The 61,513-nt window shown below is 36.7% G+C and overlaps 2 protein-coding genes across 7 annotated transcripts; one reads left to right on the forward strand and one right to left on the reverse strand.

Annotated features, from left to right (window-relative positions):
* The first annotated feature begins 4,649 nt into the window (after positions 1-4,649).
* LOC121985264 lies at positions 4,650-10,869 on the forward strand. Of its 4 annotated transcripts, none has more exons than XM_042538602.1 (6): positions 4,650-5,257; positions 5,342-5,480; positions 5,578-6,233; positions 6,322-6,411; positions 9,924-10,622; positions 10,695-10,869. In XM_042538602.1, the coding sequence occupies exons 2-6, from the start codon at positions 5,381-5,383 to the stop codon at positions 10,737-10,739; spliced, it is 1,590 nt and encodes a 529-aa protein (XP_042394536.1). In that variant the 5' UTR covers positions 4,650-5,257; positions 5,342-5,380; the 3' UTR covers positions 10,740-10,869. The 4 variants fall into 4 exon arrangements, with proteins under 4 accessions (XP_042394536.1, XP_042394535.1, XP_042394537.1 ...); XM_042538601.1 differs by having other exon boundaries at positions 4,650-4,897; positions 5,087-5,480; XM_042538603.1 differs by having other exon boundaries at positions 4,650-4,897; positions 5,206-5,480.
* Positions 10,870-26,100: 15,231 nt separating this feature from the next.
* Positions 26,101-59,599, reverse strand: LOC121985266. 3 transcript variants are annotated; one of them, XM_042538606.1, is made up of 16 exons: positions 59,486-59,599; positions 58,975-59,409; positions 57,439-57,502; positions 53,593-53,803; positions 53,285-53,391; positions 52,981-53,190; positions 52,609-52,862; positions 52,309-52,527; positions 52,022-52,243; positions 51,873-51,926; positions 51,647-51,712; positions 51,420-51,557; positions 51,060-51,113; positions 49,663-49,722; positions 27,072-27,464; positions 26,101-26,997 (listed from the first exon to the last, which is right to left on the reverse strand). In XM_042538606.1, the coding sequence occupies exons 1-16, from the start codon at positions 59,522-59,524 to the stop codon at positions 26,839-26,841; spliced, it is 2,685 nt and encodes an 894-aa protein (XP_042394540.1). In that variant the 5' UTR covers positions 59,525-59,599; the 3' UTR covers positions 26,101-26,838. The 3 variants fall into 3 exon arrangements, with proteins under 3 accessions (XP_042394540.1, XP_042394541.1, XP_042394542.1); XM_042538607.1 differs by lacking the exon at positions 26,101-26,997 and having other exon boundaries at positions 27,312-27,420; XM_042538608.1 differs by lacking the exons at positions 26,101-26,997; positions 27,072-27,464 and adding an exon at positions 48,036-48,181.
* Positions 59,600-61,513: the final 1,914 nt, after the last annotated feature.

The raw sequence follows: 61,513 nt of genomic DNA on the forward strand, positions 1-61,513 counted from the left end.
CGAGCGGATGTAGACCTGCTTCATGAGATCGAACGTGCTCGACACAACTCCCTTATAAGTCTCTAAGGCCGCTCGAGAGGCCTTCATCTCTTCCTTCAACTTGGCCAGCTCTTCATCTTTGGTATCGAGCTGGGTCTTCGTTGCTGGTTGCTCGGTCGATCGTCCATCCTACTCGGCCTTCAATGTGGCCTCAACTTCCTTTAGGTTTTAGGCCAACACCCGGGACTCCTTATTTTTTATCTCCAAGTTCTCGATGGCCCAAAGCTTCCTAGTGTTGGCCAAATTGAGCTTGGACTCGAAGGAGTTGACCTGTTTATCAAGTCGAGCCAATTGTACAGCCTGCTCGGCACCTTTGCTCTTCTCCACCTCTAGCTGCTCGGAGCTCTTACTCAGATTAGCCCTTAATTGAGCCATCTCAGCTCTCTTTTGCTCTAGCTGCACCTGAGAAGCCGCTGTCTCGCCGCTCGGGGCGCGAAGTTGTTTAACTTCTTGCTCTAAAAAGGTAAGTTATTGGCACATGGCCAGACTTTCTACCTAATACTACAAGCAAACAATTTTTAGGCTCGAGTGACAATCAATAGGAACATGCAAGTAAAGAGCTTTGAGGTCTGGGGTTTGAATCTCGGCAAAGCCGAGATAAATGCCTCCCTTATGTGTTAGTCACTATTTCAAAGGCTAGTAGCCGCCTGTGATTTACCTCCTTCGTATTGGCCCTGGGACGGGTTGGCGGGGGCGCTGGGGGCGAGCATATTCGCCTTTTTCCATCATGCAAGTAAAGAGCTTATCCCAGTGGACATCTGGGTATGACTGTCAGCGAGCGCCCTTAGATCTCGTCTGTTCTGTGTAATGGGATCTACAGGTTCTTCCATAACCTGTTTTATAGCATCAAGAACTTCTTTTTCCTCAACAACATATTGTATCTTGAGTTGCCAGATTTTATAGTTATTTCTATGTAATTTCTCTCTATTATTGAGTTTAGCTATGATGTTCTTATTTGTCATGATCTAACATAAATAAATATATTATTTAGTATTCAGTTCAATTTATATGCATGTAATTTATGATTGACTCAATATTAATTTGAGTTGGTTTACAAAATCAAGTGATAACTACATTTTCACTCATCATTTGTATGGTCCAATCAAATCAACATTGATCAATACTATTACATACATCTCAACAAATGAACTAATCATCGTTCTATTATGATTTCTTTAATTAAATGAATTAATCATTTACTAAAATGAACTAATCATTTTTCATGTATCATGTAGAGTAATCAACATATAAATGAACATATCATTCATATAAACATGTCGTATATTGTTAACATATAACAAGCAGACATGAACTAAATGTACTAATATTGTTCATATATAATGATAGTAACAATAATAGAACTCTTATAAACTAGATAGGTTAACACCACTCCCACTAGGATTGACACTAGTACAGTGACCAACATAATCCCCTTCAACCTCGACTCATTTGAGGCAATCTCAGATAGACCAATTTCAAGATTTTCAATTTGATCTATTATCGAAACTTCTTCAGAATCCTCTTTAGATTCTTCATGATCTTCCTCTGCATCTTTCTCAAATTCTTTGGGATCTTCCTCTAGAAACTCATAGTGAAGTAGCTTCACACACAACTATGCATATAAGGTTCTCCCTTCGGAGAGCCTCCATATCTAGTATGCTACCACCTTAGGATTCTCCGGCAATGAACGAATAAACATCCAGATCCTGTAATTATCCAGGATTGGAAACTCTTCTTATTCGAGTTTCTAGGACTAGTAATCATCCGTGCCATCTTTAAATTGAAATTAAATAAGTTAGTACAAAACCAACTAACCAGTACAAAACCGGCTTAATTTAATTTATATAGGCATAGAACCAACATTATTAATAAAGAAAAATAAATTTTCTTGATTTTCAGGAGTCTAAATCGACTGATCCATTTGATTGGTTGATTGGGAATCCATATCCTAAGCTCTGTCCAATGTTCTCATTAGAACTAATTTAACTGGATTGAGATTTCTTACCTATATTCTGTTAATCTAAGGTCATTTAAGTCAATATCAGACTTATTGATCAAATTCAGCTCCATTTGATCAAACCAATGTCTATTAGATTAAGTTTGACCCATTAGAATAAATCTAATTAGTTTAGTTAAACCAACTAATGGTTTAAACTAGATTGGGGTCTAATTGGACCAAAAAATTAGTCTAGTTAAACTAACTTGGTCTGTCTAGTTCAGTGAACCAGATCCAATTTAAGTCTGACCAAAAAGTTTAAACTCATCCCAATTAAATCAATAATAAATTGATTTGGTTAAACCAACCAATGGTTTAAACTAGATCTTGATATTATTGAATCAAACTGGTCTGATTAAATTAACTAATGATTTGAACTAGATTGTGATCCTCATGAACCAATCCCATATGATATGATCTATTTCCAATGAACTAGACCGATTTAGATTGGACCATTAAATAGTCATGCAAATTTAAATACAAGAATTATTAATTGAAAAATTAAAAACACAAAGTTTTAATTTTCAATCAATTTTTGTTTAAAAAAATAACTCGTATTTTTTTCTTGCATGACATTGCTTTCATGTTTATTTTTTTTTTTAATTTTAAAAAAATCTTTTGACGGATGAATAGTAAGCAATATTGTTCATCTTAATCAGTTTAATCGATTCCTTGATATTTGAATCGACTAAAATTTCAAAATAACTAACTTTAATCTATTACAAATATGTTTTAATTGATTATTCAGATTGATTAAAAATATATTTGAATTGATTACACCTGTACTTGAATCGATTACACAGATTTACTTTGATTTGTCAGTTTAATCGATTACACAGTTTTTGAATCGATTGAGATCTGTTTAAATCGATTAGTTTAATCGATTAAACTTTTTTTTCTCTTCTCTGCTGTGACCGCGACACTTTCTTTTTCTGTCGTGATGAACATGGTTGCCGCGATTGTTGATCTTCAGCCTCCCAACATGGTCACCAGCACTCTCCTGCCATGGAAGTCGATAGCCAACAATCTCTCGAGGCTCGACAACTGCGGCAAATCGCAACATAGTCACGATCTTGCCTGGCGACGGTGGCAGAGCCATTTTTTCAACGAAGAGACAAGTTTATGTAGTTTTAGAACTAAGGCAATGCTCTAATACCATTGTTGATAGTTCTAAACGACATGAAAAATATAGAAATACAAAATCTGTAAAAATTCACAGTGTTCTCCTGTAGTAGATCTTGATCTTTGCCTTTCGTACAAAATGAAAAACTCACAATTATGTTCGGAGAAGAAGATCGAAGAAGCCATCGAAGAATAACTTACCGTCGGAAGAACGATCACGAACAAATTTAAAAGCTCTTCATGGTTCACAAACCAAATCCCTCTTTTGAGATTGAACAAACTAATCTTGAATTTTCTTCATGTCTCTTACAATCTTGTGCACATTAACAAACCTAGTCCCCAGGGCGTAGCACAGATGGGGAGTGCATGATTCTGTGGCTGAAAGGTCCAGGGTCGATCCCCGGGGTGTCACTGCCTGGGGTTAACATCTCCGCCATGCACTTTCCACCTGTGTACCTGCATTTACCTCCCTCCATATCCGTGGGACCGGCTCTAGGGGGGCCGCTGATGTGGCGGTTCCACATTTTTTGTGCACATTAACAAACCTTGCACAGAGACCTTTCATATGAGATGAACCCTTCTCTTTAACTTTGCACAAGACTCGCGCACAGCAAGCGACATCTTCCTTTCTCTCATCCTCATTTTCTTCTTTGACTTGGACGCATATATATTAAAGGAAGATGACTCTTCCTCTTTCTCTATTATAATAGAGGAATTGAATGTGCCAAAAGATGAAGGGGAAGGAGATTCATCTTAGAAATGGGAGTTCCAAACTCATATGAAAAATATGATGATTTAAAAAAAAAATAAAAGGTCGGACACCCTTTTAATTTTTTTTCCCAATAAATATGAAGCTAAATTTTTATTATTATTCTATCTACTCCATTGAAGCAAATTAACACCACTAAAAATTTATATATATATATATATATATATATATATATATATATATATATATATATATATATATATATATATATATTTGCAACTAAATTAAAATTTTGTTATATTTCAATCAACGTTTTAATTAAATCAATATGACAAAACGTTAAGTAATATTAAATTTTAATCGATTCTATTTCGATTTGGAAAAAAAATCAAGATTTTCAGATTTCAACGTTTTTTTATTCTTTAATTTTTCCATTCATGAGCTTGAAAATACAGCAAATAGTTAGGTTGCGTTTGGTTTACACCGTTTTCATTTTTATTTTCTAAAAAATACGTATTTTTTTAAAAACAGAAAACGACTTTTTATCATTATCTGTTTTTCTAGAAAACGATAGTCAATATTTTAGAAAGCGCATATAAAAAATACAAACCAAACATTATTTTTCAAAAAATACACGTTACTTCGATTCTATTTCTGAATTTCAAACCTAAGGCCCTAGGGCGGTTCGTCTTCCGCTCAAAACCACGATAGCGAACCGGGCGGTCTACGAACCCGACACCTCGGCAGAAAATAAAAAGGGTACAGCATTAGCGGAACGAGCGAGAGAGAGCCACGCACGCCTTCCCTCCCTCGCAAACGCACAAGCGCCACGAGAAGGAAACAAGGAGCCGAGCGAGCGAGCGAGCGTTTCCAGTTTTGATTCGATTGCGATTTTGAGAGAGAAGAGAGTAAGATCGGAGCAGGCAAGAAGGCAGCGCGGCCCCGATTCGTTGCCGTATTGGTCGCACCAACCGCCGCCGCGAACTGAATCCAATCGACCGCGACGTGGTGGGATTCGTTCCCCGCCCTCCGTAAGATTTCTGTTCTGTTATAAGTGATCTGAATGGTCCTTTAGGGTTCGGAGTTCTTCCAAATTCTTCCCTTGACATTGGAGGAAGAGGGTGGCATTTTGTTCCCCCTTTTGTTTCCTTTTCCGTGTCCCCTTTTTTGTTTTCATTTCCATTTTTGGCCTAGGGTTTTCCTTTCTTGATTTTCGGCAGTTATGGTTGTTTGAGACTTCTATATCCTGCCCCTCTTGAGAGAAGTGCGTCCCTGGAGGGGCTCTGTATGCGGATTCAGTGAATTTGGTAGATTAACTCTTCTGATGATGCTAATTTAGAGCCAATGGGGATGGCGTTTTGACAAGATTCACAGTTGGCCTCATCGAAATAGTACGGTTGGATTCTTCTGATAGGATATTTAGGGATAGGAAATACATTCGTTGGATAAATTTGTTATAAATTGTCCAATTGTAGAGAGCATTAGCTGTATATAGATAATGGTATCTGCTTCCAATGGAGAGAAATGAGCCTGCATTGGTTCCACAGTGGTATAAGTTTGCAAATGGGAGCAGTTCCAACAATACCTTGCGCGTCAGCACTTCCAAACGTTCTGGTAGTTGTTGCTATGCCTTCCTTATGATTGCTATGTTCAAATTTCCTGTATTGGCACTATAAAATTTTATGCTGATCCTGTTTTTGGTTTTTTATAGATAAAAATGGTATGGGCTGTGGCTCAGGGGACAGATTACTCAGTAACCATGATAAGAATTTCAGGAGGAGTTTAAGCTCTAATGGGTCTGCTGCTCAAGATAGAGGTAAGTCTGCCAAATCACAGGCTTACAGTAGTTTCCGTAGGTCTCATGACAAAAACCAAGAGAGCGATTTTGATTCCTACGATAGGGAAAATAGGTCACTGTTTGTTGACAATGGATTATACTATCATGATTCTTTTCTAAGAGTTAGGACTGAAAAGGATGCCTTTAGACGTTCCCAATCTATGATAGCAGGAAGGAAACTTGACTCCTGGCCTGAACCACCTGTAAGTTGTGGGAATAACACTAGTCCTTTGGGAAGTGTAATTGGAATCACTGACAGAAAATTTGAGAAAGATTTTCCATCTCTTCAAGCTGAAGTCAGACAAAACTTCCCAGATTCTGTTGATGCATTGACTCTTGGTCCTAAGACTGCTGTCCATAGTCTTCCTGTTGCAACTCCTATCATCAATGGAACTTCAGCTCTAGCTGAAGTAAGAGCTGAAGTGCCTGTAAAAGTTGAAACTGATGGAAATTTGCTTTCATCAGCAACTGGAAACACAATGGCAGAGACACTGACACAGAGACCTTCGCTAGTTGGTAATGCTTCTCAGGTAATTTGTAAAATGCATAAATATTTTCCATTTTTGTTTTAAAGTAGGTATGTGGTTTCCATTAACATAGCATTTGTATGTTTTGCAGTCATCTGTTGACACTCAGAGGATTGAAGAACTTACTCTAAAAAAATGCAAACAGCTGATACCTGTGACTCCTGTGCTGCCTAAAGCCTTGGTATAGCTTCCTAACTTGCTCCTTGGTGAAATATAGTTTCCTATTTTTATGACATTGATGAATGTATTATCCTTTCCTTCATTTAATTTTAGACTTATGTACAATTTCTCTCCAAGTTGTTAAATGATTCTTTCCTCTAATAAAATGATTATACATCTAGGGTTTGAATGGTAAGCTATTGATTAATCATTGTAGAAACTATGTAGGATAACAAATTTGATTTTACCAGCTTGTGTGGATTCTTCTGAAGACAAACAATTAGGTATAATGTTGTAAATGTAATATGGGAATTTATTAGAAAGCTTTGACATGGATTAGAAATTAATTTGCATCCATTTGATTCTAAATTGAGGATGAGTGATTAAGTGGAAAGCTAATTGGAGGTTTTTGTGATCTTTCAAGCATCCTTTGATCAAAGAAAACTTTCAGCTCTAGTTGAAACTCTCGACTATTCTATACAGAATAGAGTTTTGGATCTTAAAAAATAACACATGAAAAGTTAGATTAGCATTGTTCATATGGTTTTATCGGATCACTAGGAAAGCTGGAACAAAAATCCTGTATATACAAGGATGGGCAGAAAAACCTTTTCACCTTGAATTGACAAAGAACATGATCCAAGTTTACCAAACTTGTGTTTCTAGTTGGTTTTATTATTTTATTTTTCAGATTTTGGGTTTCAGATTTTCATAAAATATCAACCTAGTTCTTATTCCTTATTGTCTATATTATAGACATATATACTTTATTTGATAAAACTTTACTTATATATAATAATATTCTATAATTATATTTGATAATAGATGATTTGTACAATGTATATACTGTATAATTTGAGAACCCAAACACTTAAAAAACCTGAAGTCCGGCCTGATTCCATTTTAAGACTGCTTACTTTTTTTCCCCCGAAATGTGATTTCCGTCACAATTCCACCTGTTTATCCATTCAACGAGGTGTTACCCTTATACCTTGTTCTTCTTGACTTCTCCCTGTTCTTCCTCATTTGATCAGAGCCTCATTTTGTCCCTATGGTTAAATAAGCAACACTACCATGTTAAATAAGTAACACTACCACTGATGATGTTTGCGGCCTTAGATGGATCTTGCTGATAGATGGTTAAAAGGTGACCCGTATCTCCTTCAGTGTCCCAATTAGTTCAACTTAATTTGTTAGCATTTGTAGAGTCTTAGTCCTGCCAGGCACCAAAATTATGGGACTTGAATCTTAGAAGCTGTAAATCTTTCAAAGACAATTATTCAGCAACATGGACTCCAATCACCAAGTAGCATATTGGTGTTAATCCAAGAATCTGCTTAAATTGAAATTGTTGTCTAGATATAGTATGTGAACTAAATTAGTCATATTTTCTCAAGTTCAAGAGAACTAGGCTAATAAAATTGTGGTAAGGGAGTGAATATGAAGATGTATAATGCCCACTTCTCCCGTTGATATTGTTAAACTTCCTTCACTCTTTGTTAACTCACTTTAATCTCTTTTATTTTCCCCCTTAATTTGTGTGATACCCTAGGTTAGTCCTAGATGACGAGTTGTGTGCTAAATGAATCTGATATATAAGCTTAAATCTATAAGCTACTATTATCTGAGTTTAAGGATTTAGAGTCTTTGGCTCGGCCCAAAAGAATTAGTGGGTTAGTTTTCTCATCTAGGAAAATCATGGCAATTCATATTAATGTGGACTTGATTATAGATATTTTAGGGTGCATAGAAAAAGCTTCCTATGTATGTTGGAGTCACTATTGAGCCTCACATGTCCAATTAGGCATGATTTTAGATATGGGTTAGATTTTTGGTCTTAGACAAAGTTATTTATTTATTTATTTATTTTTACAAGGACATCAAGCTTTAAATGGTGGAGATTGTAATGTCCTAGTTCTTAGTCCAGTTCCAGATTGTGGGCTATGAGCTAGTGAAAAATGCTTGGTAAGCTTAAATTGGTGAGCTAGTATAAATCTGGGTTTGACCATTTTATGTCAGTGGTTGGGCCTCAATCCTCTCATATATTATGGTTGTGGCATTTGAAGGTATTAAATATTTAAATAAGGTTTTCAAAGTCTTATTATGCACTCAATAAAATTGAGATGAATCTAAATTCACAATTTTTCTTTTTCTAGTCAATTAGTCAATGTTGTCCCGACTATTTGTATCAACTTCACAAAACCTATTCCTCCATTGATCTCTATGCTAGACTATGTTACACATGCAATCTAGTATAAGTTCATTTTTTCCCTTTGCATGTTTCATGACTGTTATCTTGTTTTTTGCTTAAGGGCTTGAAACCTAGTTTAAACTATAACACTCTCTTTCCTACAAAGGAAAAAAAAGAAAAATATTTTAAAATATTTCCCATTTAACTGATTCTTTAGAGTGAAGGAAAGATTGAGGAAAACTAATTTTAAAATTGTATTTGTTAAAAATACAAAAAAGTATGTTCTGATTTGAGATTCATTGCATGTGAAATTGAACTTTCTACCTAATTCAAATGGAAGCAATATAGAGAAAAATTAGGGCAAGAACCTTTTCCTTCCCTCTAGCTTTTTATCCAAAGAAAACTGAGAGAAAGTGCCACTATGAAAATCTTTTTATCAATTTATTTAGTTCGTGGAAACATGCAATGAAGATTTCATAATGTGGAATCTTTAAACTCAATTAAACAGAGAAAATGACATCAGTTTCTTGCATTTAGTTTGTTGTCATAAATCCTTCAATGATTTTCTTTGTAATGTCTATTCAATTCATATGTAACTCCAGTTGTCATGCCCTTTTGGTTTTAGAATGTTAGTCAAACAACATGATCTATTGCTTGGTCTAGTAAGCAAGGTAGATGTGGAAGAATTTCTGCTAAATGTCTGGGGTACGATTCTGTATAACAGTGTGTTGCGAGGGATTTAACTTGTAGATCCCCCTGAACAGGGATTTATCTTACATCCAACATGGTGTGAGGACTAAAGTCTAAAAAATTGACTAGATCCATGCACTACTATAATTAGTCCTAGGTCCAAAATACCGTTTTTTAAATCAAATTATTGTAAAATAAGTAAAGACAGAGTATTAGAACCTTTCTAAGAGGTGGGATTGTTATGTGACTGATATTAATGCTGATTACAAACGCCCATCAAATAACTAATCTCATATGGTATAGGAATCTTGTTCTCATAAAGAGTATCTTTGGTTAGTTGTTTATTATCAAAAAGAATCCTTAGATTGTTTTATAGTATTGTATGATTTTGAGTGATTGCTGCAACAGATGAATACTATGGTGTTCTAGTACGCATTGCAAGACTATCAGATGAGTACCAGACATCATGTTATGAGTTATTGTGGTTAGGGTAATCATTTGTGATGATATCCATCCTTTTGTTACTTTGAACTACATTTGCTTGTGCTGATTTTCCAGTGATTCATTCCCCTCATCTCATCTTGCTGGGGAAGTTATTTTTGAATGCTTGATTTATTCATCATCTGCATTCTGAGATTATCTGTTGCTCCCAGAATTGCAACTTATCAGAGAAGGCAAAATCCAAGAGTGCAAGGGGTGGAGGTGGAGATTTTAGTTCTTTTGCAAAGGGTGGCCATCAGATAAACCTTGTTGGCCGAACACCAGCTAGATCTGATATTGCAAAGACGCATCATGTTGGAAACTTTCAAGTGCTAAACCGAGAAAAGAACATCTCACCTATTTCTGAAGACAGTTCCAGTCTTGGCAAAGCCAATGACCATGTTAGGCTTGTTCCATCTGCCACAGTTGTTTCTTCCAAGAGGCAATCCTACCAAAAGCTTAAAGGGGACAGCAAAAATGGTTTGTTAACACGAGCCTCTGTCGGGGAACAAAAACTTCTTTCTTATGCACAGAAGAGGAATGATTTCTTCAATCTATTAAGGAAGAAATCATTAAATCCAACAGGCTCTATTCCGGAGCCAGATTCTCTTGGACCAGCAGAGGACCTGCAAAGTGCCTCCTCAGACAGTATACAGAACTGCCAACCTGGCTTGGATTGTTCAGCAGAAAATAGAAATTTTAGTACCGATGAGCCTGATAGACTCTATGCTGAAATTGAAGAATCTCACACATATTTAGACTCTATTCTTGACCCAGAGGAAGAAGAAGCCTTCTTGAGGTCTCTTGGGTGGGACAAAAATGCTGGTGAAGAAGGTCTGTCACAAGAGGAGATCGATGCTTTCCTCAAGAAGGTACTTTTCATTTACCTCATTGTGTTCGTATCATATCTTTCTATTGCTTTCTTATTCCCATCCTTTTTGCAGTACGAAACACACACACGGCGACCATTGAAGATCTCCATCAGCTAGATTTCGTAATCCAGGTATTTGGAGAACATAGAACATGAGTTGTTTGAGTAGCAAGCTGGCGAGGAGTATTAATCTGTTATTTTAATGGTTTGTCCTTAAGTTTTAGATAAATGATGTATTTTTTCGTTCTTGAATATGTTTTGTGGTTCTGATCATCTTTTATAATTTTACTAGAATATATTTTACATTTTGATAAGGCTTTTTGGTCTCCTGTAGAAAAATAATATTCTGTCAATGTAAAATGACTGCTGGGAAATATTCGATTTATAGTCGGGCTGAAATTTTCGTCTTTTGTTGCTAAACACAAGAATAGAAAATTAAAATAAGAAACAAAAAATTAAGAGTGAAAGTCATATTTTACACTTGTTTATAAATACTTTATCCTTCACCTTTGCTCTTGTTCATGATAGTTAGGTAGATCAGTCGAGGTGATTGGGTCGATCATGCTAAGTTGTTAGGTAGGAAGGGTGTCTTCTAAGTGAGCTAATTAGATTGATTCATACGGACCGGCTAGGCAGATGAATCGATGAGGTGAGCCAAGCAAATCAATTAATTTGTGGTGACCAAGTGGTCTAATTGGTCTTCGTGAGTTGATCAACTTGATTAATTTAGGCGAGTTGATTAGTTTGGGAAGATTAAATAGCTTCATTGATTTGGGTAGGTCAATAAATTGATTGTTCTATTGAGGCAGTCAGTCCTTGTTTCTAGCCACCGGGGTTACCATCGAGCGGCTAGCTTCTTTAAACGGTTAATCAAAATTTTAAGGTTCGAATTCCAGCAGTGATGTATTATAAAGATTTTCTTTTAGTGGAACTACAAATCTAAAAAAGTTGACTATTTGGATGAGTCTTTGAAAGCAATTCTTTATTTATTCTAGTGGTTCGTGAAAAACTTTCATGATCAAGTTGGTCATCTTCAAAATTAATTAGTTTAAAGAGTTGAATATCTAGATTACCAAAAGAAAATATATAAAAGCAATTAGTCTGCACCTAGCTACAATGTTGCGACAATAGCATTCTAGTAGTTTCCAAGTACCCACAGTTCGATTCTCAAGTACATAGGATATTTTCCTCCTATGGGACGATAGATTTGATATGTTGTACACACATAGAGGCAGTGAGCCTTTAATTCAAAACCAATGATTCGACAATTTGGAATCGTCAGCTCGACGGTTTCTAGGGGGGTCGACCCTTAACTTTAACCGTCCAAGACGTTTATGGTTCACGATTCAGAAATGTCGATTCACGATTAGTGCACGGTTCACCACGGTTTGCGACAGTTCATGGTTCTCCACAATTCAAAATTATTATATTAAAAAATTTAAAAATTATAAATTTATTAAAAAAAGAACTTGCAACTATTTAAGTTGTCTACATATCCCCTTATAATATAGAGGAATCAAAGCTCACATATTTCTTTTACCTTTTTTATCCTTTATCTTATGAAGTGATGTTATTACTCACTTCCATTTCCCATTCCGATAGTATTTGTTCCTTCGGTATCAAATTTTTCGACTTCATCGTCTTAAAGTTTTGACTTCACATATTGAAGTCTTGGGACCAAAGGTATTCCACCCTTTTAGCATCCCAACATGCCTCTTCCCCAACCTTATAACTTTCTAGCTTGGTTTTAAGAGAATCCAACTCAGCTTCTTTAGCCATTAGCTTGGCTGTTTTACCCGCCAACTTGGACTCATAGGTCAGGACGAGCTCGTTAAGTTTGGAGGTTAAAGCCTTAGCTTCCACAGTCTTCTTATCTAAATCTGATAGTGTGTGTTGCCTTCGCTCGCTCTCTGACTTCAACTTGGAATATGATGTGGTAAAATGAAGTTGTAGTCTCTCTAAGGTAGTCGAGTTAGATTCGTTCTTCTTCTTCTCCTCCTCTAAAAGCACTCTGGATCAATGCAAAAGTTCTACTTGAACAACTAGCTCGGCCTTCAAAGTCTTCACCTCTGCCCGACTCTCTTCTAGCTCTTGGTTGGGTGGGGGGTTGGATGCACCAGAACTACCTCTAATTCCGCTACCCATCTCTCTACCTCACTACAGGCATGGGTAATTATAACTGCGTGCTTGCTCATACCCAGCCCGTCTGTCCAGAACTGGCAAAGAAACTTTATACTTCTAAGAAACGAGAAAGGTTTAATAGACTAGTAACTTACTTATGTCATCTCTTGGGCAAAGCGATCTACCAAACCCATCACCGTCTGTTTCCTGAGAAGATCCATGCCTTCCTCCAAGTCATCTGCCAACGAGCCCCTCAGCTTTACTACTCTGATCGTCTCAGTTGCATTCGACTCGGGGAGGGGAGCCCCTCTAAGTGAAGGAAGTAGGATGGTATCACCGAGGGTTTGGCAAAGAGGCCCATTAGATGATTCAGGGAGGGGGTGGGGATGCTCTCATGAGTAGTTTCGGTCGGAGGCTGTAGAGGTACAGGAGGAGGCAGAGTGTGACTAATCGACAAGCGAACGATCAAAGATTGACTAATAGCCTTAGCTGCTATTTTCACTAAGGTGTCATGCGAAGGGGACTCAGGAACTTGAACAAGACAAGCCTCTTGAACTGAAGAGGCATGATTGTGAGTAGAGGATGAAGGAGCTTGATCAATAACTTTCATCAACCGATATTTTTGTACCCTAGCCGAAGAGGTACAGAGTCCTCATGGGACCCAGATGACACTGGCATGGGCACTATAGAAGGACGGGATGGGGACAACTCTTTAGTATTGACAACAACATTGTTGCCCACCTCTGCGGCGGAAGAGTCGATCTATTGAGCGTCGTACAGTTCTAGCTCAACTTCCTCCTGGTTGTTTAGCTCTTCTTTATCAAATTTAATAGACTCGCCAAGAGTAACTTTCCACATGGTCTTAGTTTTAAAGAAAAGGAAAAGACCTCAGTCAGAAAAAATATGAATTTAGATTAAAATCTCTTACCAAATGAGTAGGTCAACCTAGCCTCGATTGGACTTAGGCCAAACATATACAACAAGCCCTCCTGAAGGAGAACATTGATGTTGAACTTCAACTCAGTCAATGTGTTGGCAGCCATTATAAACGTGAGCTCCACTTGGAAGTTACTAAGTTTTGGCAGCGATAACATATCTATCAACCATCTGGTCGGCCAAGAAATAGGAGGGACGAACTTAATAAAAATGTAATGAGATTTCCAGCCCTTATTAAATGAAGACATCTTATCAAAGAAAACTGCCTTCATTCGGACCTGATAGATTAAAACCTCGCGTCAGATTTCTTAGAAAAATAAAAATAATACAAAATACAAGGATTGAGGGGCATACGATATAGTCGGAAAAGGACTACAACCCCATAAAGTTGTCGGATAGAATTGGGGGCTAACTCTCGAAGAGAAATCTGAAAATAAGAAGAAAAAAATTTTAAAAAAGGGCGAATGGTAAAGCGAAGACCGCCCATAAATTAATCTTTGAACAAAGCAAAAAATTTGGGGGAGATAGATGGGGTCGGTCGTCAATGTTGGGGATGATGATTATATGATCCTTAGGGACCTCGAAGGTCAACCTGATTTGGTCAAATCACCAATATTGATGTCAAAGAGGGTGGAGGTGTACCAAAGGGTGGGGACATGCAGGGGAGTTTCTTGATCCATTTAAAATAGAGAGGAAGAAGAAAAAAAGGCATAGGAAAACTATCTAGGTGGAAAGCGAAGAGGACTTATGAAGGAAAAAGACAAAGGGGAAAAAAAATTATCGGCACTGAAAGCAAGAAAAAGTCGAGAAAGGGAATGAGAAGAAGGCAAGCCTTGTTTTGAAGATTTAAAACCTTAAAAACCCTAGTCCCATTTTGCATCGTCGTCTGGTCGAGAATAAGAGATGGATGGATGAGATCATAGCCATTGAAGCTCAACATTCGACCTTCATTTTGAATCCCAACAATCATATGTTGCTTCAAATATACACTTTTTGCATGTGTTATCCACGCGGTGAAAGAATATTGGTGACATTTATTAAAGATGGGATAACATAATCATTACTATTATAAATACTCGTGTGTGCGTTCCTGTGCATTTAGAACACGCTCCTTTTCAAGAAGTGAATAGGGAAAATGGTGTTACGAACAATAGAGTGGCATTAGCTCTAGAGGGGGGTGTCCGAGCAGAGATCCCAAAAGACTCTGAAACACAAAGGTCTAGTCAATTGTTCTAGTAGCCTCCTTCGACTAGACCTGAAAGGTAGGATTGTGATATGGTGAATAAGATAGAACCATCGAACGAAAGTTAAAGTCAAGAGTGCCAGTTGATATAGAGATCAGAGTCCAAGGAAGGTCAACTTAAGCACCCTAGTCCCAAGATGGCTCTCGAAGGCTAATCGGAGGGACAAGATAAACCCCCAGGGGGTGTAGAGCGTGACCCCCAAAATTCGAGCAGACAACACCGACCAGACATTGGCGAAGGCCACGAAGATCAGCTTGAATAGCCAAGCATGCCAAATCTTTTAATAAGCACATGAGATAGTTTCATCTATAGCATCGATCATATGGCTCTGATCGGACACTTTATGTGTGACCAATGAACTTAATCTCTCGCTAAGGCATTTAAGAGGCATAACTCTCTAGTGTTGATCGAATGTGGCACAAAACATATTCTCTAAGCCTCCTAGTGTCTAAGACTTGTCAGGAAGTGGAGTCATCAAACATCGCTCTAAGTTTACTAAAAGTCCTACCTCCCCACAAAGACCTCACAAACACTCAACCTCCTGAAGTTGATTGTAATGGTAGTACACAAGGTCTGATCGAACTCCAACAAGGCTGATTCTATTAAAGGAACATCACTAGGGGCCCATTAAGGCCTCAAACCCCTTGGAGGCCCATCCAGGTTCAAATTCCTCATTTACAGACTCGCGAGACCTCCTCTTAAGCCACACACACTCCCTACTAAAAGGTAGCAGATAAAGGCCCATCAGTCTATTTTGGCCCTCAGCTCGCCACCTCATTTAATGTCATGTAGGAATTTCTCATAAAATCCTTGAAACGTATCTTTGCAACCCATACTGGATATATCTCTACCATCCCTACGATGAGACTATCAAGTACCATTTAGGCATAGGGGTAAAACATATTACATTAGGGGTTACATTATCATGATGAGAAGCCTCGTTACATGGGCTAAGGGCCAAAGGTGCTATATAAGGTATCCCTTCTCCACGCACAGGCAGGCTCTTCAACGATTTTCACTGTTCATCACCACTATCTTCACAGTTACTTGGATCTTTCCTCAAAACTAACTTGAGCATCAAAGTGACTGCGTTGGGAACCCATCCCTAGCCCGTCTACCTACGTTTCCTTCTCTCTGTGCCTTCAGTGACGTGGTGGGCTAGCTATCGGCATTGGATTTTCTCCATTTAAGGTCCTTCTGTGGTCAACACACCGTCCACCTCACCGGTTGTACATCTTCTGGTAGGGATGACAATTTCACCTGAATCCGATGGAGGATTCGATATCTGACCCAAATGGAGGAAGATATAAAGGGACTATCAATGCCCGATATTCAACCTAAATACCCGATTAAATAATATATATACATATATTAAAGAAAATTTCCTTTTTCCAAAATTCACTAACTATGTTTATTAATATTAAGAGAAGGCTATATAGATGTTTAATCTATTTTTTTTAATAATATATATATATAGAGAGAGAGAGAGAGAGAGAGAGAGAGAGAGAGGATGTTAATTTGAATATTTTTTTGTTGCATAATAATAGTCAGATAAAAAGAAGAAAAATTATAAGTATATAAGATATCCGATCTTTTAATGGGTATGGGTATACCCATCGAATATTCTATACCCGATGGATACGAGGATGAAGGATATAAAATCCGATCTGAATCTGACCCATTACCATCCCTATTCACTGGTTTCAGACAGAAATAGTGGCTATGAATTGTAATTGTTACAACATAGACACTTCAGTACTATTATATTTTTATAAATATGTAGCAACTATGCGATCATAGTTACTATAACTATATAGAAACTATAATTTATAGCCACTATAACTATGTACAAGACATTGTTTCTATGTTATAGAAGCTATAGTTCATAAGTATGACAACAACCACATAAAACATAAAGAGATTTTTTGAAATAAAAAAATAAAATGATACCGGATGGGATAGTATTTCGATAATAAATAAATTTTTAAAAAATATCTTTTTTACTATTCCAATAAAAGGGATTTCTTTTTTATTTTTTCTCCTTATATAGGCATGACCCCTAAGAGAAGGTTTAGCTTATGCTCAATGATACGATGCATAAAGGAGAGGTCCGATAAGGTCAGGAGGTCAAAAGTCAGGGGGCGTGACAATCAATAGTCAAGGGAGCGTAGCAGTCAAAAGTCAAGGGGGTGTGGCAGCCAAAAGTCAAGGGGGTGTGGCAGCCAAAAGTCAAGGGAAGGCGGGAGTCAGACCACCTCGCGTCATCAGCCGCATAATTCCTGGTTGATCACAGGCAGGGCAGGCTCCCAGATTTGAGATGTAAGACGAAGCCTGGACTAGTTCCTGGCCTACTCCCAATCGATCGGATTGACCCAACTTTGGCTTTATAGGTGGTCCTGGTACTTTTACTAAGACAACTCCCGACCGGCTCTTCAAAGATCAAATCATGAAAGATGGGTCTCTCACCACAGTCTCATATAAAACTCGATCGGTTCACCACAGCTCATCATCAAAGCTCGGTCCTGGTAGCACATCTGGTTGGAGCAATCGACCTCCAAGGTTTTAATGTCCGACAAATATGTTTAAGTATGTTTAATGGAGCTTAGTCTTTGAATGTCCTAGTTGTAGGCTAGGCAAGAGAAATCTCAGTAGATCGTGGAAGCCAGGTGGATTCGATAGGTCTGGAGGACCTGATCCCTGGGTAACCGAATACTAAGTCCTAGTTGTAGGCTAGGGAAGGAAAATCTTGGTAGATCATGGAAGCCAGGTGGATAGGTCTGAATGACCTGATCCCTGGGTAGCCGAATATTGAGTCTTGGTGAGTAAAGTCAGATGAAGAAAACACTAGGGGGTGGTAACCTTAGGTTCTGGTGAGTGAAGCCAGATGGAGAAAATCCTAGGGGGAGATAACCTTAGGTAACAAGAAGTCTTGGAGGAGTGAACTCCAAGTAAGGTCGGTCGACCGGACTAGCGGATCTTGGTGATTCTAAGTTTAGTTACCATAGCATTCGGTATTACTATTATTACTGCTGGCTAATGTAGTATTGCAGGAAAAGCTTTAATGGATCAGGTGATCAGACACTGAGCAGAGAAAGTCCAACAAGTATGGATGACCAATGATTGGCAGGTAAGTTGAGGTAAACAACTGGAGGAGCGACAGTGAGGTCGTGTTCCTGAAAGGAACAACCTAAGGTCATTGATCCAACTGAAGAAACCGGAAAGGTTTCCAAGTTGAGATCAAGATAGTTGAACTGTCTATTATTATTACTCATGCATTTATTATTACTATGCTAATATCTATTTTGCAGGATTAATATCTAACCCTGTTTTGCAGGTTCAGCCTGATCGGTCAACCGAACCGGATGATTGGTCAACCGAACAAGGCCAACTCAGAGCAGATATTTGTTCAGATTAAAACAGAACAGAGTCCGATCAAAGCTTGATCGGTCGACCGAACCCTGATGACTCAGCACAGTTCAGATCGAGCAGAAGCAAAAAAGGAAAGCTTGCTGATCGATCAACTAAACACATGGATCGGTCGACCGAATGATCATAACATTAAAGGTGCAGTAAGTGCAAATCTCGACGGATAGGGAAGGATCCTGTTCAGTCGATCGAAAAGAAGTATCGATCGACCGAACCCTTAATGATCATTAAATTTCGAAGATCGAATCAGCATCAGATCTCAGCGAAGATAGAAGAAAGCTGGTTCGGTCAACCAAACGCAAGGATCAGTCAACCGAACGTCGATGACTCTTATAAAAGTGAGCTCGAGGTCCGAGGCTGTGTAATGAAGCAACGAACCAAGAAATTTATTCGAAGTTCATCTCTGTGCAAGCTACGATTCGTGCTACGACTACTCATCTACTGCTCCAAGAAGTGTCGACCGAGCCTCAACTTTTATATACTGTCGGTATTGTTGGTGCAGCGGAGACCGCCAAGAGGGGAGTGAATTGCTGAAAACAAAAACAAACTATACCCTCCTCGGATTTCAACTCAGAATTTAAATCAGCAATAAAATAACAACTAAATTAAAGAGACAGAAAAAGAAACAAAAACAGAATTTAACCTGGTTACAACCAAGGAGGTTGTTAATCCAGGGCGATGAAAAAGCTCTACTATCAGAATCTCCTTTACTATAGACGGAGAAGCCTTTTTACACTTAGAACGCTCACTTAGTTGCTAGGAATTGATTACAGATTGATTGCTTGAGTTGTTTTTGAATTCCTAGCTCCAGGGGCCTTTTTATAGCTCCTGGAAAGTCTATCCCGAGGGTCCAAGGCGCCTCCAACAAGGTTCAAGGCGCCTCCAGCTCGGTCAGCGGATAAAACTTTATCCGCACACAAACGGTCAAAACTGACCTGTTGAAGGCGCCTTCAACAGGCTTGAAGGCGCCTTCAAGGGCGCCTCCAAGCTTCTAGCTTAGTTTCTTCAGCTTCCTTCGCTCCGTTCTTTTGGGTGATTGCGGCCAACCGGAATAGGGCTCACCCGAACCCAATTCCCGGCCTTCCTCGAGCAGCCTTCCGTCCCGGCTTAACGTCCCTCGAACGCCGCGCACGCTCTTCACGCCCTCTGGAGTACTCTTCCACAGCTCTCTCGTCCTTCGGGCGCATCGAGCCCGTCGGCTCCCTTCCCGTGCCGTCCTTCTCGCTAGCTGCGTCTTCCGCTCGACTTCCTGTGCTCCTAAGCTCCTGCACACTCAGACACAGGGATCAAATACAACGCAGGACCTAACCAACTTGGTTGATCACATCAAAACTACCATGGGGTCTAACAATCTCCCCCTTTTTGATGTGCATCAACCCAAGTTCAAGTTAGGGTTAAAAATAGACCCAAAAAAATAGTAATTTTAAAGAAAAATTACTAAACTAACAAGTTAAACATAATTTTTGCAATTAGTAAAATTGCAACACTTTTTATAAAAATAATAACAGAAATTTTAAATTTTTTCTAACTCCCCCTAAACTTGTACTTTTCTCTCCCCCTTTGATCACAGTAAAAATGGGGTTAAGAAAATCTGAAACAAATAACTTAAGTTAAGTGAAATGTATAGAATTTTAAAAAAAATTCTAAGTTAAAAATGAATTCAAAAAAAAAATTCTAAGTTATTCAAAAAAAATAATCTTCTAAGTCAAAATTAAGTCAAAACGAATTTTTCCAAAAAAAAAAAAAAAATTCTAAGTCAATATGAATTTTTTTTTATTTTCACAATCTGACTTTTTAGAATTTAAAAAGATTTAAAAACTTTTAAAGCATTATTTGATTCTAGTTTAATGCTTTTTCAAAAAAGTTAATTAAACATTTTCTTCCAATATTTTAGCTTCCAGGTCGTGGCGAGGCACTAGGCCTTCTTGGTTATTGGAGCAACAACCACTTTCTTAGACAAAGCTTCTATAAAGAATTTCAATGTTTAATTCTTTCACTTTAAGCTTTTAATTTTTGAAAAATTAATTAAGCACAGATTTTGGAACCCAATAGAGGTTCCTTCCTACAGGATTATTCAAAAATCTAGGGGGTACATAGTTTCTTGGTATTTTTCTAAGTTGACCTTGATGCTTCCTTATATACTAATTTAATTTACCATAAGTTCTAATTTTTGACTTTGGAAATTTCTTTAAGCATGCATCATTTTTCAATTTTTCAATTTCTAATTTTAAATTTTCATTTTCTGATTTTAGATGATCATACATTTCTAACGGGCATGCTCTTGCTAAGTTCAACTTTAATTCAGCATTCTCTTTTTCTAATTGATCTAACTCTTTAGAAAGAGACTTGATAAATTTGAAAGATTGAGTTGGGGTTAGATTGCGTACCTTACTTACCTGGTCTGGTGACGCTCCCCCTTCACTGCTGCTTTCTTCTTCTGATGTTCCTCCCCCTTCATCAATGCTCATCTCTGAGCTGGACGTTTCTTCTTTCTAATGGTTGGCCATCAGTGCTAGTCCCGAGAATTCTTCGACTTCCGATTCGGAGGTTGACGAATATGACCAAGTAGCCTTCAGATTCTTGTGCTTGGAGGGTTCTGGTTTCTTGTATTTTGGCTTTGCCCTTTCTTTCTCCTTTCTCTTTAGTTTTGGGCAGTCATCTTTGATGTGTCCCTCTTCGTTGCAGTTGTAGCAGCGAACCGTCCTCTTCTTTCGATGATACCTCTGCGATTTAAATTTATTAGTACTAAAAAACTTATTGAAGCGTCTTACCAGTAGTGCCGCTTCGGATTCGTCGACTGAGGCTTCGGAGTCAGAACTGTTCATCTTTGCTTTTAAGGCAATGTTCTGACTTGTCTTCTCTGCTCCGATGGGTTCTGAAACTCGAGATTCGTGAAGTTCAAAAGTAGAAAATAATTGTTCTAAAGTACTTACCTCAAGGTCCTTAGAGATGTAATACGCATCTACTAAGGAAGCTCACTCTGGAGTTCTAGGGAAGGCGTTGAGCGCGTACCGGATAGAGTCCCGGTTGGTTACCTCTTCTCCAAGGTTCGTTAGTTGCGTTATTAGCTCCTTGATTCTCGCTTGGAGTTGCGCTACCTTCTCGCCTTGGTTCATCCGGAAGTTCGTTAACTGGTTCCGGAGGATGTCGCGCTTCGCTTCGGAAGTTTCCGATCCGATTTACTTCTTGCGGCGGCAGCACACTGAGCAGGTGGAACTCTGCCTTTCCGTTGGCGACGAAATCGGCTTGCTCCTTCTTGCTCCATGTGTTTTCTTCTTTGTCTTTCAGCGCTGCAAAATCATATTTCATTGTAATAAGAATATCAAAATCGGTTTTAAAAAATACCTCCATTTTTCGCTTCCATGTAGCGAAATCTCCGTCAAACTTCGGGGGATGGATGTTCGCTCCGGCCATCGTCTTGATCGTAGTGCTTCAGTTGGCGGTTAGTCCTTCTGAGGCGATCAAGCTCTGATACCACTTGTTGGTGCAGCAGAGACCGGCAAGAGGGGGGTGAATTGCTGAAAACAAAAACAAACTATACCCTCCTCGGATTTCAACTCAGAATTTAAATCAGCAATAAAATAACAACTAAATTAAAGAGACAGAAAAAGAAACAAAAACAGAATTTAACCTGGTTACAACCAAGGAGGTTGTTAATCCAGGGCAATGAAAAAGCTCTACTATCAGAATCTCCTTTACTGTAGGCGGAGAAGCCTTTTTACACTTAGAACGCTCACTTAGTTGCTAGGAATTGATTACAGATTGATTGCTTGAGTTGTTTTTGAATTCCTAGCTCCAGGAGCCTTTTTATAGCTCCTGGAAAGTCTATCCCGAGGGTCCAAGGCGCCTCCAACAAGGTTCAAGGCGCCTCCAGCTCGGTCAGCGGATAAAACTTTATCCGCACGCAAACGGTCAAAATTGACCTGTTGAAGGTGCCTTCAACAGGCTTGAAGGCGCCTTCAAGGGCGCCTTCCAGGGCGCCTCCAAGCTTCCAGCTTAGTTTCTTCATCTTCCTTCGCTCCGTTCTTTTGGGTGATTGCGGCCAACCGGAATAGGGCTCACCTGAACCCAATTCCCGGCCTTCCTCGAGCAGCCTTCCGTCCTAGCTTAACGTCCCTCGAACGCCGCGCACGCTCTTCACGCCCACCGGAGTACTCTTCCGCAGCTCTCTCGTCCTTCGGACGCACCGAGCCCGTCGGCTCCCTTCCCGTGCAGTCATTCTCGCTAGCTGCGTCTTCCACTCGACTTCCTGTGCTCCTAAGCTCCTGCACACTCAGACACAGGGATCAAATACAACGCAGGACCTAACCAACTTGGTTGATCACATCAAAACTACCATGGGGTCTAACAGGTATGACTTTCTTTTGCTTGCATTGTACTTAATTCAAGTAAGATAGTAGGTTGTTACTATCTTACTCATCTTCCTGTACGCACTGCTTCTTTCCAAGATTTTCGGAAAGAAGAGTTTTAGTGAATTGTCGAACGGTGCGATCAAAGATCGCAGGTTTTGGAGTAGGAGTCGACCTAGGCTCCGAACCAAGTAACCAAACGAGTCATTTACTTTTCGCTGCATATTCTGATTGTCTTTAAAACATGAAAAGAAAAGTTTTTATAGTACGATATTCACCCCCCTTCCCCCCGCCTCCTCTATCGCACTCTTTCGATCCTACACATCTGAGTAGTCATCCCGAGCTGGCTGTAGTTGAACCTGGGCGGGACAAAAAGCACTAAGTGACAGCAACTTCAAGGAATCATAACCTCCTGTCAGAGAATAACTGTCTTGCGCTAGGGAATATTCCAATGGTCTGCCACTCCCTGAGAGTGGAACCTTCCTTCCACCAATAGGATGTCATCATACATCCTCTCTCACCCGACAGACCCTGACACCCGACGTTCTCTTACAACTGTTAGACTCTAAAGGTATGCAGCGTCATATAAAAAGGAAGGTCATCTTCCTTGCCGAGGTACGCACACATACACACTCGTCTTCAACAGTTCTTTTTTCCATCGTACATTGTTCTTTCAGGAAAAAAGGACCTAACTTGAGCGTCGGAGGGTCTGCACCGGGGACTGTTTCCCTGGTTTCTGGTCTTTAACGATCCGTGTGTTTGTCTGAGTGTGTGCAGAGTCCAAGTACCACCAGTTCTCATACTACAGACCTTGGAGTTACACGTGGGGGTTCGCTTTTTCGACGTGCATACACAGGGTGCGTCAATATCGACTCTCAGTCAACACTAGCGCCATCTCTATCGGTGTTCGTCTGACTCAGATTCCAAGCAGAATAGATAATTTTAAATTCATTAATAATTTTATAATGTCACCCACCTCTTTGACTTGTAGCTAACCTTAACTTCAATTTTTTGTCTAAGGTTTTCTCAAACTAAAATTCTTTTGTTGGCTCCATTGTTTTAGTCCAAGGGTTGAACTTATCCTTCTACGCTTTGTCCACACATGCAATCTAGCGAGGTTATCTAATTCAACCTAGGCCAAATCCACCAATTTCAAACTATGATACTTTCCTTACCACTTCTTTTCTCTCCCAACTCTCAATTTGATGTACCAATGTTTCATATTTAAATACTAAATGGGTATAGCTTCTTTTAGTTTACTCAAAATTAGCCCTCATTCACGAGATAATGTCCTAATGGTCCATTGCTAAGAATTTGGTCCCCAAGATTATTATTATTATTATTATCCAGCTCGTATGATCTGATAAATCTTGCAAGTAGATAGCTTGATCTTACAAACCGCCACCAGCTAATTTGGAAATGCTTGTATAAAATTTGAACCCTCATTTTATAAATATCATCCCTGTCTTTTTTCCATCGCACCTCACCTCGAGAGCTCATCTATTATTATTTTTTGAACCACATGAGCTTCCATTCAAAATCTCCAAATAGCTCCTAGCACCATGTATTATAGTGGTCCTAAATAATCCAGGCTAGTCTTGTATGTAAATGGTTCGGTCCCATAAACCAGCTACCAGACAAATCTAGACGAACGGCTTCTTATTCAGCAGCCAACATCTCAAATTTTTTATCCAACTAAAAAAAAATATTCCACAATATATATCGTAGCTAGGATTTAAATAGTAGGTGCTTGGGAAACTACTTAACTGTCTTGTCGTTGCACCTTGACCTAGAGGGCAAGCTCTAAGTATACTTTTTTATATATATAATTTGGGTATTTAGATCTTACTATCCGATTAATCTTGGGGTTAATTGGCGTTGCCTAATAAAAATTTCTCATCGACGACTAGGATAAATTATAAAGTGTAAATGGATCCTAACGGATGATCCAAAGTCACAAGTTTTTCAAATTCCTCATATGTAATATGTCTTGGTTGAAATCTAAACTCTTGTTACCTAAGGAGCTTGTCCTATCTCTTACTATGACACCATAGCTTAGGGACTAAAACTCCCTAAGCTATCTATATATGGATATATGGAGTGTCAATAATGACTTTCCTTTAAATTAAATTTTTATTTTTATACAAAAGGCCACTGTACTGAGACAAAATACTCATAATTTATCTATCTATATTTTATCATGAGACCAATGATACTGAACTACTTAATGTGAGTCATGTCACCTTTTTACTTCAATGTATTCAAATTTAATATTATCATAGAAATTAATTATATAACAATTTTATCAAAAATTAGTATAATTATTATATTTTATTTATTTTTTTAAAGAATAATTTACTTCGAAGCATATAGATTTTGTAAGTGTTTCCTTTTAGGTGGCCAAAAGAATGATGATATAATATTAAAATTACCATATAAACATTCTTAAGATTATTTTTTTAATTTAAATAGATAGATGCATTAAACAAAAGAAGATCATTAAAGTGTATTCATAATTTTTAAAGCTCTTTGTAAAAATAATTTATTCTTTAGGTTATAAAATTTATGAAGTATATATTAATTTATAACTTTTAAAAGTAGAGAATTTTTATATTTTTAAAATTTGAAACTCACATAACAATTTTTAAAAGTTCATCACATATATTACTCACATAATACATGTAATTATTATAAAGATGATAGTACGATTTAAACAATTCAAAATACTGTAACTTAATTACTTTATCTTCATATTATTTGCAACAATAATTTAGAGAAATATTCCCTACACAATTAACTTTTATTAGTAAATAAATTACCACTTCAACTGAAAATAACAAAACAAATATGAAATATCACTAAACATGCTTTTACTTTTACGTTCACGTTGAATGAAGAATAAGATATTCAAAGCATGTCATGAAAACAATTTTTAAATTACATAAAACATTAGTTATAATGGAAAATTCTCAACTTATGAACAATAAAAACATTGAATAGTTAAGAAAATGTTAAAATAACCCTTCCTCTGAAGTTTTATCAAACGAATCATGTTTTTCTCCACTACTGTTTTTATTGTTGCAAACACAGCCAAACTATACATAAAACGATACAATGTTTTTTTCTTCAACACCTGCGGTGACAGTTAAGCAAACAAGATAATAAATGAAACAACCTTTAAACATGACTCCACCGGTCATGAACATAAGGTTAAGAGCTCACAAATGTTGCATATCAAGGAATATAAACGAATTCTTACCACTGAATATGAAGCTTATTCATTAACATGAACTAGCATGTCCCTGATTGAGAAAACAGATTATTTTGATGACAGAGCTTGATGATAGATTCTTTAGGGCATCTCATCGTGATGGAAAAGAAGCCTGAAATGAAACGCAACATATAGAGACAAAGCTTGTATTTTTAAGACTAACGTTTATGGATTATTACAACCCTAATGATTATTACAATCACCAAATGCTATTTCTGATCCTACCTACTAACCTACCTATTCTCTAATGTTCAATACATAATACACTCTTTTCTACAATAACAGAATGCTAAATGTGGGATTCGTCTGTTGGATTTCCATTTCCAGCAATTAAGGTATGACTACTACCACCATGGCAAAAAGAAAAGAGAAAAAAAAAAGAAAGACAAAGCAAAAGAAAAAAGGAACCTGTCCTTCAGATCAGGCCTGAGAATTTAGATGCGAAGAATGTACAAATAAGTTTACAAAACCTGCAACCAGGGGTCCTGTACCCATAAAAGCTTCCATGTTGCCATTGAAGTGGGTACAGTCAAGCTCAACGCTGGCAGTTAACAGTGAAAGCCAAGATCATACATCAAAGGATACTCAGCTCTTCTTTTATAATATCATCCTTTGATATATAAACAAATTTGACATCAATACATTCTGCTTGGGGCTGCATTGCTGTTGGATGAATACATGGGGAACCATGTTTTCACCAGTGGCGCTGTTTTTGGAATCTCAGGGGACACACTGGTGAAACCTGTTTCATCAGTTTGCTGTCTGCACCATCTGCAAATTGATTATGTGGTATTCACCTTTCAATTTGTCCACTGGGACTCAAGGCAACCAAGAATGGAAAAGAACAACTTGAACAGTTCATCCTTCAACTTATCCACCAGGTTCTCTTGGTTCATGAGGCTCCATATCCTGTTTCGGAGCCCTTTCTTTGGAAAGAGAACCATGAGGTACATAAAAATACCCCTTCGAAGGCTGTTGATTTTGCAAGGGTGCTTGATCTGATGATATCACAAGATCCTTAAGAACTTCCTGCAACATAACAAAATGTGATTGGGCAAGTAGTTAGCAAAAGTCCAAGAATTATTTAATTCAAAGAAGGCTACCTTTTTTGCCTTAATTTTCCTGTTTCCATCTTCTGTAGATACTCGGAAAGCCATTGATGCTGATCTTCGTGGAAGTTGTTTAGCAGAAAGAGAGTCCCTCTCAGCTAATTTTCGTTTGATTGATGGTAGTGACGTGGAGCTATCATCAGTATGCCTGTTCACATCCTTATTACTCAAAGAAAATCTAATTTTGCATTTTTTGGAAAAGGTACTGTCCACTGTAACTTCATCTGATCTTTGTAGTGTTCCACTGTGTGACCTATTATTTATAGATGTAGTAGCTGACTCTGAACTGACACCTGGATGCAAGAAGGAACTGACTGCAAGTGCCGAGTATGCAGTAGAGCTCCTTTTTGAAGAAAGTATATCATGTGAACAAAGAACCAAGTCTTTCTGTCAAAATTGGACTAGTCATGGATACTTAGAAGTAACAGTTACTGAATCATTCACTAACATCAAAACAACTGAAAAGCATGAAATCAGGGGAAAAAATAAAAAATAATTCTGTGTACAAGTACAATGTTTGACCTTTGTATTAGTCATTCAGAAGTATGGTAGAGAAAATTGCGCAACCATTGACTAAATGCATTTAACCAGACATTTATTCAAATGTTCCTTTATATTCAGACAGGATTTGAATAAATGTCTTTAACCAGGGGTGATCCAAACACAAATTTAACGTCCCAAGATGATCCATGCAAAGGGTATAAAGGTCCAAACAAGAAATATAATTTCTTATAAGTCATTTGAGTTAAAAATCAACTAATAACAAGGGTATTGAAGGCAGCTGTCGAGAACAATGAGCAGGAGAAAGTGTGGTTGCTCTTTTCAATGGATTGTGTAGCTTCTAAACAATCGTACAAAAAAACAATGCTTTGAAACATCAGATAAAATAAGATGAATGGTTTTGAAATATCCCAACGACTACCTCCAAAAATTATAGTTTCATAGGGTTAAACTTTCAAAAAAGAATTAAGCAAGGCTAAAAATTGCAACATGGTGACCAAAAATGTAAATGTAGAAAAGGTTTCAAAAAGCCTATACAGGCAACATGTAGCCAACCAACTAAATAATGCATGCGTGGGCATACAGGAGCACAGTGGCATATGCAGGCAATACCAAAATATTAAAAAATATTTATGTTGATATCTATAGTATTTCAGTTATCACTTTAAAATATTTATTCAGTTAACACACACTACAAGCTGAAAAATAGGGTAGCTTAAGCTTTTAATTCACTTTGGTATAGTTTGTGACGGTTTATATGTCGTCCATCATATATACAATTACTAAGTGATCCCTTCAGTGGGCTGACGGAGACGCTAGGACGAGTGAATCATCTTTTACCACCACTAAGTGATCCCTTAGGACCCCAAGACATAGATGAGTTGGTTATCACATGGCAGATTACAAAGACCGAGGAATTACCCTCCCATATGATGACTAACTTCGGTTTCTTGATTTACTCCCTCCCAATGGTATGGGAGGAGGCCGCCAGAATTATGTATTTCATCTTTTTAAGAATTAAGTGATCCCTTTAGCAAGGGTCGATTCCCGATGAAGACGGAGCAAATATTCTTTCATGTGGTGACCTGCTCAATTTCCTAATTTGCTTATCTACAGATGGTTGTGGGGCCAGCCTTGTAGGCTGCCCAGGGTCAAAGTATAATCTTTTGCCAAACTAAGTGATCCCTTCATAATCGGCCCAAGTAGCCTCTCAAGCATAAGCCTTTTGATGTCCCGAGTATAAAGTATGAAAAAAAAATGCATATGCAAAGTAGGAAGAAAGCATAACAAGGCCATCTTAGGTTTCAAGGTTGCACTAGAATAAAAAGGCCACGCTTATGATATACAGCTAAATGAAAATTAAAATACCTACATAATGTACTATCTTTTCTAAGAAAAGAAAATCATGAGCCCTTCCAATTAAAATCCATAAGCTTAAATGATGTTGTTAAAAAACATACTCAGAGCCATCAATTCCACATATTGATTTTGTCGGTCATGAATTGCAAAACCCAAAGGCTCAATTACATACTACAGACTAGGGGGGCAATTCATGCCGCTAAATTTATGAGTTCAATGATATTTTTAACAACGTTTGTTACTTCCAATTAATATTGCATAAAATATTAAAATTTTGTTAAACTAAATACGGCAAGAATACTTAAATCATATACGTGAGTTTCAAAATTATCAAATCATACACCCAATACTCATTTTGTCCCTTTGCATTCACTCACTAAATCATGACGTGTGTCTAAACCAAAAGACAAATCCGAACCACGCATGCATATTCTTTACAACATGAATCCACGACGACGCTTGGAAGCACGTTGGCCGAGTCGGCAACTCTCAGTGGTGGCCTGCGATGGGTTAGAGCGCTGAACAGGAGGCAAACGACGACGACAACTGAAGTCGGGTTGACGTGGGACTCCGAGCGACATAAGGTTCTATGGGAAAGCTCAGAGGGAGATTTTGATAGCAATGAGGAGACGATGGTGAGCGTGGACTGCTTGACGATCAACGGTGGTGATGTACGAGCAAGTGAGTGAGGGACAGCAACGGCTGGAGGGAGGAGGCGATAGCAACATCGGGCAAAGCAAAGTGGCATGAGGTAAGGCTAGAGGTCGGCATCGCCGGTGGCACGTGTAAGGTCTGAAGTCGGCGTCACAAGCAGCAGGGGCGTGGTTGCACGGGAGAGGAGAGGGATGCAGCGGGCGGGCGAGGGGGGGGGGGGGGGGGGGGCATTCAAACTAAGGGTTTATAATCAAATATTAGGTTAATAAATTTAATCAAGTACCAACTTAAATATGATAGTTCAAATAGACTTTCCTATATCCTAATCAATCTATCCAATAAAATATTCATACATTTATTTTAAATTCTATATATTCATATAATTTTATTTTCTTATTAAATATTAATTATATTATTATTATTATTATTTTAAATAAACTAAATTAAGCTAAAATTTTAATAGTTTAAAATCCTTATCATAATTATTAAAAATATATATTTCAATATATTATTGAAGGGCTCAAGCGCACGGAGATCTATCAATTTTCTCAAATTGTAATTATCTAAACCTGAAACTATAAAATCCTAGAATATCTGAGAACAATTTCATGGGCTTCAATGACTTCTTGAGGTGCCTCAATTTGTCAACCAACCAAAAATTCATCCTCAGTGAAACCGTGAACTTCTTTGACTCAGGAGTACCTTTCATTTATTTTTAGGCAATGAAATCCTTCGACTCAAAAGGGATACATCATACGACGATGTCGAACGCTCATTATACGTGATATGACGATCATACTCACTGATAGACACCACAATTGAAATCCTTAGACTCACCTCTTTTTAAAAAATATAAAATTTCCTATTTTATGAATGGATAAGGTCCATTAGTCGAATTAGTCCAAAAATGCTTGATGAACCTAAAGAACTAGCAATGACATGAAATCAGGACCTATGTGCAAAACTAATTCTCCTTAATATATTCATGTCCTCAAACATCAATGTAATACATTATATTGAGAGCAGTAATTTTTTCAACTCGATTCAGACATGAGAAATGATATCGAACACTCATTATAAGTGATACAATGATGATACTCACTAATAGACACTACAATTGAGATTCTTGAACTCCCCTCTTTCTAAAAATATAAACTTTTTGATTGGCTAAGGTCCATTGCAGATTTCGTTCAAAAGTAGCTGATAAACCTAAAAACCTTGGAACGACATAAAACCAAGACCTATGTGCTTGTGTGTTCTCCTAGATATATTCATGCCCTCAAACATCAATGTGATATACCATCTTAAGAAGCAACAATTTTTACAACTCGATTTAGGCATAAGAAATGACGACGAACACTCAATATAATTGATACGACGATCATACTCGATAGACACTACAATTGAGATTCTTAGTCTCCCCTCTTTCTGAAAATATAAAATTTTCTATTTATGAATGGCTAAGGTCCCATCAACCGATTTAGTCCAAAAGTGACTAATGAACCTATAAACCTCGGAATGACATGAAATCAGGACCTATGTGCTCATCTAGTTCTACTAAATATATCCATGCCCTCAAACATCAATGCGATAAACTATATTCGGAACAGCAATTTTCAACTCGATTCGGGCCTGAAAAATAATGTCGAACGCTCATTATAAGTGATACAATGATTACTCACTAATAGACATCACAATTGATATCCTTGGATTCCCCTCTATTTGAGAAAAATAAATTATCTTTTGAATGGCTAAGGTTCATTCGTCGGTTTCATCCAAAAGTTGTTGATGAACCTAGAGACCTCAGAATAACATAATATTGAAACCTATGTACTTGTCTAATTCTCCTAAATATATTCATGCGCTCCAACAGCAATGTGATACAACATATTAAAAACAACAATTTTTCAACTCGATTTTGCATGAGAAATAATGGCGAACGCTCATTATAAGTGATACGACGATTACTCACTAATAGACATCACAATTGATATCGTTGGATTCCCCTCTTTATGAGAAAAATAAGTATCTTTTGAATGGCTAAGGTTCATTAGTTGGTTTTGTCGAAAAGTTGTTGATGAGACCTTGGAATGACATAATATCGAAACCTATATATACTCGTCTAGTTCTCCTGAATATATTCATGCTCTCAAACATCAATGTGATACAACATATTGAAAGCAATATTTTTTCAACTCGATTCGGGCATGAGAAATAATGTCGAACGCTCATTTTAAGTGATATGATGATCATACTCATGGTTAGACACCACAATTCAGATCCTTGGACTCCCCTCTTTTTGAAAATATAAAACTTTCTATTTTTATGAATGGCTAAGGTCCATCAGCCGATTTCGTCCATAGTGACTAATTGACCTAAAAACCTCGGAATGACATGAAACTAAAACTTATGTGTTTGTCTAGTTCTCCTAAATATATTCATGCCCTTAAACATCAAATTGATACACTATATTGAAAGCAACGATTTTTAAACTCAATTCGGGCATGAGAAATGTTGTAAGGTCCATTTCTAAAAATTGAGATCTTGGACTCCACTCTTTCTAAAAATATAAAAAAATATTTTTTGTAAGGTCCATCAGCCAGTGTCGTTCAAAAGTGGCCAATGGACCTAGAGACCTCAGAATGACATGAAACTAAAATCTATGTGCTCGTCTAGTTCTCCTGAATAAATTTATGCCCTCAAACATTAATGTGATACACCATATTGAGAAAAATGATTTTTTTCAACTCGTTTTGGGCATGAGAAAATATTGATGCTTAGGGCATGGATATATTACAGAGAATTAGACGAGCACATAGATACTGCTTTAATATCATTCCGAGGTCTCTAGATCTCTAGGTCCATCAGCGTCAAAAATCGAATGAGGACCTTAATCATTCAAAAAATTAAAAAAAAAAGTCGGTCTATCGGCCACTTTTGGACCTTAGCTATTCATAAAATAAAAATATATATATATTTTTAGAAAGAGGGAAGCCCAAGAATCTCATTTGTGCTATCTAAGTATCTCATTTGGGGTGTTTAACAATGAGTATGAGCGTCGTATCAGTTATAATGAGCGTTCGACATCCAAATCAAGTTAAAAAAAAAACACTGCTCTCAATATAGTATATCACATTGATGTTTGAAGGCATGGACATATTTAGGAGAACTAGACGAGCACATGTGTCTTGATTTCATGTCATACCGAGGTCTCTAGATCCATTTACCACTTTTAGACAAAATTGATAGGTGAACCTTAACCATTTAAAAAAATTAAAAAATATATTTTTTCATAGAGAGGGTAGTCTAAGAATCTTAAATGTAGTGTCTATCGGCGAATATCATCGTCGTATCATTTATAATAAGCATTCGATATCATTTCTCATGCTCGAGTTGAAAAAATCGATGCTCTCAATATATTATATCGCATTAATGTTTGAGAGCACATAAGTACTAATTTAATGTCATTCCAAGTTCTTTATGTCCATCAACCACTTGTGGACAAAATCGACCAATGAACCTTAGTCACTCATAAAATAGAAAATTTATATTTTCAAAAAGAGGGGAGTCCAAGGATTTCAATTGTGATGTCTATCAGTGAGTATGAACGTTGTATCACTTAAAATGAGCGTTCGACATTGTCATAAGATGTTTTCCTATTGTGTCAAAGGAGTTATAAATTCATTGCCTAAAAAAGATAAAAGGTACTTTTTTCTTGTTTGAAGCTTTATGCTTGTTGTCTTTATTAAAATCATATGGTTTCGTGTTCTTCAGGAAGAAGGAATTTAGAGTGATTATTAGGCTTGTAGGAAAACACAAACACACAAAATCTGAAGGAAGTTTTAGTTGGTCGACAAATTGAGGCACCTCAAGAAGACATTCAAGCCCTTAATATTGTTCTCAAGAAGTCTATGATTTTATGGTTTAGGGTTTAGATATAATACAATTCTAGAAAATTGATAGATCTCTGTGCGCTCGAGGCCTCCTATAATATATCGAAATATTTTTTTTAATACCTATGATGATAAGGATTTAAAAACAACTAAAATTTTAACCAAATTGAATTTATTTAAGAAAATAATAATAATATAATTAATATTTAATAAGAAAATAAATTTATATGAATATATAGAATTAAATTAAATTTATGAATATTTTACCTAATGTTTAATTAAAAACTCTAAGTTCTAACCCCCCCCCCCCCCCCCCGGTAGCGTCCCTCTCCTCTCCTACGTGACCACGTCTCTGCTACCTTCGACGTCGATCTCCGACCTTACCCTATGTCGTCGACGATGCCGACTTCCGACCTTATCCTGTGTAATTGTACGCTGGCCCAACGCTGCCACTACCACCGCCTCCTCCCTCTGACCCTTCCCGCATAACCCTATGTCACTCGGAGTCCCACACCAACCCGACTTCAGCCATCGCCTCCTAAACCCTCCTTGTTCAATGTCACCGACCCACCGTAGGCCACCACCATAAAATGTCGACTCCACTGACGTTGCCTCAAGCGTGTCATGGATGCACATCGCAAAGAATAAGCACGTGTTGTTCAGATTTGTCTTTTGATTCGGATGCACATCATGATTTGGCAAGCGGAAATAGAGGGGAAAAACAAATATTGGGTACGTGATTTGGTATTTTTGAAACTCACGTACATGATTTGAGCATTCAGAAAAATATCTACATGGTTCAGTAAATTGGCGAACTAAATATCCTATTATATAAATGACTTTATCTATTGATTCTATTATTGTAAACTCACTAAAAAACCTATTATTATAAATGACTATTATATCATGTCTGTCACACAACATAACATTTAGAAATATGCATATGTTGAAATAATACAACTAAGTTCAATATTATCTTATTGCTAAAACCATATCAAATGGAATTTTCTACTTGATATTTTTGATAAATTATCTACATATTATTACTTCCGAGATCAAACTAAAAGGTTTAACACCATTTGATTAACTGAACAAAAATATTTCCCTTAATTTGATTTTGTTCAATCTCCATAGGCCTAATCAACATACTTAATAGGGATGACAATTTCCTCCGAACCCGATGGAGGATCCAATATCCGACCCTAATGGAAGAGGTATAGAGGGACTATCGATATCCGATATACGACTCAAATACCTGATTAAATTATATATATATATATATTGAATTTTTTTTCAAAATCCGCTAGCTATTTTTGTTGATGTTAGCAGTAGGTTATATAGATGTTTAATTTATTTTTTAAATTATATATATTTTTTAATATGATGTTAACTCTAATGTGCTTTTGTTCAATGATGATAGTTGGATGAAAAGAAGAAAAAATTATTAGTATAGAAGATATTCGATCCTTTAATAGATATGGGTATAGAGATGGATATCAGAAATCTGATGGGTACGGGTACGGCAGATATAAAATCCGACCCGAACCCGACCTATTATCATCCCTAATACTTGACACCACCATCAGTAGCAACACCAACAGGATGGGCACAGATCAGATTTATGTAATTCAGGACAACGATTATAAAAATGAATCATGTTTTAATCATACTAAATAAATATCATGCAATCTCATTGCACCAAATATTTTACTTGTTTTCCATGTCAACATATTCTCCTCCATTTCAACAATTTCATGCCTTTTATTTATTTTTTTCCATATATTAGCATAAAATATTGGTGAAAGCTGTATCAGAAGTTAATCTCTAAAAATGGCATTGTTATAATCTTGTTTTAATTGTGATGGTAGTGGTATATTTGATGAATGCGAGATCAGCAATTGGTCAATTTAAGGTTTTAATGATTGCTACTAGTTTGGTAGTTCGAACCTCAAAGTAGCCAATCGGGCATCAAATCAGTGATTTGTTGAGCAATGAGTTTGCTCATCAAGGTCTGTACCTAACCCCTTATGCAGTGAAAAGTCATAACATGTGATGATAGTGCAGAAAATGAAGTGATCAATCTCATCAATGGGTTTAGGAAAGGTGTGTTTTGATTGTTATGTGCCTTGCCCAAGTGATGCATAGTGTGGCCAGATATTGAGGTCAGCAATTGAGTGTACTCTTGTATCCTGTAATAGTTGAATAATTGTTATAAGATTCTGAATCTCAAACCATGCCGGTGTTTCAATCTTTGTTGGAACGATACTATTTCGGCATCCAATCAATGTTTTAATGTATGATGTAGTGACAAATTGGAGATTGAAGGAGGAAAGAGATGAAGAAAAACAAGAATGATAAGACAACTAATATATGAACTTTGGTTTCCATTAGAAATAATACAACTTTAACATTATCTTGTATGCAAACAAACTAAAAAGAATAACAACATTGTTACAATTCATTTTGACGTGTTTTAGAATGTCAAGCAATGTCGAGTGTTGGCTTGAAAGGATACTCATCAGCATATGATTTTGTGCTTAGGATCCAGATTCAGTAATTCATAAGGATAATATATTTCGATTGTTTCACCTAGCACAATATGACATTCCAAACCATGGTTACAAGTGTGATGCCTGATCAATGTTGTAGATGGAGAGAAACTAAGGTCGGTGTGACAAATTGTTTTTAGCATATTTCTAGCTAGTGCAACTATTGTGCGAGCACCTGCTAATAAAGGGTTGGGTATAAGGATGTGTGACTGATCTTTATATCCACATAGAGATTTACAAAATAAAGAATGAAACCCAGCAGGGATATTGTCAGACAGCACAAGGACATTGTGAGATTGTGTGTGAGATTAGGGATGGATGAATCAGGCTAGACTAGGCTACATGATTTAAAATTTCAACCCATGCTGAGATTTCAGTCATAGACCGGAGCGATATAGTTTTGGCACCGTATATTCTGATATGGTTTTGATATTTTTTAACTATAAAATATATTAACTAAAAATAAAAAACTTTAATCTAAATATCTAAAAAATACAAAAAATAAAAAAATAATTATATATATATATAATTAATGTGATAGTTTCATTAGAATTTAATTAAGTCAATTTAAATTATCTTTATTATAATTAGAAGTTGATTAAAATTATTAATGTAAGTTTTATTTAATTAAAAGTTAATTTCTTGCCCCTCTTATTGCGAGGCTCACGTGACGCGCCTGTAGTGGCCGCGAAGCTGACACACACGGCCACAGTGCTCATCTGATGCCTCCGCAACGGTCGTGGGACTCACACGATGCGTCCGCGACCACCGGAGCTCACACAATGCATCCGCAACGGCCACAGTGCTCACGCGATGCCTCCGCGGCGGTCGTAAGGCTCATGCAACACATCTGTAGCCTCGAGACATCGGGAGTGTCAATGCAGGTCTATAGGTGGAACCAAATGTTTTGCCCATACCAGGCGCAGTTCAACACGAGCTTTTATACCATGCTAGGCTATGTTTTAATTTCATTATCATCTCAAGTTTATTATTACGTTACTAAATTTCATGAGAACCACAATTTATCTTGTTATTCTTTCTACGTTGCTATTTCCACTACCTATGTGCTCTTATACCTCACTTACAATTACTGATTCTCATCGCCACAATGTCATGCTTACTAGGTACCAAAGGCAACATGGTGAGGAGACCACACAAGAAGGTAGAGATGGAGGCAAAGGAAGAGTTGAGACCCCCTTTTTGCCGATGAAGATAAAATGTACGAGTGGAGTAAGGAGTTGAAATTGACACTGGAAGCTGGGGATTGTGAATCACAAGGAGGTAATATGAGAGATTGAAATGGAAGTTCGGGTGATTAGGGCATTGAATCATTAATGACAACTTTTTTGTCAGGCATTATGTTCATGACTTAAAAAGTCTCACTTGGGCTTACATATGCAGCAACTGAGGCAGATGTTGAAGAGGGTCCCTTTGACTGCATTCCAAGCAGCCCCATATCTAGTCTACAAATGCATTTAAAAATCTAAATCAATTGGTTTTTAAATCCTAAGCAGCCCCATTTAGTAGCATGTAATTTGTACGTAATAAGTTAGCCACTTACTTTTAATGCAATAAATACTTTATTTACAAATATATATTTTTTATCATTCTAATATTAACGTGTATGTGCTGAGTGGGTCAATTGTGTACTACCTATTTACACTATTTAATATCATGATTCTTATACGTAATGGTTTTTTTTTTTTTTTACTTTGCACATTTATGCACAATCTCTTGCCTAGCTTTTAATTTTTTTTACATGGATTGAGTTGGATACGCTAAACATTGAAGGTTTTTTATAATTTTCTTTAAAAAGATATGTTGAATTATGTTTTGCACCATTATTTGAAATCCAATCTTGATTGCATCTCACTCCTTTGTTTGACAAATGGTCTGTTTATATACAATAATGTAAATGTAGCAGGTATAGTTCAGCAATAAAAGTGTAATTTGTTCTATTAAAAACTTAAATAGTTAAGGGAGAGGGTATCTCATTTTCATACTGCAATCAAAAAATTTATTTCTTTAAAAAGTTTAATCCTTTACCTCAATAGCATATACTTGAGGAAGATTTTCACACTCCAATTTAAAATTTTATTCTTAAAAAATTTTAATCCTTTATCTCTCGGTAGAATATTTGAAGAAGAACATACATTCTTACAATTTGTATCCAAGGTTCTATTAGAAATTCATTTTTTGAATCGTGAAACATGTTTTTTTTTAACTGGATCAAGTCTTGGATGAAGTTACAAAAGTTTAGTTCTAATCGTAACTAAATCTTCTGTTTTAGTGTTATAAAAGGGAAATTGAAGCCAAACAACCTGGAAAGCATCACATATTGTTTCAGCTTGATGGAAACGAAATTCTTTTCCTCAAGATCCTGCCTATGGAAATAGAGAACAAAGTATCTAGACTAGGGTGATTTCATATAATAATCCTTCTCCTCTAAAGGGGTCATCTAGTAAGCAAATAGTTTTGGATACATTCAAGCAAAAATACTGACATAGATGTTATGGATGTAATTCTTACTCTATGAATACATCAATCTTCCATAGAGGAGTTAAAGGAAATAAAAATTTCATGTTCAATTTTGAATTAGAGATGTTAAAAATAATCAACCAACATCAACTATAACCCCTAGCAAGGTGAGACAAACATTCAAGAGAGAATGATTTCAAATGAATTTGTTCTTAGAATAAAATCATTTAAGCATACTTATACAAATGATCTTGAACTTCAACATCTTATACCCTATATGCCATAAAATATCTATCAAGGTAAGTTCAATAGTATAGGATGACACTTTCTTCTTGTACGCTATAATCACTTAATTCATTGAGAATGTTATATTGTATAAATCTTCATCCCTTCCCATGAGGAATTACTAATTTGTTAGATTATTATAATATATGTTATGTTGTCTAATAATTTAATAAGATTGATATAGTACTTTCAAATTGGTAGTATAATTTATTTGAGGGATAGGTTAAAGTTTAATATAGAGGCAACACCTAGACCAGGTCTTAATGATAAATTTTCCTTGTTAATTTCCCAAAATCTCCCTCGCTGCCTTATCTACCTATCTATTTATCTATTTCTCATGGGCAATCTTCCTTCCTTCCCTAACCTGGGCAACACCCATCATTGCTCATCTCATGCAACTGTTAGAACATAAAACATCTTGTTGCTACTCAACCAAACCTGTTGGGACCTTGATGTCGGCTAGAAGGGGATGAATAGCCGATCACCCACAATGTTCGCTTCCTACACTCGTTAGTACGCAGCTGAATACAAAACAAACTAATGAGTATCAAGCTAAACCCTACACGCTAAACAAGAAGAAAACCAAGCAAACCTTAACACATTTGGTTACGTGGTTCGGAGATAACTTCCTCCTACTCCACGGCGTGTCCGTAAGGTAGACAAAACTTCAATCCTTCGATAGATCAATCCCCAAAAAACCTCCGGCTAGTACGATCTCCTTGTGGGTGGAGAAACTTCGCCACAACCTTGATCACGTACACACGGATCACACACAAGAGCTAGAAAGACTACTTATATGGTCAACCACCTCTATTTCGTCAACCTTAGCCAAGCAACCCGAGCTCTCTTAAATAGAGAGCGGGAGGAAACACCTAGTTGTGTTTCCCGCCACTAGTCAACTAGATCTTTATGGAATTCGACCGTTTCATGTCAACGGCTCGATACCAGTCGACTGCCACAGTAACTGCTACAATACCAATTTACTGTTTTCACAGTCGTCGGACACAGAATATTCTGTGCCCTAGCTCAGTCGACTGATCTAGTTGTCGGTCGACTAGTAAAATCCTAACCATAGAGTTTTGACCCTCGAGTACATTCACTCAGTACTCGTCCATGCCCGACCAACCTAAACCTAGCCTTCTAGCCTCCTCCATCAACCTCGTGTCCCTCAAATGCCTCCTCATCCTTTACACCTTGCCTTTTGGAGGTTCCTTTGGCCTTGTCCTAGTTGTCGAGTCTTCCTTTGCTAAGAGGCTCCTCACATCCGAGACTTCAATCATTGTCAAGTCACACTTGGACTTGCGTTGCCAAGACTACATACTTGGACCTACACCGCCAAGACTCCTCTTGGATTTTTCTCCTTTGCCAAGATCACACTTGTACTTTCCTTGTTATACCTGTATCCTACACACTTACAATACATATCATATATAACAATAAATCTAACTTAAACCTTTGCCCAAACATCAAAGGCACCTAAATTGCCCCAACAATCTCCCCATTTTTTATGTTTGGCAACCCGTTTAAGTTAGGAAAATATAAATGCAATAACAATGCAAATAAACATGCATATCTACTCATGCATAAGTCATGGAACCTAACTCTAGGTTCCCCCTTCACCTAAGCTCCTCCTTGAGCTAGGATTTCCCGTAAAGTTAAACTTCTCCCTCTTTGCCAATAAGTGAGCAATTGCTCCTCCTTCACCTAAGCTCCCCTTAGCTACATTTTCTTACAAGGGCGTATATGTTTCCCACTTAAATCCAACACTTCTTTCCCTTTGCTATACATCAAAAAGAGCTCCAACAATATTCATATTACTAAATTCTTTAACCTCTAATGATCATAAACATCATGTATTAATCCCCCATAAGATTACATACATGGTCACCATCCTTTTGGTCATTTCCTATTGCTAAAACGCATTTTCAGACTGTATCAGTCGACTGCCATTAACTCCAATTGACTGCCCTCTTCAAAACGAGCTCACAGAGACATTCTATGCTCATGAACAGCGTTAACAGTCAACTGATCGACCGATACACTATTTCAGTCAAAAATAGCATCTCTGACCCAACTTTATAAATGCACCAAAAATTCCACACTTCCAAAAATTCTCAGGGGGCGTTTGGTTCTTTCCTAGGAATAGGAATCGGAATGGGAATCATTGTATTGTGGAATGGGAATGGGTATGAACATGGATATCACTCTTAAAAGCAATGTTTGGTTACTTGCATATTTTCTATCGAAATAAATCAAAATTTCCTTTTTTACCCTTAAAGGAAAATAAAAGAAAAAATTAGATGTGAGAGAAAAATATGGTGAAAGAGAATGATGAGAGAGAAAGCATGATGAGAGAGAAAGTGTGATGAGAGAAAATGAGAAAAGAGAGTGTGATAGGAGAGAGCATGATGAGAGAAGATGAGAGAGAAAATATGATGTGAGAGAAAGTATGATGGGAGAGGATGAAGAGAGAGAAAATGTAATGAGAAAAAAGAGGAGAGAGAGTGTGATGAGAGAGATTGAGGAGAGAAAATATGGTGAGAGAGAAAGTGTGATGAGAAAAAAGAGAACAGTGAGTGTGATGTGAGAGATTGAGCAGAGAGAAAGTATGATAGGGTGAAAGTATGATGAAAGAGAAAGTGTATTGAGGAAAAAAAAAGGAGGAAGTGTGACAAGAGAGATTGAGGAGAGAGAAAGTGTGATGAGAAAAAAAGAAAAAAAAGAGTGTGATGGTAAAGATTGAGGAGAGAGAAAATATGATGAGAGAGAAAGTATGATGAGAAAAAAAAAGGAAGGAAGAGAGTGCGATGGAAGAGGTTAAGGAGAGAGAAAATATGATGAGAGATAAAGTGTAATGAGAAAAAAAGAAGAAAGAGAGTGATATGAGAGATTAAGAAAAGAGAAAGTATGTAATAAAATGATGAGAGAGAAAATATGATGAGAGAGAACAAGGAGAGAGAAGTGATATGAAAGAAAAAATAAATAAATATATTTTGATATTTGATATTAAAGGAGAAAATTTTAGTTTTAGGTCAAGGGTATTTTTGGAATAAAGAAATATTTTGATTAATGAAAATATGGTAATGACTCATTGAAGGGGAGGTACATGGGAATGAGTCATTACCCAATTTCAAGGATTCATTCCCTTATTTGTATTCCTATTCCTATAATCCAAACATTAACAATGGTAATCAATGATTCACATTTCCATTCCCCACTCCTATTCCCCTAAACCAAACGGCCCCTCAAATTTTATGAAGAGATTTGTTGTACCAATCTCTACTTAGGAAAAATATATATATAAATATATTGATCATGGATCCCAAGATTAACACGAAATCCAAAACCATCTAAATTGTTCAATTGAACCTTGACCTAAAGTCCTAGTTTTGGCTTTCTTATGTATCTGCCCATACTAAACCATAATGCATCCCTTGCATTAGTTTATATGACATATATACATCTAAAACCAATTTTCATGCAATATGAATATCATTTTATATTTTCATGCATAAATCACAACTCAATTATGCCAATTTCTTGTATTTGAGACTCAAATTCATCTCCAAATCAATTTGGCACATTTGATAACCCATCTTGAGTCTCAAGCATTGTCCGCTTGAGATCCATTTACCATATGCCCTAAAGACTTTGTGATCCCCCTAGAACCCTTAGCCTTAGTCACCTCTCTATGTGACTCATCCACTATTGATAGGCCACTTTAGTACACCTTGGGTGACACTTAGTCTACAAACTTAACTTTCTTAACCTTAGACATCTTATCTTTAGTTAATTTCTTCTTGTCCTTAACCTTAGGCGCCTCATCCTTGCTATAATTATATGCAACCCTAACATATTTCTTCTCATTGGCCTTGGATGATTCTCTCTTGCCCTTAGTCACTCCTCCCTTGCCATTATCATGTGTCACCCTAGCACTTGACCTCCTTTTGGCCTTGGAGGGATCCAATTTGTCACTTTTGGGTCTTTGACCACCCAAACACATATCAAGTCCTCTAGGTCCAATAATGAACCTATCTAGGACTTTTTCCAACTCCTCAAGCCTTGACTTTAGGGCTTAATTTTCTAATTCTAGGGTTATAACCTTAGAATCACCATATCCACCTTGGACATTCCCAGACCTACCCACTTTTCTAGACATATGTCTCCCCTTCTTGGGATTAATGTCTTGATCATTTACTACCTTCCTCCCCTTAAGCATGGTAGTTTGGTTTTGTTAGGACTAATCATAGATTTTGATATACTAGGGTTATTTACCGTATTAACCACGTTCCTATCATTATACCTAAATCCATAATTATGCATGGGTACATAATTTTCATTATTCTTAACCAGCATGAAGGAATTTGAACTTAAATTAAACTTTAAATTAGGGATTACCTTCCCTTTTACCTTTGGAACTCCCCTTTGACTTGAACTCCCCTTCTTCTCCCATTTCTTCAAGTGCGCTAATTTCTTGAGCTCTCCTCTCCTTGAGCACTTTGTGTGGTAGTAACCTCACTCACCACATGTGAAGCATCGAATGTGTCTCTTCTCCTTGGCACCATCCCTACAACCCACGTTAGTCTTCAAAAGAACTTTTACCAGGTTTAGGATTTACCTCCTTTCCCTTCTTGAGTGAAGGGCATCTACTCTTGTAGTGTCACATCTCCCCGCACTCAAAGCACTTGATGTGGCCTTTAGTTCTCTTCTCGTTGGGTGCAGTTGAAGGTTGATCTTCCAGGACCTCCTCTTCCTTGGATTGTTCTTCTTCTTCCTTCGAAGAGTGAACGATTCCACATCCTCCTCCCTTGAAGATGTGAATGACACTTCCTCATCTTCCTTTTCCTCGGATGTTGAGCTTGTTTCAACTTCCGATTGATTCTTCTCGTTCTCTTGGACTAATGAGCCCTTCTCCTTGGGCTCCTCCACTCCTTGTTTTTGTATAGAGTTCTTATAAAGCGCGATTACTTTGCTCCATAACTCATGAGCATACTTTTATTCACCTACATGCGACACAATATTACAAGATAATAAATTCAATACAATTTTAGTTACCTCCTATTCGTCCCCGCTTGCTCCCTTTACTCCTTGATCCAATACCGAGATCAGAGACGCTTCCTCTTCTTGTCCGTCGGAGCTTCGAACGGAACTTCCAATGCAGTCCAATGATCCCAATCCATTCGGAATCAAGTCACCAACCGCTTCATCAAGTACTCAAAATCATCTCGATCGTATGGAAGTGGGATTCGGATATCCCATCCTAAAGGTCTTTCAGACTCCATCTTCCTCTAGCACTTTGCTCCCTTGGCGATTAGTCCATAGAAGAGCGACCCGCTCTGATACCAATTGTTGGAACCATGATGCCGGCTAGAGGGGGTGAATAGACGATCACCCATGATGTTCGCTTCCAACACTCGTTAGTACGTAACGGAATACAAAACAAACTAACGAGTACAAAGCTAAACCCTAAACACTAAACAAGAAGAAAACCAAGCAAACCTTAACACATTTGGTTACGTGGTTCGGAGATAACTTACTCCTACTCCACGGCATGTACGTAAGGTGGACAAAACTTCAATCCTTCGATAGATCAATCCCTGGAAAACCTCCGGCTAGTACGATCTCCTTGTGGATGGAGAAACTTTGCCACAACCTTGATCACGTACAGACGGATCACACACGAGCTAGAAAGACTACTAATAGGGGTTAACCACCTCTATTTCGTCAACCTTAGCCAAGCACCCCGAGCTCTCTTAAATAGAGAGTAGGAGGAAACACCTAGTTGTGTTTCCCGCTACCAGTCGACTAGTCCTTTATGGAATTCGACTGTTCCATGTCAACGGCTCGATACCAGTCGACTGATGGAAGTACAGTGATTGCTACAATACCAGTTTACTGTTTTCACAACCGTCAGACACAAAAATATTGTGTCCTGGCTTAATCGACTGATCTAGTTGCCAGTCGACTGGTAAAACCCTAACCCTAGAATTTTAACCCTCAAGTACATTCACTCAGCACTCGTCCTTGCCCGACTAACCTAAACCTAACCTTCTAGCCTCCTCCATCAGCCTCGCGCCCCTCGAATGTCTCCTCATCCTTCACGCCTTACCTTTTGGAGCTTCCTTCAGCCTTGTCCTAGTTGTCGGATCTTCCTTTGCCAAAAGGCTCCTCACCTCCGGGACTTCAACCATTGCCAAGTCACACTTGGACTTACGTTGCCAAGACTACATACTTGGACTTACACCGCCATGACTACTCTTGGACTTTTCTCCTTTATCAAGATCACACTTGTACTTTCATTATTGTACCTGTATCCTGCACACTCACAATGCATATCATATACAACAATAAACCTAACTTAAACCTTTGCTCAAATATCAAAACCTAGGGTACCTAGATTGCTCCAACAAAAACCATCTCTCCAACCCTTCCTAACTTATAAACACTGAACAAGATATTGCTTTATAATAGCACAAACCATTGTTGTCGCCATATCTGTCACCTTAACCATTCATCAACCCTAATTGGTGAACCTGTGTGGGGATCTATGAGATCCTAACAAATGCATCTCCATCATTGCTCTGCCCTTGCATTCATCATCTCAGAACTTGTAGATCCTTCGTCTAAAGCATATTTTGCACCAATGTAATTGTAAGGTCACACGAGCCATCGAATGTGTAAATTAGGGATTTGAGATATTTTTTTATATTAGTTCGATGTTTCCTGAGATGAAGGTAATTAAGTGACGATAAATAAATAATATAATAATAATATAAAATAATAATCGTTCCTTAAGAAATTATTTTATAGAATTTTAGGAAATTTTCAGGAATTTTTAAAGGATTAAGCAGGGCTCGTATGGCATATTAATGGGGATAAACCTATTAGACCTTAAGGATATCAATTTAGATGAGAGTTGATTGAATTGATTAAACTAAAGTTTTATTTAAGAGACCTAAAAACAAAAAAAAAGGGGGAGAAAACCCTAAGTTCTCTCTTTTCCTCTCGTTTCCTCACCTCCCGACCCCGTGGTCGCCGCCACCCTCATCTTCTCCTCTCTTCATCATCGCTGGCGTGATTTCCACTAAGCAAGAGCTCCCGACAGTGGTGCGATCTCCTTTTGCCTAAGGTCCCCGACGGCGGTACCAACAAGGAAAGGAAAGGTGTTTTGCCGGTGGGGAGGAAGGTTTGATCACGTTCCGAAGCCTGATTTCTCCTCCATCTCAAAGGAAAGGCAAGCATTATTTATATTTCTTTTGTTGAGCTTGAAGTTGTGGGGTAATAAGGGAGGTACCTTCGATTGGAGTGACGATTCTCTATTGAGTCCGAATGGATTTGGGATGCTTCGTTTTGGTTTGGTGACTGAGATCTCTGGGTTAGGAGGAAAAAAAAAACTTAGGGAGGAAGAATATCTTTTAAGTCATACCCTGTTTTCCGAAGGATTTTTGTGATTCCTATGACGATTTCAATGCGTGCTTGCTTAATCATATTTGCTTGGCATTTCAGATTCGATACTGTGATTTCCTGCTGATGATTTCAATGTGTGATAGCTTAATCACGATAGCTTGGATTTCGGATTTGATTCAGAGAGTTCTCGCTGTGACTTCAACTTGTGCTTGCTTAATCATGTTAGCTAGGTATTTTGTGACATATTTGGTAGAGGGTGACTTGGGTCATGTAGGATTATTGCCTTCCATGATTCTTTCGGGTTATGCATGATTTATAATGTTGAAGGAAAGCTTATTAGTTTACCTTACCAGATTGTATATTAAGTTTCTTGTACCAACTTCAGTGCTTGACTTTTTGTTTCCAAGTTTCATAGTCCTGTAAATGATGTGATTCACTTTAACTTTGATAAATCACTCAAATGATTTTGGAGAAAGTGCATTATCTTTCTGTAACTCACCTTAGTGGCATATTTTTGATGAGGGTCAAGTTTTCAACGTCCTTTTCCCATAAGAAATTTACATGCTCTGGATTTTCTTCCTTAGATAATTGATCAATATTTGTTACTGTGTTTTGGTCATGATCATCCTTTACAAACTATTTCTTTTCCTATTTGGGAGAAGCCCAGCTGCATCTCTTTGTGACTTATTTCATATCTCATTGACCCTGCCCAGCATGAGATTCTAAACCCGTTTCAATTTTTTATGGAAGTTAATTTAAATATGTTTAGTATCTGTATGAAATGCATGAGGGTACAATTGTTCCTTTTCATGAAAGTTAATTAAAGTGTTATGCATGAATGCCTATGAAGTATGTGATGAATGTCGAAATGTTCATGAAGCTTGCAAAAGAATGATAGAAATAATAATAATATAAAAAAAAGAGCAGCATGTAAGGATATGGGGATGAATATTTGTACGTGTGGTGGCAGTACGGGATTGGTGCCCCGGATAAGCTCCGGGGAGGGCCTTTCCAAACATGAATGATGATGAAATGCGTGGGCAACCAAGTTAACATGATCTAGGACCTCACGAATGTTCTCTAATGATGGTTACCATATCTACGACATATTCATCTCCCAAGTAGGTTATGTATACTACTTTGTACAATCAAGTCCATGTCCTAGGTTTTACAGCTTCATCTCGTGCACATTAGTATATTAATATGTTTGTTGGGTCTTAGGACTCACTATGTGGATTTTGTAGGTGAAGGAAACGCAACTCGGGATATGATAAAAGGCATGGAGGATATGATAAAAGGCATGGAGGCGGAGTAGCCGAGGAGGCGAGATGGATGCGTGGCACACTGTCTGGGGGCCCTATTAGCATGTCACGAAACCTGTCCTCTGTTATGTCATGCAGTTCATGAGTTATAGTTTATGCATTACTAAACTTGGTAGAAGTTTCTAAATTTCATTTGAAGGAGTTATGTTAAGTTTTGAGGTTCATATGTTATACAATGTTCTTGTTGTTTTTTTTTTCGTTTTCAAGAGTTTTATGGTACTGATAGGTCATCCAACATGAGATCAACATGTATTGTATATCTTGTCATGAGTAGGATGTTAGGGTTGTTTCAATAATGCCACAGGATCCCAACCGTTAGCATGTGAAATATGGACGACCACCAAGTGGACAATGTCAACTTTTCTTGTAACTCCTTTTCTGACTACCCTCCACCAGCAACTTGTATTTTGCAATGTCATTGATTCTTCATCAAAATCATCAGGCCCATACAAGTCCTCCATGTTAGCTAGAGGTTACAGGCGAACACTAACAAGTACCAACCACTGTAAACTTGAACATTCTCTCCTATCAATGATAACAGGACAAAAACAGAGGCACACTTCTACTCCCTTCACAATTCTTGCCAACGCCCCTTCTGTGATGCCTCACAAGACCAGTTCCTACTAGTGTCATCACCTCAACATCCAACAAAAACCCTAGCAGGTAAATACCAAACTAGGATCAAGGCACTAGAGCAAACTCAAGCCAATAAGAATAACTTGCCAAGCTTGAGCAATAAGAGAACAAAGGGGAGAAAACCTAGAGTTTTATAAACACACAAAAGAGCAACTTATTAATAAAAAATAGGCCCCTACTAAACCAAGAAGATCAGCAATAAAAGTAAATGTCGTTTTATAAAAAAAAAATAATGGTTATAGTTCTTCCCCTCCGCTTTCCTACATGAAGTACCACTATATTCCTCACTTCAACAGCAGCATTACTTTTAGTTCATCCATTTTATCTATTGATTGCACGACTTTAAAGGTAAAAAGGTTATCTCTCTTATAAAATTTCACCTTTTATAGAATTAATGTTACTTTTCATGTCTTTCCCGATGTCTACCTCTCCGTCAAAGTAAAATGATGAAAAAAAAACTCCCTCTGGTACTGCTTGTAGATGTAGAAACATTAATCTCATTTATTTTCCACAAAAATATGCCTCCCTTCTCTCTTTCTTGAACTGTTATTGTTATTTGCTTAGGACTGTAAGTGGATGGAATGTGTAAACAAACTTAATATTCAATTAGTGTTGGCTTTTGTTCATTTGATGTGATATTAAAAGACATCAAAAATAAACAAGAATATTAATAATCTCAGCATGCTAAGGTTCATGAAGGCCCCCCAGGGTGAGGGTTATCAGCAACAATGAAAAAGCTAGTGAACAATTTCGAGACAAACTTATTTATTACCTTGTGTAAATCATGATTATTATCTTATTTCTTTAAAAAAAATCAAATGTATAAGCATGTACATTTATGATATTATTTGTGTCTATTATCTTGTAAATTTTATTTCATATATTGCCACTAACATGTTGCAAATTTTTAAAAATAATATGTTTCAGTTACTTGGTTAATATTTTAACTAAATTATAAGAACAATAATATCTCTAGTTGAGCTCAGTAAAGGGCAGGAGTTTGGCTTGAACTTGATAAGGTTTTTGATAACTAAACTCAAATAATCTCAATAAGAAAAATTAATAAACTTGAGCTGAAGCTTGGATCAGCTCATTTAAAGCCCATGTTTGCTGGGATGAAAACAAAAGAAAAAAATATCCATTTTGAAAGAAAGTAGAGTGAGAAAAGCGATTTAGCTCCATCAAATTCTTCTATTTTATTTCCTCCCAAAAAAGATTAAAGTGGAGGAAAAGAAAGTTCAACCATCTATAAGTACAAAACACTGATAATTTATTCCTTTTCATTCTATCCAAATAAACAAGATGAATTGAATAGAGGACCCTAAGCCATCATTATTCTTTGTTATTCTCGTTAATGCATCTTAATAAAAAGATATAAGTCAACATGGCATTCTGCTATTGCAAAAAAGACAATCAGAAAAAAAAAAACAAAAGAAACATGTTTTAGAGAAACAACAAAAGAAAAAAAAATCAAACAACAGATATCAACAAAGATAGGTACCTTTAACTTTTCTCTTTTTATAATTCTTTCACAAAGAAGACGTACTTTTTCCAATTCAACCTGCCATAAGAACCTTAATTAGGATAGCCACATGCAGCATTTTTTTTTTCCCTAACTCAATGTCTAATAGCTAAGGTATGTAGCCGAATAGAGACGAACATGTTTAATCAAAATTTAAAAACTGCTGCTTATGAGTGCCTCTTATTCTGTCTTCTTAAATGAACCCAGCTTACAAAATTAAGATTTTGTAAGCATATGCATAGTTGTCCTCAAGAGAACAACATTATATCTAGAGAATTAATTTAGTTGCACCATCAATATCACAATTCAGATGATCTTTGCCTTTCATTTATTAAAAACCACAAATTAGTAACTTAAAAAGCAAGACCATATATAACGCCACCATTTATTTTATATCATTGTTAATCAAACTAAAGGGAGATGTACTAGAGTAAAAGAGAACTAAAGAACAGTCAAATTTTAGAAGTGAAAGAAAGAAATAAAATGACCTACATGCTTGTATATCTGATATTCACGTCAAATTTCAAATTTCAAATTGCAAAAGTGCTCAATACCTTGTAGTCTTAGACTAATAAACGATACAAAGAGTTAGTAAAAACAATAAAAGTAGATGTCAAGACCATAGCCATGTTTCAGGAAGAACATAGAAAAATTAAGGTTCTATTTGTTTAACCGAAAATATTTTTCATATTTTTTTAATACCTGTATTTTAAGGATAATGATTTTTCAGTATTTCTCAAAAAAAATCATTTTCCTCAAAAAAAAAAACTTATATTCTCAATTTACCAGAAAAATTTCTGTTGATCATGATTTTCTATTATACTAAACATTAGAAAATCCAAACACTATTTTCTTGAAAAAATATTTTCTAGTGAAATAAATGGAGCCTAAAATGACTATTGAGATACTTGATGACAAGATAATATGTGTACATTCATACAACCACCATATGAATCAGAGAAGAATAACTACAACATAAACGTCAACCAGGTTTCCATCAGAATAAGAGTCGACAAAACTTTGACCACATGGTTGCATCCTGTCTAGAAATGCAACTAATATTGCATCTTACAATATAAGATTATTCTACAGTATTATCTTTAGTTTGAATTCGTGACGCTTTGCAGCTTCTACTACCGTCGGTCAACAATTAAATTCAAATAAAGATTGGGATTCGTCAAATAAATATTTCAAAGAGAACATCAAAAACATTAGTGTTCTCTGAGAAACTAAAACATATAAATTGTCCCGGAAACATTTCAAGATAGATGGAACTGAAGCATTAAAACTAAGAGTAATATCGATCTTTGACTATGTATTAAAAGCAATAAAAAAGAACTCTTTAGCTCCAACTTGAAGACCAAGAACGGACTCACCCTTATTTGTTTTAAGTTCTTAAGATCCTCGACTCCACATTGCCGGTTGTCTGCCTGTAAAACAACCAGACTGCATTGAGATACAACAACAAATTTGGTTTAAAGGTGAATACAATGAACAAGAGATATTTATAAAGGAAGATTATGCATTTTCTCAGGGTTTTCTTATATTTTCTTTCCCTTTTCCATATATTGCTATAATAGATTTCACAAAACAATTAAGGGATTTATCCATACCTTATGATTTTAATTATTGAACACTTTATGAAAATTATATTAGTAGGAAATAACAAGAAAAAAATAAAAAATTATTCAAGTTAAAGAAAGGCATGGACAAAATACAATGCAGAATTATATTACCTCTCTCTGTTCTACACTATGTTTGCCACAATAGGCCTTGTGTTGTGTGGTGCTGCCAGTAACCTTGGCATTCATATAAAACCCAGCATTACTAGCACAAAAAGGATGAAAATGACTCTTACAATTTCCATAGCTGCACTGCATTAGGAAGGAAGAAACATAGTCAACAAATGGTTGTACTTTTTAGACCTCTAAGATGCTCCATTATACTACAGAAAAAGACAGACCGTTAGGCATGCACCAATATTGAGATGGCATATAGAGCAATTGTCCTTCCCCTTGGAAATACTCTCCTGCAAACAACAAATGTTCAAGAAATATTATACTTTTGATGAGCAATAGGATACCAAAAAAAAGTTATATGGGAATCATATGCTAAAATTAGTTTGACGCAAAATAGATTTAAGATAAAATGGACATGTTAACATCTGCATTATAGCGACAAAAGATTACCAAGCCTTGTATTGGTTCTTCTTGTCCTCTCTTAAAACTTGTCTCCAACAACCACTAGCAAATACATTTCCTTACATTAGACAAGGTAATACAAATAAACCAAAGAGAACTATTACAATATTAATTATTATAAAAGGATAAGTAATTACCTCCGCACAGAAGGCATGAACCCACCGTCCATCTGCTGACTTTCTCATAGCACCACTTAGAATGCCACATACGCCACACTGACCTGTAGCATATCTATCATTGGCATTAGCTCCATTTTTAGGGCTGGTAGATAACAGTGGCATTTCCTCACACCGCTCACATTTCCATGGACCAACTGGAATTTCAGATATCCTACGATAGCAATCTAAATGAACAGGAACCTGCAAGATGTACCAGTCTTAATAATATGATATTGAAAGCTATCAAAAGTAGAGATGAAATTTACCTTGCATCTTGAACAAACGAAGATACGCTTCAGTATTGTCTCAGTTCGCATGCATATTTCACAAGACAATACATTGTCTTTTAAAAATTCAGGCATCTGGAAAATCATAGACTGCTTATCTGAGGTTAATTTTGGAACAGATGATCTCAACGCCTCCTTTGGCCGACGCACTGATGGTAACCCAGCTCCCCCAGTTGCAAGCTTTAATTTTGCGGAAGCCTATAAACAAGGAAACAAAGAAAATGAAGGAACAAGCTCGTATGCATGAAAAATAATGCAATAGTAGAATTAAATCTTCACCTCTTGAGTAGCTGCCATGATCTCATCATTGGTGTCTTTCCTTAATGATGAGTTTCTTGATGAAATGGCTGCTGCTTCAGCAGCAGCAGCGAGTACAGCCTGAGCTTCTTTGTACTTTTTCTCTTTTCTCCCTCGCTTTTTTGCTTCTTTAACTTCGCGAAAAAACTGATTAACAAGGATTAGATCCCATTTTCGTTTGCTTGATTCATTTAGCTCACGAGGAAGGTTCTTAACTATCCTCCACAATAAATCATCTGCACGGTACAAAAGAAAATTCAGAATGTATACAATCTCAAATAAATTAATGGCCAATCACCAATACTATTCTAACAGCTATAAGGCAGGTTTGGGGGGGCAAAAAAGCTGCTTCACCATATTTATGCTTAATTGTCATGGCAATATCAAGTAGCTTAGATTGTGCGTAAACTATTTCTTCCTCCACTTCATCCTGCGGGGAAAGTTCCAAGAGGCCCACATTCTTAACTTTAGAAGTTTGATCAAACTTTGCTCCACCCAACGAACATTTTGTATCCGTGCAAGAACAAGGCAAGCCTTGTTTGATGCATTGAGGACATGAATTCACTGTTATCAGTACACAAAAATGTTTTCAACTACATATATTGGTATAACATAAAGGAACAGGTCTAGTTAAACCATTTGTTGACATAGAATTTACCATCATATGTTGGATCTCCAGGAGTTTTCTTGAATAAGTTCTGCAAATGCAACATCTTCACATTGATCAAAGGATGGATATCCGAAATAGAACCAAGAGCACCATTTCTGCACAAAAATTAATAAACTTGAATAAATTAAAATTTTAAAATACAAATATACTAATTATTATCCTATTGGTTTAAAAAAGATTTGTTCAACTTAACAACGACAAGAAAAAACAAATTCACAAATGATAGAAGCAACATAAAATAAATACCCTGTAGGAAACAAGAAACAGGTTTTGGGTTATTAAAAAAAAATACTTACTCGAAATGAAATTTATAAGAAAGTGCTGCATCAACTTCATTATTAAACTCTTTTGAAGAACTATACTCCTGTTGTTGCTTATTTTCACAGATGGCATTAGCATCCTCAGCTTGTTTGTCATTGTTATGAAGTCCAGTTACTTTCACCTCAACATCATCTGAATTGCACTCTCCATAGGACAAATTATTGGAATCTACTCTTAATGGGTTTCCTGTTGGTGATGATGATATACAGTCAGAGATTCAGTATGTTGCATAATATAAAATTCATGTCTGAACAATCTGGCTGTTTGTATTTTATAAGTTGTCCTTGACAAAAACAATTTGAAAAGTCAACTGTGAGGATATTTCTGTTCATATTTTAGCATACAACTATTAATATTTTCCATAATAGATGGAGCTTTCAAAATAAACTTTAACAAAATGTTTATGCTAAACTGAACCACATTATAAGGCATATAGATAAATAGGTAATACATATTAACATGAAAAATTAATTAGAGTGACAACCACATTCAAATTAAACCCGGACATGTGTAAATATGCAAGAAATTTTACATCAATCACATAAAGGGAAGCCCGGTGCACGAAGCTCCCGCCAATGCGGGTCTTGGGCAAGGATCTATTATACACAGCCTTATGATCGTAAACAAGTCAAACCAAGCCAAGCTTTGTAGTGTTCAAGCTTGTTTGATAAGGCAACCAAGTCAAGTCGAGCCTAAAATGAACCAAGCCGTTAAAATGATCGTTCAAGCTTGTTTGATTTCTATTTTATGAGCTTGACCTTGGTTTGAGCTTGTTTGAGCTTGGTTCATTTAGATATTATCAAGCTTTCAATTCAAGCTTGTTTGATTATTTGAAACTTTACATTTTAAACTTCTTTGATTAGTTATTGAGCTTAATAATACAAGTTTGTTTGTTCATTTTGAAAGTTTTTTATTTATTTAACAAGTTGATATGAGTTTTATTGATGAACATGGTTCACAAACAAGTTCACGAACGTTAACAAGCTGAACACATATATTTAAGCTTGTTCGTTTAGTTAAACGAGTTGTTCAAGCTTGTTCATTTAATTGATCTTGTGTATATTGAATGAACATAAACAAGCTCTTACCAAGCTAACCACCAAGCTTATTCACGAACGTTCGGTTCAGCCCTAGCCTTACCCTACTTTGCGAGAGACTGCTTCTGAGATTCAAATCGTGACCTCTAAGTCACACGGCAACAACTTTATCATTGCGCCAATTATATCAAATATAAACCAAAGCAGTATATATATTTTTATACACTAATATATAAAAAAGCATTTACCAAACATTGAGTTTCTAACAATTATCAAAATATAAATTGTTCATACAAAGACCTTCACAAGTGTTGCTCCTCTTTATAATAAATTTATGTGACAAAACACCATCATTCTCAAAACTAAATTCCTATCATCATATTCCTCTCACTCTTATTGAATTAGTGTAAACGATGGTATGGCCAAAGAATTTCTTATTTGACTAGATTAAAGAATAAACTTTATTGGACTCGTATATTGACTCAAATGCATATCCAACTGGACCAGCTCCCATATTTGCCTACCTACATCGCATATACTCCAAATGCAACCCACATATTCAATATATTATTCTAAGTAGAGAATTAAGAGAAGATATTGTGTTGTGTTTTGTGTTGTAATGTCCAAGAGAGAACTACTACAACAGATATGTAAGACCTTAAAATAATACCCAAAGAGCAAACACCCCATGAAGGATAAAACCAAGACACAATCATGATTTTAAATCTCACACTCTTTCGCCTGAATCAGGCAAGACATCTCAATCTGCTCTGGCACAGAAACGCATGTCTGGGCTCTTCAATGAATAGCATCTAGCAGGGATTTCTAAGGTGATTTCAATGGCAACAACTATGGTAAAACTCCAGGTTTCTCATCCCCTCTCATACTGCTAGGGTTCGGCAGTGAAGAGGGAGCCAAAGGTAGTTGTTCTTCTTTGGTGTTGATCAGCACCACTGTCAGCATGTCTAAACAGCACCAAAACAAATTAATTTTGCTTGGGGACAGATATGCAGCTCAGAATTAAAATTTTAAACCATGCAGAAAACTGTCAGCTAATAATCTGAAGATCTCCACTAGAACTCAAGAATTGATACTATTTATGTCTAGCCTATTACATAAAACACAAAAAAAACAAAAAAATTGAAAATGAACTCGCCTAAGATGACAAAGACACGATATAACCAAGGCAGCCAAGAAACTTTCAAGATGCAATTCTCAAAATTTAAGTTTACAATAATCTTCAAAAGGATTAATATAATCCTCTTAAATCCCTCCTCAAACTACTGAAATCACTACAAAATTCAAAAATTTGGGAAGCTAAAGTGACATGTGAGGTCACAGAAGGAATAAGAAAGTTAGGGTTGCAGTATGTACTCTTGAGAAGAGGAATTAATCTCAGGATAAAGATTGAGTAAGAAAGTTTGATATTATCCACAGTTTTTAAAACTTTTCCATGCTAATCGGAGCATTGGCAAAATTTGTTGTTCTACCCACTTCATGTGAAAACACTCGAGATGTTATACTCTCTTCATTCCTCAATGGCTCCTTAAATGATGATTTCCACCTCCATGAGTGGTGCAGGCAACTGACAAAGACCTTCATTCCTCCATGGGCAATGAAGGCTAGGGTTTCAACAAGGTAGTCTCAACGCAGCTCGTCTTCAACGACATAGTCCCAACGCTGTGAGTTTTTGACGTGGAATCCTGACACTATTTGAGTCTTCAGTGACACAATCCTGATGCTATGTGTCTTCCTTCATGTAGTCCCGATGTGGCGAAGCTTCAATGTAGTACGCAACTCCTTGTTCTCCTCTTTGCCTCCTTGTTCTCCTCAACTGGGATTAGTGATTAGCATAGCCACCTGGACAAACACCCAGTAGGGTATGCATGTCTCGTGGCCAATGAGGAAAGTAAAGTGTGGCCAAAGAGGAAACTAAAGTTCTAGTTTTTACACAAGACAATGAGGATACTAGAATAGTGTAGGTTCGAAATCTTGAGTGATGTTTGAATTTCCATTTTTGTGTGTGTGTTGGGGGGGTAGAGAAGGAAGGAAATGAAGTTCGTAGTCTTCATTTCATTAATCTTATCCCAACTTAATACTAATTCATCTTAATGTGTATTGCAATGTGCCAAAGCGTACTAAGTGTTATTGCAGCACCCATCAGCACAATCCTAAGAAAAAAAATGATCTTCCCCTTTTGCCAAATATAATATTTTCTAAGCAACTTCTTTATCGTTTTAATAAAAACAAATTCAATAAAACAGGTATCATATTTGTGATCTTATCCCACTCATCACATGAGATGGACTAACTTGACACCCTATTGAAAGAGAAAAAGATTTGTTTGTACTTTAGAGAGAAAATCCTTGTTTATACTTTAGAGAGAGAAAATCCTTGTTGGGAGAAAAAATACCATATTTATTGTATTGCCTAGCAGAGCACATCACACCATATATAAAATTTTGTTATGTACTCGGAGAATAAAATACCCAATGTGCAACCAAACCCATAATACATAATTGATATAACTCAGGTGACTCTTATCCCAAAGGATCAAGACAAATTTCAAAACCACATCTGATGCAATCTTGTTGTCGAGTGGATACCATGTCAAATGTGTCCAGTGAGTTTTAAAGATGAACAAAAAAAACATGAAGTCCAAACAACACAACTATAATCATGCCTCGACACAATTTCTTTCAAATATCATATCCAACATGAGCCATGAAATAAAAGAACACAACAAGGAGAATTCAGGGATAAAAAATTAACAGAATAACCTACCTTCAGGCCCATAAACTGGGTAAAAAGCATTAGAATCGTCATTCCTAAGAGTGTCTTCGGTAATCTGCTAGGAAGTATGAGATAAGACCATGAATCTAATCATAAATAACTCATTAAGAAAGAGAAACTCAGTTGAATTTTATTGCATAAAAGACAAATTAGCCTCACTCATCAAATGCTAAAAGAATTTGAGTAAGCAAATTTAAAGTTGAAAAATGGTCACAACAAATAGAGGCCGCTATTTCAGTCATCTAGTATTTTGAAAAAGTAGAAGGGAAGCATTGGCGGAATGGTAAAGTTGTTGCCATATGACCTTGAGATCACGGGTTCAAGTCACGAAACAACTGCAAGGTAAGGTTACGTACAATAGACCCAATGTGGTCCGACCTTTCCCCGCGACCCCTCATTGACGAGAGTTTCGTGCACTGGGCTGCTTTTTTTTAGTATTTTGAAGAAGTATTCACCACTAGAATGAATTTGAATATTAACAGTATAAAATCATGATGCAGGTCAAAAACACAGTCACTGGACATGATATACAATTCTACAAAACATGATATTTTAATTACAAAATGTTTCCAGCAAATCAATGGAAAATAAAAAAAGTACTGCACATTTCTTGTTACCCTTTAGAGTAGTTACTCAGATCTAAGATTTTAAGTATTTAGTCAGTGAGTCAGAAAAAAAAAACAGTATATTAATCATAAAGTCATAAAAAGCACCATCTCCTATTTGTTAATACATTTTGGCATATTCCAATAGTTGCTAGTGTTAAGCATATATAAGTACTACCTCCCTTCTTTGAGCAAAGAAGCATAAAATAATTAGTGTATGGGAATCATAAAAAAAACTGAACTACTATTTTACTCCAATAAGATCAGAAATCAATATTATACGATACACATCTTTGGGAATGCAAAGCAATTAATAAACTCGTTAACAACCAAAAAACCCAAGATTTTACTCCGAAGGAGAAAACTGAATACTGACTAGCCAATAAGTCATTATTTTGCATAATCTAAGTTTTTCTTCATTTCAACAAATCAAACTATCAAGTACATGGCTATTAAGCATCATTATCTCATAAATAGTCCAATTGATATGTGCATCCTTTCCAGATTCCACGTACGGCATGCAGTGACCAACAAACATAAAACCTCACATGATAATGGTATTCAGAAGCAACAGCTCCACTATTATTAGTATACCAACAGCAACGATGAGGTGTGTTAAAAAATTAAACCAAACCCCCTTTGATTTGGTTTCTAAAATGACAGGATTTGGGTCCTACCCTAGACATGGATCAACAAAGTAAATACTTAGAAAGCACAAAATCATAATTCAACCAATTTAAAACCACTCCACTACTACAAATGTTTAACACCTCATAAAAAAGCAAGGATTGAGTGTGACCATTGCCTAGGTAAAATAGGGAACATAGGATCACACAAAAATTGCATTTGTTAAACAAGAATCAAGTGTCGAGTCACTCTAGAAAAAATACAAAATATTGCAACTCTTTAATAGAATAATTACCATCTCTGAAAGGTTTTGGTCATTTGGCATTGCCTCAATTAAATTAGAAGATTTCTTTCCACTAATGTCTTCGTTGATGACAAGCGGAACACCATCTATATTCCCATTACTATTTTCCAAAACAGAAGGGAGTATGGGTGTCTTATCATTATTCTTTACCGTCATCTGGCTTTTTGTTGTTCTCCATGGTGATAGTGACTTAACAAGAACAGCATCTGACAACTCAATACTTGTGACTTTAGCACCAACTAATCTGTTCTCATAATCCTTCTCTTTGACAGAATTTAAGCTATCAACCTTTGTGACTTTATACTCAGATGATGCTGGAAGGCTATTTCTGAGTTTTGAAGGTTGCAAAGCTGAGACATGTATAGAATTCTGAAGCCATTTGATTATTTTCAACTTTAAACCAGGTGAAAAGGATGTTGTTTCCCCCTGCCGTACAGAAATTCTCTCTATCAAAAAAGTACTACAAAGAGATTTTTAAAAAAAAAAAAAATTGTTAACATACAACAAGTGCTGCTTGCAAGGAACCTAATGAGATGCCCATCTCTGATGCAACATCTTCAGCACTGATTTTGCCAAGAACAATTAGCTGTAAATAGAAAAGAGTACGAGTATATTATATAATTCAATGGAAATTGCAAAATTAAGAAGAATGATTTTAGATCCCATGTTTTTTACAACCCCTGCCTCCCACCCATATTGCAAAGAAATTTTGAATTCTGGTCTAATCATTATACATGGGTTCCTAATGTTACAACATAATGCGTCATCTCAATCTCACATGTATGATGTTTGTATGCAAGGCAATTTCCATGTGCCATTTTGGACAGAACAACTGATTGTTCTAACTTGGACATGCTGCCAGAGCAAGTCATTGCATAAAAATAATAATAATAATAATCTTCCTTGGAAGGCAAACTTGAGCTGCATTATACAATCTGCAATACACAATGACCAGCTAACTGGCCACACCCAGGAAGCTTCTGGTCCATTGCATTCAAACTCCTTTGTCATGTTTATTTCTATCGCAATTTTCACATTTCTTAAAAAAAAACTTTTCTTCACAAGGTTGTTAGGTTTGAGAACCTATCTAAGAACAACAACAGATTTATAAGATTCAGTGCATAAGGAAAAAATCACAAGCTTTAATGGTTAACTATGCAGTTATAGAATATCCTTGGGGTTAATGCATTCTAATAGCTACTTATCTCATAATAGAATGCCCTCAAAAGTTCTCAAGTTTGATTTCCTAATCACTTTTTTTTATAAACATACCCAAATTTTTGTCTCAAAATTTCAAAAGCATAAGCAGGCTGCATAATGTCTGACTCATTGTATATCTCATGTGATATATGTGGAGGCATATAACCAGTAGTAGTATCTAAAGTATTTACCACTAGTAAAATAAGTGTCTAACGTAAGTATGTAAAGTTACAAGTTATTAAATCCTAACTTAAGGTTGCGTGAATGTGGTTAAATTTAAATTGGTTTTAATGGATTAAATAAGGTTTTTTACCTATGCATGCGAATTACACAGTGTTCTAAATGACGGTTGAGGCGGCCACCTAGGCTAGACGCGAGCATCAACCGCACCACCTTTGAGGCAGTGTTTTAGACAAGAACTCACCTCCTTCCACCACTGTCATGCCTTGAGCAGCCACCGCTACGCCTAGAACCGCCACTACAACACGCCTGAACACGTCGCCTGGCTAGGTACGAGTCCGGACGCGTACCCTGAGCCATGCGACGGGTCCGGCGACGCTTCCGCGCCCGTCACATAGCATGGTCCCAACAACGCATCAGACTCGTCGGCCAGCTGAAACATGGTACACGGGTAGATTGTAAGCTAGGATTTAATTAAACAACTTTAGGTTAATAATTTTAATTAACTCCTAGCTATAATTGAGATAATTTAAATAAATTTAATTAAAGCATAATACAATTATCTCATTAATTTTAATTAATATATATATAATATTTTTTATTTTTAAATATTTAGAATAAAATTTTGATTTTTAATTAATATATTTTATTAAAAGTAAATATTATAAAGAATAGTGATTATTTATAATATTATGTATAAAAAATAGTAAAAAAAATTCAACTACATAGGCGGCCGAGGTGGTAGATCGTCAATGACCATCCCGCCACCGCCTACCACCATTTATAACACTGGAACTGCATGTGTCATACACTACTATATATGATCACTATAGTGTCCCCTTGAAATCTGCCAAATGGCTACATTTACAAAGGCATAGACTTTGTAAAACCCAATTCCATCTACCTCCTATCTTCCACTTTGGACCTTATACATACCCAACCTTAAAACCATTTATCCGAATCAACCAAGTAGGTATTATTTGGGTATTCACCAACTAAATAAGGGTTTCCACGTCTCAATCATATTGGGGTCCATGGATGCTACCTCTAATCCCAACCTTATTTTTCCATTCCTCCTCTCAAGAGGAGACTTTGGGTGGTGAAAAATCTCAGGATATTCAAAACTTGAATTTACCACTTGCATGTTCCC

This window comes from Zingiber officinale, chromosome 5B, assembly GCF_018446385.1.
Source record: "Zingiber officinale cultivar Zhangliang chromosome 5B, Zo_v1.1, whole genome shotgun sequence".
Taxonomy (NCBI): domain Eukaryota; kingdom Viridiplantae; phylum Streptophyta; class Magnoliopsida; order Zingiberales; family Zingiberaceae; genus Zingiber; species Zingiber officinale.

Bases quoted from the DNA above. Each gene is read 5' to 3' on its own strand.
- LOC121985266 (XM_042538606.1), bottom strand. From the start codon at position 59,524: ATGGGCATCTCATTAGGTTCCTTGCAAGCAGCACTTGTT. The intron at 52,244-52,308 runs GTAAATTTCATC...TACATCTTGCAG, and splicing joins TCGTTTGTTCAAGATGCAAG to GTTCCTGTTCATTTAGATTG. The intron at 51,927-52,021 runs GTAATTACTTAT...TGTATTTGCTAG, and splicing joins TTCATGCCTTCTGTGCGGAG to TGGTTGTTGGAGACAAGTTT.
- LOC121985264 (XM_042538600.1), top strand. From the start codon at position 5,381: ATGGAGAGAAATGAGCCTGCATTGGTTCCACAGTGGTATAAGTTTGCA. The intron at 6,234-6,321 runs GTAATTTGTAAA...TATGTTTTGCAG, and splicing joins TAGTTGGTAATGCTTCTCAG to TCATCTGTTGACACTCAGAG. The intron at 6,412-9,923 runs GTATAGCTTCCT...TGTTGCTCCCAG, and splicing joins CTGTGCTGCCTAAAGCCTTG to AATTGCAACTTATCAGAGAA.